Source organism: Gossypium hirsutum, chromosome A11 (genome assembly GCF_007990345.1).
Source record: "Gossypium hirsutum isolate 1008001.06 chromosome A11, Gossypium_hirsutum_v2.1, whole genome shotgun sequence".
NCBI lineage: Eukaryota > Viridiplantae > Streptophyta > Magnoliopsida > Malvales > Malvaceae > Gossypium > Gossypium hirsutum.
Window position 1 is genome coordinate 36,418,482 of NC_053434.1, and position 72,089 is coordinate 36,490,570.

Below are 72,089 nucleotides of genomic sequence, written 5' to 3' on the forward strand. Positions count from 1 at the left end.
GATTTTTTTTGAATTTTTCTTATTGTTTTTCACTTCAGGCTAACCAGTAATTCCTATATCACAATAATCTTTCCTATTTCACTCTATTTTTTCAACCTCCACCATGATGTATCTATTTAACCCTCAATACGTATGTCCAAACATCTATAATCGTACAACACATGACCAAAGGAAAAAGGCAAATAGAATTTGATGTTTCTAGGCTTGGGGCTTGTAATGTGGTTCATCAAGAAGTGTTAACAGGCTCAAAAGTTGGTATTAGATGTGAAATATAAATAGGACAACTTTTTTTGCTCTGAATGTGTTCCAAACAACACCTTAGGTCATCCTTAAATATCTCAACATTCACAAATTTAATCAACCAAGAAAATACAAATTCAACTATTTATCATTCATACTACTATGCTCGTTTCCTTGTATTTTATATATCACTTGGTACAAATGATAGCTAAATACCTACTTACAGTGTAACATATAGAATTTTATTAGTCTAATAATAAAAAATTTAAAATCACCTATCATCATGCCAAATTTATTCATAAACACAATCAACCAATGTACATGCTCCTAACCAATCACTTGTCTTTCTACAAGCTCAAGCACACAAAAGACAAGAAATATAAAAGAAAATATAAAAATTGAAGCAAATTTCTATGTTACCTCGACACTTTAGTTGACACATTTTCTTTAATTTGTAGCCCATTAAAAGATAAGGAAAGAAGTTACCTGATTGATCGTGATTACTCTGACTCCTATTGGTGGGTGCTTCCTCTTTTGATCATATAAAGTTTGGATATGTTTGTGTCTCTTTTGTGTTGGGTTCCTACATTGAAAATTTAAACAAATACAACATACTAAAATATACTTATTAATCCTACTCCTACGAAGTCTAAATTAAAATTATCTAAAAATTAATACAAATTTTTTTGTAAAATTAAAAATAGTTCAATTAGCCTCCTCATCATCCATCTCCTCATCTTCTTCTCCTTCCCCTTCGCTTTTATGCACTTCTTCTTCTTGGTCCATATTTGCCAACTCGAACATGTCAGCGTAAAATTGGGAACCTGAATGTTGTTTTGCCTAGTAAAATCTTGAAAATTTTGTCTTGATTCCTACATCCATTGAATCATCCAATCTAACTTTGGATGACTATTCTCACCAACATTTTTTTAATCTTGTACCAACCATTTTGACGAAATGGGTGTAGCTGTCATTTCTTAATGTTGCTTATTTCAGTCTTTTATTTGTTTGGCCCGTAGCTCAATGTATTTTTGGAATAAGGTGTCTCCAATCATGCTTCAAAATAGTTTCAACAATTTCTCAGTAGATGTCATAGGCACACCCACCTTTTTGTATAAAGGCATCACTAGATAGGAGAGAATACTCCCACCTTCTGGCTACTAATGCATCTTCCTATGTTCTAGTGGATCCATTTGCCAACATAGACATGCTTTTTCTATAAAATACCATAAAGTAACACTGCTCTAAAGGCATTAACGTTAGAAACATTTAAAGCAGGTATAATTCGCGTGCAAATGAATTGAATCCACATTTTAGCTTCCGGAAACATAATATCTTGATGGAAAGATGTTGGGATATTGGTACCTATGCGATACTTCCATTCACCCCTTCCTTTAGTTAAAAAGTTTATAATATTATCCATATCTATGTCTCTAAAATATTTTAAGTCAGTTTCATCAATGAAATCATTCTCATAGTATGGAACATTATAAAAGTCACAAATTATTCCAGGGGTTACTTGTACCTCTTTCCCTCGCACAATTACTGTATCCCATATATAAATTTTAGTAATTCTAGACTCCTGGTCTTGTAGAAATGCATAGAACTCTTGGATAACAGGGACCACTGTATTATCCTTCAGGATCGCTCAAAAACATTCCTAACAATGATACCTGACCAAAGGCTAAATTTCTTTACACAAAATCATCGATTGATCAAATCCCTTCTCTTGAATGAATATTTTTCCTTGAGGTTCATTGAAATAGTTTTCAACATTCGATTTGGAACATTAGATGGAGCTTGAACTATCGATGGCTCTGTTTCCATTGTTCGCCTAACTTTCTTAGGAGGCATGATGTTTCAATCCTAATGACTTACTAAAAATGAGTCAATGGACTAGTAAAAAGTTTGGGTTTAGGAACCCTTAACCTTTAATGTATATTTAAAGTTCATTTGAATTCTTTGCTAGCCCATGATATCCTTATTCCTTGTTGCACCGAGTGTGTGAAAGGAAATTTGGGAAATTTAGGGCTTAAGGTTTGAGGGGTGTTGAGAGATTTGATCGAGTTTGAGGGGGAAAAGGTTTGAAGAGTGTTTTAATCAGGAGTAAATAGGATTTGAGGTTATAAAATAGGGTTTTAAATGTTTAGAAATCAGGTCAAATTAATGTTAAAGTTGCTCCACTATGCAATGGGTCGAGTCAACCCTTCAAAAATTGCATCAATGTCGTGACACAGAGGTTCCGTGTTGTGACACATCCAGTAGTTTGGAGATTCTCAAGGACTGTCTGCTACATCATAACTTTTTATTGTCATGCGCGACGACGAGTCTATTTCGGCTCAAAACTTCATCTGAAGGATGTTTCGATCTAAGGATAAACCTACATCAAATAAAAGTTAGAATCTAAACTACGTGGTTAGTTAAGTATACATTAATTTACAAATATTATGCAACAATTCAATTATACTGCCAGATTTATCCAGTAGTATTGTCAATTCACTCGTGGATGATTTATCCTTTGATTTTGGAACGTTAGAAGTAGATAAGTTTTTGCAATGCTCCCCTAAGTTCCTCATACTTTCCTCGTTCGACTGATAGCCACATTTGATAGTTTCAGTCTCACCATTAATTTTCATTATCAATTCATTTTTCTTGAAATCAATGGTGGATTTAGAAGTGGCTAGGAAAGGTCTTCCTAGTAAGACTGGTATCTCACGATCTTTCTCAAAATCAAGTACTACAAAATTTGTAGGAAAAATAATGCCTCGTACCTTGACTAACACATCTTCTAGTACCCCCTTCAGGTGTATTGAAGACCTGTCAGCTAATTACAAAGTTATTTGAGTTGCTTTAAGATTTCTTAACCTGAATTTTTCAAAAATTGCTAAGGGCATTAAATTAATACTAGCTTCTAAATCGCATAAGGCTCTATTAAAGTGAATACTCCTTATTTCTATGGGAATGGTAAAACTGTCGAGGTCTTTTACTTTTCATGGTACTTGTTTGGAAATAATTACACTACATGAAGCACTTAAATTAACATATTCTCCTACCTTGATTTTCTTACGCCTTGCCATCATCTCCTTTAAAATCTAGGTGCACTTTGGAACCTTCTCAATTAACTCAATCAAAGGTAGGTTAACATTTAAAGTTCTAAAAAAATTTAAAAGACTTAGAAATTCATCCTCGTCTTACTTTTGTCTTTCTTCTAATCTTGATGGAAATGGGAATTTTGTGATTTCGGCAACTTTAGGTATCTATTTTCCTATCTTAGTAGCTAGTACATTGTCTATCGTTACCTCTAGCCCGGTCGAAGTGCTATAGCTTTCACATGCTATTTACCTTCCCTCCGTAGATTATCTTTTGTACTATTGGGAATGCCCATTATGCTCATCAATTGGCTCATTTGATCCTCAAGCTTAGTCAATGTTCTTGTTTAGTTGGTGCACTAAGACTGCACTTGCTTGACATCTGTCCTCATTGACTACATCTCTCCATCAATTCTATCAAGATATTGACCACATGTCATGTGGTCACATGGGTTGGCTCTGTCTTGGGGTTTCTGCAAGTAAGGAGGTTGGTAATTAATATTTTTAACTTGACTAGAATTGTTACCTCCTCCTTGGTTTCCTCCCCATCTCAAGTTCGAGTGATCTCTCCAACTAAATTGTATGTGTTTGAATAAAGGTTTCCACCCCTATTCCTAATGTAATTTATAAGCTCAGCAAAATTATTGATATAATGGAAGAGTGGCTTTTCTCCTCCATGCATAGACGGTATAAAAGCATATTCAATACGGTTGAGTTTGTCCACTAGTTGCTGATATTTATCATCTTCTTAGATAGCTTTAATTGTAATCGGTTTCTAGCCATATGTGAATCATTTAGTTGGCCGCTGATAGGTTTTTAATGCCATGTTTTCAATAATTTCATACGCATCCTCATAAATTCTATTCATAAGTGCTCCTGCTGTTGCTCCATCAAATCCTGATCTTGCGTTTGTATCTAACCTATTATAAAATATTTTCAATCTCATCCACTCAGGAAATCTGTTGTACAGACATCTTTAAATAAACATTTTGAAGTGTTCCCACACCTCATAGAAGCTTTTTCTTTCCATCTATCTAAAGACATCAATCTCTCTCATTAATTGGACTGTTTTACTAATCAGGAAACACTTCTCTAAGAATTTTCTAGCAAGTTCGTCCCAAGTTGTGATGGATCTTGGAGCCTGTGAGTCTAACAAAGAAAATACGTTATCAATCAGAGAAAAGGGGAACAACTAAAGATGAATAGCTCATCAGTGACCTTGTTATACTTAAAAGTATCATAGAGTTGAAGTAACTATTGCAAATGTTGATTAGGATCTTCTATCATAGTGTCTCTAAAATGTAGATTATTTTGGATCATTTGTATCATTGCTTGTTTGATTTCAAAATTATTTGCTATAATCATTGGCCTTATATATAAAGTTTTTAGGGCATAGTCCTATAAAATTCACTCATTTCGAGCCATTTGCAAGGTTGCAAGTAACTGTGGTGCTAGTGGGTCTCTCAAGGCATTATCGACAGTGTCGCGTGTCATGTGTGAAATGATATGTGAATTGAGCAAGTATACATAATGAATCAAGTAATATAGTGATAAGTGAGATCGTCTCCACAGGGATGGAATTAGGTATTAGAGTGGTCAAGTTATTATAAACGGAAAAATATAAAGGATTTTTCCTATGTCATTTATCATCTTTTTACGTAAAATTGTTGTTAAAACTAAGTAATTGTTTAATAAACTAATGAAATATGTGAAAATATGAAATTAGGACATAGAAATTATTAAAATGTGATTTTATGCTTTATTATATAGTTTTCATGCAATAAATGGCTTATTTTATATTAATTTGAATTATTATATTTTTTAAGACATAAAGTGGGCCATGCATGATTAAATAATAAAATATAAAATTATATTTAATAATTCATTTTAAAATATTTCATTAATAATTTGAGTTTTAAATTAATTAATTAAATTGAATAAATTTTATTCTTTGGTCCTCTAACTTGTTGATTTATTCTGGACAGGCCTGATAGCTTTGCTGGATTACAAAATCGTCCAAATTGGGGACCAAGGCAACCCAAAATTCGGCTGCACATGGCTGTCCATAAACAACTTTTTAGTTTAATTGCACAAGGTCCTTAAAGAGTTGAAGAAATTAGAGATTTACCTGAAGATTTGCACTTGACCAAGTCTCAATCCTGAGTTGTTGTGGCACTCAAATTGGCCAAAAATAAGCAAAAATCAGCTCAACTTCCTCAATTTATGGCCAGCCACCCATGAAGATGCTTTAAAAGATGAAAACTCCTATTTTTAGTAAACTATCCCCCTCTTCTCACCTATAAATAAGACCTCATTCTCTCATTTCTACTCATCCCTCATCATTCATCATTCTCTCCTCTCTAAATTCTCTTAGCATTCTTCATTTCTCCCCACGCCTATCATCATCTTTTCATAAATATTTTAGCATTTGAGCCTCTTAAAGAACCCTTGGTCGGCCACCTTGGACAACCATCAGCAAAGGAACGAAGGAGCTTCGTCAGTCAGAGTCTTGGATGACAACCACTCTGAATTGGGTTTAATCTTTCTTTTCTTTAATTTAATTTAAAGATTTTTGATATGTGTTCTTTGTTCTTTTTTAAAACAATGTTAGCTTAATTTTATTTAAGCTAGGATGATTGCTTTGATTAAATAATATTTATTAGATTCATGCTTATAATGTTTGTGCCTCAATCGATCATATTTTCAATTAAAATGAAGTTTGTATTTCGTTTATACGTGATTGGAATACACCTGAATTTGACTGCTTATTTGAGGTAAATCGAATTCATGAAAAACCTTGGTTTGCTGATTTTGCCAATTATCTTGCATGTGGAATAATTCCTCGAGAAATGACATACCAACAAACGAAAAAATTCCTTCATGATAGTCGGTATTATTTTTGGGAGTATTTATTTTTTGTTTAAACAGTGTGTAGATAATATAATCCGAAAGTGTGTAGCTGAAAGTGAGATTGCAGTGATCTTGTATCATTGCCATTCATCTCCAAGTGGAGGGCACTTTAGTAGTTCACGTACTGCAGCAAAGATTTTGTAAGCAGGTTTCTTTTGGCCTATGCTATTTAAAAATGCTTATTCTTATGTGAAGAACTATGATAAATGCCAAAGGACCGGAAATATATCAAGGAGGAATGAGATGCCCTTAACAAACATTTTGGAGATTGAATTATTTGACGTATCGGGCATTGACATCTTAGGCCCGTTTCCTGCTTCATATGGGAACAAATACATCTTAGTTGCTGTGGACTATGTATCCAAGTGGGTTGAAACTGAAGCATACCCTACAAATGATGCTAAAGTAGTCATGCGATTCCTACATAAGCACGTGTTTACACGATTTAGGACTCCAAGAGCTATTATTAGTGATGAAGGTTCTCACTTTGTGAACAAATGGCTTAAGTGGTTGCTTGACAAATACGATATGAAGCACAAGATTGCTACTGCCTATAATCCCAATCAAATGTACCAGTTGATAGAGTGAATCGTGAAATCAAAGGTATCCTTGACAGGGTAGTACACCCTAGCAGAAAAGATTGGTCTCGAAGGCTCGATAATACATTATGGGCTTATCAAATAGCATTTAAGACATCGTTAGGAATGACTCTTTATCAGTTAATTTTTTGGAAAGCATGTCATTTTCCATTAGAGTTGGAGAATAGAGGTCACTGGGCTTTGAAGCAGTTGAACTTTGATCTTAAGCAAGCCAGTGAGAGAAGGATATTACAACTTGATGAGTTGGAAGAGCTGAGGTTGTTTCCCTATGAGAATGCCAAAATGTGTAAAGAAAGATAAAAAGATGGCATGATAATCATATACAACTTTGTGAGTTTAAAGAAGGTCAGAAGGTTTTGTTGTTTAATTCAAGGTTGAAGTTATTTCCTGGGGAGCTTAAATCCTGATGGAAAGGACCTTATACCATATACCGAATTTATCCTTATGGAGCTATTGAATTATACAACAATCACGGAGGTATATTTAAAGTTAATGGTCAACGTCTCAAAAATTATTGGGATGGTAAAGTTGAGTGACTTGAATCCTCGTTCAAATTAACAAACCCTTGATTTTTTATGAAATTGTTTTGCAAATAAATAAATAGTTAGAATTTATTTTCTTAATTTAGTACATTTAATTAATTCTGTCTAAGGAGATTGGAACTTAAGCGGGACCGCTGTGACCCCTCCAACCTTTCCTAGGAATTAATTTAATGTAATTTATTGAGAAGAAATTTTCTAATTGAGAATTAAAATTTTTAAGTTTAAGTTGTTTTGTTTAAATTTTTAATTTTTAAAGGGGGTCAAATTTGGCCCAAGTACTAATCAGTTTTTTTACTAATTAGTTTTTTTCTTGAGACAAGACAGTTTGAGTTTGAGGCCCAAGATAGTAAAAAAAGAGGGAAAAATCCATACCTTGCCACCATTCCCATTGCTTACCGCCCAAGTAACCCTAATGTAGCTAAATTTTTACTATTGGTTGCCCTAGTTTTTCCTATATAAACCCCTATTCATCTACTATTTTCCATATCCCTCAAAGAAATTTGCTTACACCCTAAAATTCTCTAAAATCCTCTTTTATGCCGTTTATCTCAAATCCTGAAAGAAACCCTAGTTCTCTTCCCTTTTTGTCGAAATCACTTATTTTCGCTGCAAGAAGATTGCCAAGCACCATCCTTGCTGTCGAACGATTTTTGTCGTAGCAAGTATTAACCACCTTGCCGATTTTTTTCTTTTTCCCTTTATGTAGAAACTTTACCGAATTTTCGGGAAAAGATACCATGTCTCGCAAAAGAACAAGATCATTAAAGACTACTTCGGAAAACCCGATTTTGATCGATGAAGAAGTGAAAGAGAGATTTGATTCAATTTTCAAGCATCAACTTATGATGCCGGAAAAAGACTTTAATTTGAAAAGTAATGATTTGATTGTTGTTCCTGTGCCAATTAGAAAGAAAATCAATGCTCTCAAGTGGGAACGATTTTGTGATGCTCGTTCACTTCCTAATGATGAATTAGTTCTAAAATTCTATGCAAGTTTGATGACACAAGAAGCTACTGAGGTCATCCTTCGAAAGAAAAAGGTACCTCTTACTTCTAAGTCCATTAATGTTTTGTTTAACTTACCTGATGTTGGAGAAGATGAGTACTACCCTATGATGGACAATATCAATTGGGATTTTCTTCAACAAGTGCTTGATGTTGTGACAAATCCAGGATTCCAATGGATTATAAGAAAATATGGGAGCCATTCTTACCGAAGGGAATACCTAATACCAGTATTGTTCGCTATAGTTTTATGCTTATCTCACATAGTTCCACCATCTCGATGGAACGTATGCTCTTGTTATATGAAATCTTGACAGAAAAGTCTATTAATGTTGGGAAAATTATCCTCAAGGAGATTCACGATTGTGCTAAAAAGAAGGAAGGAAGTGCTTATTTCCCATCATTAATCACTTCACTTTGTTTAAGGGCCCATCTTAAAACATAAACAAATTTGAAGGGGCGATATGTTCAAGGGTACATTTCAACTTATGATCTTGAGAGGTTAGTAGAATGTGACAGCCCAAAATTGACCCTAGTCGGGAAGTGGTTTCGGGACCACAAAATCGAGTCATAAAAATAATTGATTTCCATATTCTATGCTTATTATGTGTGTACATGAGTATGTGGAAGTTTCATTCTCCAATTTTGCCAATTGCATGAGAAATTATTAAATAGGGATTGATATGAGACATGGTGAAAATATGATAGGCTAATTTAAAATGGTCTATTAATGCATGTTGTGAAAATGATGGGTTTGCATGTCAAATTACCCAAAATTTGAGCTAGTGGTTGGCCATGCTATGGGTGGAAACATGTTGGGAACATGTTGGCCTAGTGAGGTATGTAGGAAAAAAATAAAATAAGGGGCATGGGCATAAAATAATGAAAAGGAGTATGATGAATACAAAAAAAAATGTGTGTAGTTGTTCCCCCCCATTGCCGTGAGCTAAAGAAAAGAAAGGAGAAAATTTTTGTTCATCCTTTCTCATCTTCATTTAGCCGAAACTAGAAAGAAAAAAACAAAGAAAAAAAAATGCTCATCCTTTGGTTCATCCTTGGCCAAAAATTTTAAGGAGGAAGGAAGAAGAAAGGTTGAAGAGGTTCGGCCATGAATGTAGCTAGGCTAAGGTATGTTTGATGATGTTCCATGAGATGCATGCATGTTTTAGTTGTTAGCTTGAGTTCTACCTAGCCCATGGTCTAAATCTTGCTATGTGATGGAAATGACACTCGGCCATGGATGCATCATTCTTGGTTGATGTTTGATGTTGTGGTGATGAGGCATGAGGATGAGTTAAGATTCGGCCTAGGTGGAGTTTGTGTTCATGCCATTGCATGCTAAATATGAAGCTTGTTAATGATGCATGTGATGGTGGCTTGATGATTCTTGAACCTCCTTTTTAGCATTTTTGAGTGAGCACATATGTGCATTGGTTGCTAAATGGAGAAGAATCGGCTAGCAAGTTGTGTGCTAAGGCCGAATATAACTTTTGCATGTTAATGAGCAATGCATGTGTTAAATTGATGGAAAGGGAGAGGATGCTTTACTAGTGTGTATATGTGTGTATTAGCCAAGTTTTGAACTTGAAACAAAAGGGTGTTTAGTCAATACAAGTGACCATACTTGTAGAATGTATTAAGTGTTGAAATCGGCCCCAAAATAGACATGCATATTCGGCCAAGGGGGAAAAATTAGCTAAAATGTTGAGTTTGATTCATGATTCCGTACATATGTGACTTTAATGTCTAATGTATAAATATGGGCTAAGTGCCTTGTGTTCCTCTTTTCGATGCTCAAATGATTAAATCAATTTATTTGTTTAATTAAGCTCAAGAGCAAAGGGGAACTAAATCCGATAAAGGGAAGGAAAAAGTGGTCGAATAGCTATCGGAATCGTTCGACAACACCCGAGGTAAGTTCTTGAGTAAAAGAGCTTAAATTATGATGTGATTAGATCATGTTTTAAGCAAATTAAAATCATGCTCTTTGTGTGGCTATTGAGCCGAATTTGCAAGAATGATAAATGTCTTGTGTTTGAGTTTTGCTAACGAAAATGAAATACGAATGGGCCATGATTTATTGTTAAATGTGCATGGTTATTTGAATGATGTCCGGGCTAAGTCCCGAAGGCTTGTGCTAAGTGACAATATCCGGACTAAGATCCGAAGGCATTTGTGCGAGTTACTAAATCCGGGTTAAGTCCCGAAGGCATTTGTGCGAGATACTAATTCCGGGCTAAGCCCGAAGGCATTTGTGCGAGATACTAATTCCGGGCTAAGCCCGAAGGCATTTGTGCGAGTTACTAAATCCGGGTTAAGTCCCGAAGGCATTTGTGTGAATTACTATAACCGGGCTATGTCCCGAAGGCATTTGAACGAGGAGCTATATCCGGTTAAATTCCGAAGGTACGTGATTTGGGAATGAATGAACTTGCTGTAAAATTCTAGTTAATACTCTCGAAACATCCCAACATTGAGGTATGTTTCGTATGTGCTTGAATTTAGTTGAGCCCTTACAAATAAGTATTCGCTCAGTTGATAAATGAGCTACCGGCCTTTGGCTGAGTTGATCTTCTGTGTATGTACATAAGGGTTGATAATGTGAAGCAAAGTACGATATCGTAAATTTGTGCATATGAAATTATCCGTTTAGCTATATGAATGCTATACTTTTGTTGTGCTGGAATTCCTTGCTCAAAACTTACTAAGCATAAATTGCTTACTCCGTTTCATTGCTCCTCTGTTTTATAGATTTGGTTCTCCAGCTATCGGACTCGGGATCTTGAGGTCAAAGTCGCCCACACTATCAAAGCCCCCTTTTGGTACAATTTTGGTTGAACTTCGAAATGGCATGTATAGGACTACCCGTTCGTTGTGGGTCGATCCCTGTAACATGGGAGACTTTGACTAATAAACTGTACTAATTGGCCCGACCAAAAATTCTAGAAAAAAATATGTAGATGGACATATGAGTCTAGTTTCAGGGAAAATTTACGGAACTGGATTCCGAGTTGTAAAACTCAAGATATGATTTTTTAAATCGACTAGTACGCAGATTGGCAGTGTCTGGGAAATTTTTTTATAAGGGGCTTAAAGTCTATTAACACCTCGTGTTCGACTCCGGTGTCGGTCTCGGGTTCGGGGTGTTACATTTGATTGGTATCAGAGCTACGATTTAGTCGATTCTAGGACTACCGTAATGCGTTGGGTCTAGCTATACATGCCATTTTATGTGATTACTTGATAGTGTGGTGATTTCTGACATTTGCAAATGTGTTTATTTATAGTAATGGATCCTGATCCCGACCGAGAGGTAGCTGATGATCTTGAGAGTGTAGCGCCTGCTCCCGCACAAGGGACAGCGCCGGCGGACTCTCAACCTAATGCTAGTAACCCGAATGAGGAAGCTAGACAAGATGGGGCTACTGAATTTAAGGCTACGGATAGCGACGATGCCGAGCAAGCTGAATTTTGGTTGGACAACACTATCCGGGTACTCGATGAGCTATCTTGTACACCCGATGAATGCCTAAAGTGTACTATCTCCTTGCTACGCGATTCTGCCTACTATTGGTGGAGTACTCTGACTTCTGTTGTGCCCCGAGAGCAAGTAACTTGGGACTTTTTCCAAACTCAGTTTCGGAAAAAGTATATCAGTCAGAGATTTGTTGATCAAAACGGAAGGAATTTCTTGAGCTTAAGCAAGGTTCCATGTTGGTTACTGATTACGAGCGAAAATTTGTTAGACTTAGCAAATACGCTCGGGAATGTGTTTCGTCCGAGGCTATCATGTGTAAACGCTTCGAGGATGGGCTGAATGAAGATATAAAATGTTCGTTGGCGTTCTTGAAATACGAGAGTTCGTAGTACTTGTCGAGCCAGCTTGTAAAGCCGAAGAGCTTAGAAAAGAAAAACAAAAAGTTGATGAGGGAACTGGAGAGTTTCGTAAAGATCTTCGGGAAAGTCTCTTCAACAGGCATCGAAGAAATTTCGAGATGATGTGGGCTGGTTTAGAGGCACTTCGGGCCTTTTTAGACGAGATCGTGATCGACCCCCTGTGGGTACACGAGGCACTTCGGTCGCCAGTGTTGGGAATGAACGTCGAGACAGAACGAAATGTCGATATTGCGGTAAATGGCATTCGGGGAGTTGTAGATTCCCTGACCGCTCCTGTTACAAGTGCGGATCGGTTGACCACTTCATTAAAGATTGCCCGAGGTTGTCTGAACAGAATGTAAATCAGAGTGGGAAACCGGGTGCTACCACTGCTCGAGGTAGACCATCTGGAAATACGGGCAATGCTGGTGGTGGTCAGAGAGGATCTAGAGATGCTACGACCAGATCCGAGGCTCGTGCGCTTGCTAGAGCTTATGCTATACGTGCCCGCGAGGATGCTTCTTCGCCTGATGTTATTACCGGCACTTTTACTCTCTTGGATACTAATGTAATTGCTTTGATTGACCCCGGTTCTACTCATTCTTACATATGTGAAACCTTAGCATCCAGTAAGACTTTACCTATTGAGTCTACTGAGTTCGTAATTCGGGTGTCAAATCCCTTGGGTCGTTACGTGCTTGTCGACAAAGTGTGTAAGAAATGTCCCCTAGAAATTCGAGGTTCCTGTTTTCCGGCAGACTTGATGCTTTTGCCGTTTGATGAATTTGATGTTATTCTTGGTTTGGATTGGTTGACCGCGCATGATGCGGTTGTGAATTGCAAAAGTAAGACTATTGATTTGAGGTGCGCAAATAACGAAGTAATTCGAGTTGAGTCTACGGACTTGGAGGGGATGCCAGCTGTAATATCAGCAATGTTGGCCCAGAAATAAGTAAGAAAAGGGTGCGAAGCATACCTTGCGTATGTACTGGATGACAAAGAATTAGACAAGAAACCCGAATCTGTGCCGGTGGTTTGTGAATACCCGGATGTTTTTCCTGAAGAATTACCGGGTTTACCACCTGTTCGGGAGGTAGAGTTTGGTATTGAGCTTGTACCTGGGACTACGCCGATTTCGATATCTCCGTATCGTATGGCACCAACCGAGTTAAAAGAGTTGAAAGCTCAGTTGCAAGAATTGACAGATAGAGGTTTTGCTCGACCAAGTTTCTCAACTTGGGGTGCACCAGTATTGTTCGTGAAAAAGAAGGACGGAACCATGAGGTTGTGCATTGACTATCGTCAACTAAATAAAGTGACGATAAAGAACAAATATCCGTTGCCGCGCATCGATGATTTGTTCGACCAACTGAAGGGAGCCACAGTGTTCTCAAAAATAGATTTGAGATCGGGCTATTATCAGTTGCGAATTCGAGAATCAGACATACCCAAAACTGCCTTCAGGACGAGATATGGTCACTACGAGTTCTTAGTGATGCCGTTTGGGCTCACAAATGCCCCTACGGTATTTATGGATTTGATGAATCGGATCTTCAGACCATATTTGGATCGGTTCGTAGTTGTGTTCATTGATGACATCTTGGTCTATTCAAGAGATGAGACCGAACATGCTGAGCATCTGAGGCTAGTGTTGTAAATTTTGCGGGATAAGCAGTTATATGCTAAGTTCAGTAAGTTTGAGTTCTGGTTAAGAGAGGTTAGCTTCTTGGGTCATGTGGTATCCGCATCGGGTATTCGAGCTGACCCGAGCAAAATTTCAGCCATACTTAACTGGAAGCCTCCAAGAAATATTACCGAAGTTCGGAGCTTCCTGGGACTCGCCGGTTATTACCGACGATTTGTCAAAGGTTTCTCGATGATAGCCACACCAATGACGAAGCTACTTCAAAAGGATGTTAAGTTCGAATGGACGGAGAAATGTCAGAAAAGTTTCGATCAACTGAAAACTTATTTGACTGAAGCTCCAATTTTAGTGCAACCCGAATCAGGCAAAGAGTTTGTCATTTATAGTGATGCATCCCTACTTGGGTTGGGTTGTGTATTGATGCAAGAAAGTCGAGTGGTGGCCTATGCGTCGAGACAATTAAAGCCACATGAGAAAATTATCTGACCCATGATCTTGAACTAGCTGCCATCGTATTTGCTTTAAAAATATGGCGACATTACTTATTTGGTGAAAGGTGCCATGTATTTTCGGATCACAAAAGTCTCAAATATTTGATGACTCAAAGAGACTTAAATCTGCGACAAAGACGTTGGCTTGAGTTGTTGAAAGATTACGAGCTTGTCATTGATTACCACCCGGGAAAGGCTAATGTGGTTGTGGACGCCTTAAGCCGGAAGTCATTGGTTGCTTTACGAGCAATGAATGTGCATTTGTCTGTTCTACCTGACAATGTGTTAGTTGCTGAATTAAAAGCCAAACCATTATTGATTCATCAAATTCGTGAAGCCCAGAAAGTTGATGATGAATTGGTTGCAAAACGGGCTGAGTGTGCTCCGAACAAGGAATCAGAGTTTCAAATTGATGATGATGATTGTTTGAGGTTCAAAAGTCGTTTGTGTGTTCCAAGGAGTTCGGAACTCATTTCGATGATTCTGAACGAAGCCCATTGTAGCCGAATGTCAAGTCACCCGGGGAGTACGAAAATGTACAACGATTTGAAACGTTGGTTTTGGTGGCATGGTATGAAACGAGACATCTCCGACCTTGTTTCGAGATGTTTAATATGTCAACAAGTGAAAGCGGAACATCAAGTGCCTTCAGGATTACTTCAGCCAATCATGATACCCGAGTGGAAATGGGATCGAGTCACAATGGACTTTGTGTCCGGACTGCCATTGTCAACAAGTAAGAAGGATGCGATTTGGGTTGTTGTTGATAGACTGACTAAGTCGGCTCACTTTATCCCCGTGCGTACGGATTTTTCATTGGATAAACTAGCCGAATTGTATGTTTCTCAGATTGTGAGATTACACGGGGTACCTATTTCTATCGTGTCGGATAGAGATCCGAGATTCACCTCACGATTTTGGAAGAAATTGCAAGAAGCTTTGGGTACCAAGCTGCATTTTAGCACTGCTTTTCATCCCCAAACCGATGGTCAATCTGAGTGGATAATTCAGATACTTGAGGATATGTTGAGATGTTGCATCCTCGAGTTCAGTGGTTCATGGGAACGGTATTTACCTTTGATTGAATTCGCTTACAACAATAGTTTTCAATCAAGTATTAAGATGGCACCTTACGAGGCTTTGTACGGTCGTAAATGCCGTACACCATTGTTTTGGACCGAGCTCGGTGAAAGTAAAATTTTCGGAGTTGATTTGATTAAGGATGCCGAACAGAAAGTAAAGGTAATCCGTGAAAGTCTGAAAGCAGCCACAGATCGTCAAAAATCGTATGCGGATTTGAAACGAAAGGACATTGAATATCAGGTGGGAGATAAAGTGTTCCTTAAAGTTTCGCCTTGGAAAAAGGTACTCAGGTTTGGCCGTAAGGGCAAGTTGAGCCCGAGATTCATTGGGCCGTACGAAATCTCCGAACGAGTTGGTCCAGTTGCGTATAGATTGATTTTGCCCCCTGATCTTGAAAAGATTCACGACGTCTTTCATGTTTCGATGCTTCGACGCTATCGATCTGATCCATCGCATATAATTAGCCCATCAGAGGTTGAAATTCAAGCCGATATGAGTTATGAAAAAGAACCGATGCGTGTCCTAGCTCGTGAAGTGAAAGAGTTGCGAAACAAAAGGGTTCCGTTAGTTAAGGTGTTATGGCTCAAACACGGGATCGAGGAACCTACTTGGGAAACCGAGAGCTCGATGAAAGAACGATACCCAAACCTATTTACCGGTAAGATTTTCGGGGACGAAAATTTCTTAAGTGGGGGAGAGTTGTGACAGCCCAAAATTGACCCTAGTCGGGAAGTGGTTTCGGGACCACAAAACTGAGTCATAAAAATAATTGATTTCCATATTCTATGCTTATTATGTGTGTACATGAGTATGTGGAAGTTTCATTCTCCAATTTTGCCAATTGCATGAGAAATTATTAAATAGGGATTGATATGAGACATGGTGAAATATGATAGGCTAATTTAAAATGGTCTATTAATGCATGTTGTGAAAATGATGGGTTTGCATGTCAAATTACCCAAAATTTGAGCTAGTGGTTGGCCATGCTATGGGTGGAAACATGTTGGGAACATGTTGGCCTAGTGAGGTATGTAGGAAAAAAATAAAATAAGGGGCATGGGCATAAAATAATGAAAAGGAGTATGATGAATACAAAAAAAAAATGTGTGTAGTTGTTTCCCCCCCCATTGCCGTGAGCTAAAGAAAAGAAAGGAGAAAATTTTTGTTCATCCTTTCTCATCTTCATTTAGCCGAAACTAGAAAGAAAAAAACAAAGAAAAAAAAATGCTCATCCTTTGGTTCATCCTTGGCCAAAAATTTTAAGGAGGAAGGAAGAAGAAAGGTTGAAGAGGTTCGGCCATGCATGTAGCTAGGCTAAGGTATGTTTGATGATGTTCCATGAGATGCATGCATGTTTTAGTTGTTAGCTTGAGTTCTACCTAGCCCATGGTCTAAATCTTGCTATGTGATGGAAATGACACTCGGCCATGGATGCATCATTCTTGGTTGATGTTTGATGTTGTGGTGATGAGGCATGAGGATGAGTTAAGATTCGACCTAGGTGGAGTTTGTGTTAATGCCGTTGCATGCTAAATATGAAGCTTGTTAATGATGCATGTGATGGTGGCTTGATGATTCTTGAACCTCCTTTTTAGCATTTTTGAGTGAGCACATATGTGCATTGGTTGCTAAATGGAGAAGAATCGGCTAGCAAGTTGTGTGCTAAGGCCGAATATAACTTTTGCATGTTAATGAGCAATGCATGTGTTAAATTGATGGAAAGGGAGAGGATGCTTTACTAGTGTGTATATGTGTGTATTAGCCAAGTTTTGAACTTGAAACAAAAGGGTGTTTAGTCAATACAAGTGACCATACTTGTAGAATGTATTAAGTGTTGAAATCGGCCCCAAAATAGACATGCATATTCGGCCAAGGGGGAAAAATTAGCTAAAATGTTGAGTTTGATTCATGATTCCGTACATATGTGACTTTAATGTCTAATGTATAAATATGGGCTAAGTGCCTTGTGTTCCTCTTTTCGATGCTCAAATGATTAAATCAATTTATTTGTTTAATTAAGCTCAAGAGCAAAGGGGAACTAAATCCGATAAAGGGAAGGAAAAAGTGGTCGAATAGCTATCGGAATCGTTCGACAACACCCGAGGTAAGTTCTTGAGTAAAAGAGCTTAAATTATGATGTGATTAGATCATGTTTTAAGCAAATTAAAATCATGCTCTTTGTGTGGCTATTGAGCCGAATTTGCAAGAATGATAAATGTCTTGTGTTTGAGTTTTGCTAACGAAAATGAAATACGAATGGGCCATGATTTATTGTTAAATGTGCATGGTTATTTGAATGATGTCTGGGCTAAGTCCCGAAGGCTTGTGCTAAGTGACAATATCCGGACTAAGATCCGAAGGCATTTGTGCGAGTTACTAAATCCGGGTTAAGTCCCGAAGGCATTTGTGCGAGATACTAATTCCGGGCTAAGCCCGAAGGCATTTGTGCGAGATACTAATTCCGGGCTAAGCCCGAAGGCATTTGTGCGAGTTACTAAATCCGGGTTAAGTCCCGAAGGCATTTGTGCAAATTACTATAACCGGGCTATGTCCCGAAGGCATTTGAACGAGGAGCTATATCCGGTTAAATTCCGAAGGTACGTGATTTGGGAATGAATGAACTTGCTGTAAAATTCCAGTTAATACTCTCGAAACATCCCAACATTGAGGTATGTTTCGTATGTGCTTGAATTTAGTTGAGCCCTTACAAATAAGTATTCGCTCAGTTGATAAACGAGCTACCGGCCTTTGGCTGAGTTGATCTTTTGTGTATGTACATAAGGGTTGATAATGTGAAGCAAGTACGATATCGTAAATTTGTGCATATGAAATTATCCGTTTAGCTATATGAATGCTATACTTTTGTTGTGCTGGAATTCCTTGCTCAAAACTTACTAAGCATAAATTGCTTACTCCGTTTCATTGCTCTTCTGTTTTATAGATTTGGTTCTCCAGCTATCGGACTCGGGATCTTGAGGTCAAAGTCGCCCACACTATCAAAGCCCCCTTTTGGTACAATTTTGGTTGAACTTCGAAATGGCATGTATAGGACTACCCGTTCGTTGTGGGTCGTGGACCCTTTGGACTTGTATAAATTTTGGATAGCCATGCGAAAATGGCTTATATGTGTTTGGGTATATTGTTATAATCATTTGGTGTGGATATGCTTGACAAGGATTGGCCATGGGGATGGTTAATCACTTTCATAAATTGTGCTATTTATGCAAAAAGGGCTAGTTGAATCATGGAAACCATGAAATAGGTAAAGTCTACCTTAAAGGCAGATGCTGACAGCAGCAGTGATGTAGATTTGGAAAATCACTAAAAATAGTAGGAAGGGAATTAAATAGTGAATAAATTATGTAAACAAACCTTGATGAATCTACTTTCATAGGAAAGTAACGAAACAATCATACGGACAGTATGTTAAGAGATATTCAGGTTCTCGTGAGACAGGGCCAGAACGGTTTCTGGATTTCCTGTTCCGACTTTGGAAATTCATTATAAATTAACCAGAGATAATTAGGAGTCATACCATATATGGATAGATTCCTCTCTGAGTCTAGTTTCTATAGAAACAAACGACATCAGTATTGAAGCCCTGTACAGGGAGATATCCAAGTCGTAATGCGCAAAGGTCAGGGTAGTCGATCCCTGTAACATGGGAGACTTTGACTAATAAACTGTACTAATTGGCCCGACCAAAAATTCTAGAAAAAAATGTGTAGATGGAAATATGAGTCTAGTTTCAGGTAAAATTTACGGAACTGGATTCCGAGTTGTGAAACTCAAGATATGATTTTTTAAATCGACTAGTATGCAGATTGGCAGTGTCTGGGAAATTTTTTTATAAGGGGCTTAAAGTCTGTTAACACCTCGTGTTCGACTCCGGTGTCGGTCTCGGGTTCGGGGTGTTACATAGAAAGGGAGCATGAGCTGAATCAAGGCGAGCAAGAAGAGCCAACTGAGCCAAATATCAAGACTCAACAAATGAAACTGAGACTAAAGCTAATTCAGTTACAAACACTGAAGAGGAAGAATTTGATAAGGAACCGAACAGTTCTAAACTAGTTGAAGGATCTGAAAACCCTTAACCAAAGGTTGAGCCAGAAGAAGAACCAGTCAGGCTAAGTGTTGAACCTGAATATACAACTCCCATGCTGACTTTTGCAAGTACTTCAAGGAAATCAGAGTTGTCAATTTTAATATATATGTGCAAGTTCATGCACAATCAACTACAAATTTGATGGGAATATGTAAAAATTAGAGATGACTCAATTCGAAATTCTTTTAAGAACATCTCTAATAGTTTCGTTCCTAAGTTCCCAAATGCAATCTTTGAGACATGGACGGAAGATACTGATGATGAAGCGGAAATGGAGTTGAAAAAGACAATGGGAATGAGTCAAGAAAATAAGAGGGAGGACTCTTGTCATATTATTTATTTATTTTTAGGTCCTTAGGAATTTCTTTCTTTTGTAATTAGGATTTAATTTCTACACAATAAAACATAGCAAGCATGAATAAACTTAACATTTCTTTAGAAAGAAAAAGACTAAGTGATGTGGTAATGGGAATGAACATGTCTAGGATTGGGTTATTAGGAAAGACTTTGTAACGCCCCAAATTGTGGGTGCCTATATTTTGTGTGTTGTATAACTCAATTACATCCTTGTCTCAATGGTTAAGTATCTTGGGGAGTGCCTGAGAAGTCTTGGGTTCAAGCTTAAGAAATTGCAATTTTTTTTAAGATTAACCCTAGCCTTTGGTTGGTAATCTTTTAAATTTTTGTGAGTAAAGGTTGTCATAAAGAGACTATTGGTCTAGTGGTAAGTGGCGTATGGGGTGTGCCTTGGGGTTTTAGGTTCGAGTAGTGGCAGGGTGGAAGGAGCGTTATATTTTTGCTACAAGTGCTAGGGAGGTATCCTAAGTTGATCGAAATTGTGATGTTAGTAGGAGTTTGAATGGACGGTTGAGTAGAATAAGGTGGAGGGATTTTAGCAGAGTGATAAGGGGAGGAAAAAATGGTGTTTGAGGTGTAGTGGTGTTGTGCCAAAATTTAATTCTTGTTGGGGAAAGTTTCGGCTGAGGTCGGATAGGTTGGAGAATCAAGTGTGGGAGTGCCGAATTGGGAGTTCTCTTTGGCAAAAATCGGCTTTAGCTTCTCTTTTTCTGTTGGTGTCGATTTTTGCTATAGTTTTTGATGCGGTTTCCTTGACTGTTAAGGCCGATTAGTGCTGTTTCTTTCGGGACTTTTTTGTTTAGTGTTTTGCGACCGTATGTTTCTTTTCTGACCTCTTACTTCAAAGTTACTGATTTCTGTTTCCCCTTTCTCTTTTGGCATCTTCTATCCTGCTTCACCGATTGCTACTTTTCTTTTCTGTCTCTTCCATAATCAGTTGTGCTTTTAAGGCCGATTACCTTGCCATTTCTCCTCTTCTTTTCCTTTGTTTTTCTGCTCTCTCTTTAGCCGTTCTCTTTTCACTGGTGGGTGACCGAATACTGTTGGGTAAGTCACAATTTGTCTATGCTCTTTCGGCTTATTTTCTCTTTTCCTTAGATACCGATTTTCGTCTCTTTTCTCTTTGGTCATGGTGTTTTGGTTCTGGTTTTAATATTACACGTGAAGTGAAGGAGTTCATTAGGATTCCAGAAGCGATCAAAATCTTCCTCTCGTATCTCGTTCTAAGGTAATGCTATTCGTTGGTTTTTTATTAAACTAAGGCACATTGGTTTAAGGTTCTTTGGTCTTGGTCAAATATTCCTTTCCATTGAGAATTGCGTTTTAGTTGGATTGATATGTGTTGTTCAACCCTCATGTATAAGCAACACATATAATGGATTCTTTTACCATGCAGATAGTTGTCAAGGTCTCTGTTATCAACTTTCGTCAGGTTCTAAGCAGGCTTACACCATGCTTGTGCAAGCAAGGCGATAGTAAGTAATCTGTTGGAACAAGTTTGATTAAGGTTTCTTTAACGCTTGTGTTAGGTATTTAATCGAAGATTCTATTGTAATAGGTTAGAGTGCACGTGGGCTAATTCGCTCATTTTCGCAACCAGGTGTGTAATCACATAGCTATTAGAATAGGTCAGCAAAAGCCAAAAATGTACAACTGTTGATACTATACAAGCATACGCTCGCTCGTGTAGTGAGCTAAACACACGGAACGTAGGCATTCGATCATGGAGGCCACCATGATCAATTTCATGGGCTTAGGCCGATTGTGGCCACGTTGGGCCGAAATGGGTCGTGTGGGCCCCATGGGCTCGTGATCCTTGCACGGGTAAACCACCCGGACATATGAAGACTTTGGACTAGTCTGTGTAGTTCGCACGGCCAAGGCCACTATTTGGACTTATTGGGCCACACGAGCGTGTGAGCCCTCATGGGCCATGTTATGGGCTTTGGGCCATTTCCACTATTTAACTGTTGGGGTTGCACGAGTCGTCTAAGATGACTGTGGACCTACTATAGGGTCGGTAAGGACATTTGGACCCCGTACAGATGAAATAACTTTTATACCCCTAAGAGGTAAAATGACCGATATATCTCTATGATATTCTTGGTTGTATTCGAGCATGACATTTTCCATACACGTATTATATTATGACTTGACATAATGCATGGGGGTAGGACTGATATTTTTGGAGGAAGTGTACTGTACTGGCAGCTCTGCTACAAATACTGTTTAGTGCCGCAATCGATGCTATAATCTGGAGTGTAGGGATGGATGGTTCGATTTTATCCCCTCATGGAGTGTAGGGCTAGACGGAGTGGAGTGTAGAGGATGGATGTGTAGGATCTCTGTTTGCATCTCTAATACTGTACTGAATTGGGCTAAGGCCCACACTGATACTGTTACTGTAATGGGCTAAGGCCCACACTGATATTGCCACTAATATGGGCTTAGGCCCAGACTATTTTGCGTTGCATGATTTACTGTTTGGAACATAGGGATGACACACTGAGTTTTTGTAACTCACCCTTCTGCTTATCTGCACAGATAATCCTTAGGCGGGTCGGTGTTACAAGGGACTCTGAGCTGGCCACACCACTATTTACGCTTTCGTTTTTGAATTTTAAGTAAAATAAGTTTTTTTGGGTAATTTTATGTAATAAGGCCGCTTTAAGCTTTTATTTTTATTTTGGGGATTTATTAATGTTGGTTTATTTCCGTTAGTAGTAGGGCTCGGGTTTTCAAAAGATAAATGCTTTCAACTACTACGCTACGCAATTTGTTTTAAAAGCTTCCGTGTCAAACACTGTTTTTAAAGTATAATAACAATTAAAGATGACACATGTTTTGCTAAACCAACCTCGATTGAACAATAAACAAGGTAGGATAACTACTCTTAAAGATCGCAAAGGAGTTTTAATACAAAACAGACTTTACAATGAAACTACATTTTCAAAACACACTCCAATGTGATATCGCAGATTCAACCATAACTCTAGGCCGAGTTTGGGGTGTTACATTTAGTGGTATCAGAGCTAGGTTGCAAAACTAGGCTGTGGATTTGGGTTTTCTTAAAACATAAATTTCCAATAGAACTGTTTCAAAATGGTGAAAAGTATTTTTGAAGTGTTATTTTTGAATGTATGGTCTTCCGAGTCTTCGGCGCCGATTCAGTAAGTTCTCTAAAAACTACTTCTTGTTTAATCTGAGACTACTATAGACAAGATACTATACTGAAATACTTTGCTTAGGGTAAACTGAAACTGTAGTGAAACTGTGATCTGCAAAAACAAAATTCTGGATTATTGATAATATTCTTCTCATAAAACATATTGTAATAAACACTGGAACTGTAAAATTGATGCATAAAACTATTAATACAGATTAAGCGTAACTCGATAATAAGCACCAGAGGTACTCGTGGAAGGGGTACAAGTGGCTGCGGCGGAGGCTGTGGAGGTGCTCGGGCTGGACTGTCAGCGTCGGGGCATATGCCAACAATGAAGCTAGAGAGGCACCGACTTCACCTCTAACTGAAACAGGGTCTCACGATCATGCAGCTATGTGCGACGCACTATCCCTAGTTATGTTGTGAATTTTGGAAAGGGTTGCTGGGCCCAATACTGGTACTATGGGCCATGGGTCGGTGATGGAACAGATCAGGTCTAATGGGGCTAAAAGTTTTAGGGGTATCACTGGAGTTGCCCCTAATGTCGCTGAATATTGGATTGAGGCCACTAAGAGGATCATGGACGACCTCGACCACACTTTTGAGTAGAAACTAAAAGGTACGGTGTCTTTGCTGCGAGATGAAGCTGTTAATGGTAGCTTACAGTTAAAGAGGGTACTCAGCTTGATCGATTGACTTGGGAGTTGTTCAAAACTGCATTCCAAGTGAAATATGTGGGCGCTAGTTATGTGGATGCCCGGAGGAGAGAGTTTCTGAATCTGACCCAAGGGGATAAGTGAGTAGCAGAATATGAGTCTGAATTTTTGTGACTTAGCCGCTATGTGCGTGGGATGGTGGCAACAGAATATGAGCGTTGTGTTCGCTTTGAGGACGGTCTTAGAGATGATCTACAAGTTTTGATTGCTTTATAGAGGGAGCGAGATTTTGCTGTGTTGGTGAAAAAGGCGAAACTAGCCGAGGATGTGAAGCGCACTGAGCGCCAGAATCATGAGATGGACAGGGGTAGGAGTAAAAGGGTTTGGGAGCCTTCAAGTTCAACTGAGAGGCCTAAGAAAAAGGCCAGAGTTGATGGGCCAGTCAGACCTATTGTTGCTTTTGGGCCACAATCTTGTGCTATTTGTGGAAAACGCCATCAGGGCGCGTGCTGGGTGCAGATGGGGGTATGTTTGAAGTGCGGTTCTTTCGAGCATCGTATCAGAGATTTTCCATATAGGTCCGATCAAATGTAAGCTACTAGTATAGGTACTGTTCAGCCATCAAGATGGATTCAGTAGCCATTAAGAGGCTGTGGTCAGGCCAGAGGTGAAAATGGTATGGACCGTGGTCGTGGAGCACTGGGCAGAGGTGTTGTCATGTTGAGCGAGGCAGACGACACTAGTTTTTGCTGCACGTCACCGAGAGGATAGAGACACCCCAGATGTTATTATAGGTACGTTCTTTATTCATAATGTACCTTTACTACATTGATTAATGTTGGGTCTATGCACTCGTATGTAGCATGTATTGTATCTGAGACTTTAGGTGTGATAGTTGAAAACACTACGAGTGAGGTTACTATGTTGAGTCCATTAGGATAGTCAGTAAGAGTGAGCAAACTGTTTAAGGATGTACCTTTGGATGTTCAAGGAATGATCTTTTTAGAAAATTTAATGGAACTTCCTTTTGGAGAATTCGACTTGATATTGGGCATGGACTGGCTGGTTAAGCATCAGATAAATTTGAACTGTGCTGTGAAGCAGGTGGTACTGAAAACTGAAAGGTGATGAACTAGTTATGATTGGGGAGCAATGAAATTATCTTTCGAATGTGATTTCTGCACTTAGAGCTGAGAAGTTGGTTCGTAAGGGTTGTGAGGCGTATCTAGCCTACATCAGTACTTCGAGTTCTGAGGTTTCGTCTGTTAAAAATATCAGAACAGTTAAGGATTTTCTAGATGTCTTTCTTGATGAGCTACCTGGGTTACCTCCAAATCGTGAAGTTGAGTTTGGGATTGAGCTCCTATCGGATACAGCTCTGATGTCCATCGGCCCTTATAGAATGGCACCAAAAGAGCTTGAAGAGCTTAAAGCACATATTCAAGAGTTGGATCGAGGGTTCAACCGTCCTAGTGTGTCTCCGTGGGGAGCACCAGTGTTATTTGTGAAAAAGAAGGACGAAACCATGCGTATGTGCATCGACTACCTAGAACTGAATAAATTGACTGTTAAGAATAAGTACCCTTTACCGAGGATTGATGATCTATTTGCTTAGTTTCATGGAGCTTCGGTTTTCTCTTAGATAGATCTTCGATCTGGGTACCATCAACTGTGGGTCAAAGAGACTGATGTTTACAAGATAGCGTTTAAAACTCGTTATGGTCATTATGAGTTCCTTGTGATGCCGTTTGGACTGATGAATAAACCAATAGTTTTTATGGATTTTATGAACCGAGTGTTCCAACCCTATCTGGATCAGTTCATAGTGGTGTTTATAGATGATATTTTGGTGTATTTGAGGACTGAGGATGGACATGATGCACATCTTTGAGTTGTTCTGTAGCATTTCAGGGAGAAACAAGTATACGCTAAATTTAGTAAGTGTGAATTCTGGCTACGAGAGATAACTTTTCTGGGTCATGTGGTATCTGCTGAGGGGAATAGGGTTAATCCTCATAAAATTGAAGCTGTTCTGGATTGGAAGCAGTCTAAGTCGGTATCTGAGATTCGAAGTTTTATGGGTCTGGTTGGGTATTATAGACGGTTTGTTGAGGGATTCTCGTTGATTGTTGCACCTCTGACTAAGTTGTTGCGTAAAGGTGTACTGTTTGACTGGACTGATAAGCAGCAAGAAAGTTTCGAGAGGCTTAAGAAGGTTCTGACTGAGGCCCTTATCTTGATTCAGCCAGAATTCGGGAAAGAGTTTACTTTCTACAACGATGCATCACACGTTGGTTTGGGTTGTGTGTTGATACAAGAAGGTAAGGTGGTGGCTTATGTGTCTCGTTAGCTTATGATGCATGAGGCAAACTATCTGACACATGAATTGGAACTGGCCGCAGTGGTATTCGCACTGAAAATTTAGAGGCACTATTTGTACAGTGAGAAGTGTATCATTTACACGGATCACAAGAGCCTGAAGTATCTCCTCACTCAAAAGGACCTAAACCTTAGGCAGTGTAGATGGATTGAGCTGCTTAAGGATTATGACTCTTCAATTGAATACCATCCGGGTAAGGCTAATGTAGTAGCCGATGCACTGAGCCGTAGGGCTGTTACTGATTTTAAGCAATGTTTGCCCGTCTCAGCTTATTCGACGATGGTAGTCTACTGGCCGAACTTCAAGTTAAACCGAGGTGGATTGAACAGATTAAGGGTAAGCTATTGGAGGATGAATCATTGGGTTCTTAAATCTAACAGATAGAGAGTGGAGAAGCTTCAGATTTTGGACTGAATAGTGAAGGGGTATTGTGTTTTCATGGGAGAGTTTGTATACCAAAGGATATTGATCTGAGGTAGTCTATACTGCAAGAGGCGCATAGTAGTCCTTATGCTATGCATCCTGGCAGAACTAAAATATACTGAAACCTTCGAAAGTTATATTAGTGGCCAGGTCTTAAATGTGAAGTTACTAATTTTGTGAGTAAATGTCTGACTTGCCAACAGGTTAAAGTGGAGCATCAGTTGCCTTCAGGGTTGTTTCAACCAATTTAGATTCCGCTTTGGAAGTGGGAGAGAGTAACTATAGACTTTGTTAGTGGGCTGCCCTAACGCCTACTAAGAAGGATTCAGTATGGGTTATTGTGGATCGAGTAACTCAATCTGCCCATTTCATAATATCTGATAGTACGACTACCTAGGGTACCGGTTTCTATAATATCTGATAGAGATCCTCGCTTCACATCTCGGTTCTAGAAGAAGTTACATGAAGCATTGGGTACAAGGTTGGACTTCAGTACTGCGTTTGATCCTCAGATAGACGGTCAGTCAGAGAGGGTGATTCAGATACTGGAAGACATGTTAAGGAGTTATGTGACTGACTTCCAGTGTAGTTGGGAGGACTACTTGCTATTGGCAGAGTTTGCGTACAACAATAGCTACTAGTCCAGCATACAGATGGCACGTTACGAGGCATTGTATGGTCGTAAGTGTCGTACTCCTACATGTTGGACTGAGTTGGGCGAGTGGCATGTTCTGGGTCCTGAATTGATTTTTGATACTGAAGATAAAGTTAGATTAATTTGAGATCGACTGAAAGCGGCATTCGATAGGCAGAAGTCATATGCAGATCTGAAGTGTAAGGAGATTGAGTATGCTATAGGGGACTTGGTGTTTCTTAAGGTCTTGCCATGGAAGAAGGTATTGAGATTTGGTCGGAAAGGCAAGTTAAGCCCTAGGTTCATTGGGTCTTACCGTATATTGAAGCGTCTGGGATCGGTTGCCTACCAGCTTTAGTTACCTTTGGAGTTGGACCGAATTCATAATGTGTTTCACGTCTCAATGCTGAGGCGGTATTGCTCTGATCCTGTGCACATCGTCTCAACTAAAAAGGTTGAGGTTAGGCCTCATCTGACTTTTGAGGAGGAGCTGGTTTAGATTTTAGACCATGATGTGAAGGTTCTGAGAAGGAAGTCTGTTCCACTATTTAAGGTGCCATGGTGAAATCATAGTTCTGAAGAAGCCATGTGGGAACTTGAGGAGGTGATCGACAATAATACCTTCATCTGTTTTAAGCAGGTAAATTTTGAGGCCAAAAATATTTTTAGGGGGTAGAGTTGTAACGCCCTAAATTGTGGGTGCTCATCTTTTGTGTGTTTTATAACTCAATTGCATGCTTGTCTTAATGGTTAAGTGTCCTGGGGAACGCCTGAGAAGTCTTGGGTTCAAGTCTGAGCAATTGCAATTTTTTTTAAGATTAACCCTTGCCTTTGATTGGTAATCTTTTAAATTTTTGTCAGTAAAGGTTTTCATAAAGAGCTTGTTGGTCTAGTGGTAAGTGGCGTGTGGAGTGTGCCTTGGGGTCTGAGGTTCGAGTAATGGCAGGATGGAAGGAGCGTTATATTTTTGCTATAAGTGCTAGGGAGGTATCCTAAGTTGACCGAAATTGTGATGCTAGTGGGAGTTCGAATGGGCGGTTGAGTAGAAAAAGGAGAAGAGATTTTAGGAGAGTGATAAGGGGAGGAAAAAGTGGTGTTTGAGGTGTAGTGGTGTTGTACCGAAATTGAATTCTTGTTGGGGAGAGTTTCGGCTGAGGTGGGATAGGTTGGAGAGTCAAGTGTGGGAGTGCCGAATTGGGAGTTCTCTTTGCAAAAATAAACTTTAGCTTCCCTTTTTCTGTTGGTGTCGATTTTGGCTAAGGTTTTGATGAGGTTTCCTTGACTGTTAAGGTCAAATAGTGCTGTTTCTTTCGGGACTTTTCTCCTTAGTGTTTTGCGATCGTATGTTTCATTATGACCTCTTACTTCGGAGTTACTGATTTCTGTTTCCCTTTTCTCTTTCGGCATCTTTTATCCTGCTTAACCGATTGCTACTTTTTTTTTGTCTCTACCATAATCAGTTGTGCTCTTAAGGTCGATTACCTTGCCATTTCTCCTATTCTTTTCCTTCATTTTTCTGCTCTCTCTTCAACCCTTTTCTTTTCACTGGTGGGTGACCGAATACTTTTGGGTAAGTCACGATTCGTCTCTGCTCTTTCGGCATATTTTCTTTGTTCCTTCGATATCAATTTCCGTCTCTTTTCTCTTTGGTCATAGTGTTTTGTTTTAGGTTTTAGTATTACACGTGGAGTGAAGGAGTTCGTTGGGATTCCAGAAGTGATTGAAATCTTCCTCTCGTCTCTCGTTCTAAGCCTTTCGTTCTAAGGTAACGGTATTTGTTGGTTTTTATTGAACTAAAGCACATTGATTTGGGGTTCTTTGGTCTTGGCCGAATATTCCTCTCCATTGTTGAGAATTGTGTTTTCGTTGGATTGATATGCGTTGTTCAACCCTCGTGTATAAGCAACATGTATAACAGATTCCTTTACCATGCAGATAATCGCCAAGGTGTTTGTTATCAACTTTCGTCAGCATTCTAAGCAACCTTAAACCATACTTGTGCAAGCAAGGCGATAGTAAGTAATCTGTTGGAAAAAGTTCCGTTAAGGTTTCTTTAACACTTATATTAGGTATTTAACCGAAGATTCTATAGTAATAGGTTGGAGTGCACGTGGGCTAATTCGCTGGTTTTCACAACCAGGTGTGTAATCACACAAATATTATTAGCATAGGCCAGCAAAAGCCAAAAATGTACGACTATTGACGCTACACGAGTATACGCTCGCTCGTGTAGTGAGCTGAACGCACGAAATGTAGGCATTCGATCATGGAGGCCACCATGATCAATTTCATGGGCTGAGTCCGATTATGGCCACGTTAGGCCGAAATTGGTCGTGTGGGCCTCACGGGCTTGTGGACCCCCACGGGTAAACCACTCGGACATATGAAGACTTTGGGCCAAACTGTGTAGTTCGCATGGCCAAGGCCACTATTTGGACTTCTTGGGCCACACGAGCGTGTGGGCCCTCATGGGTCGTGTTATGGGCTTTGGGCCCATTTCCACTGTTTAACTGTTAGGGTTGCACGAGTCGTCTGAGACGACTGTGGACGTACTGTAGGGTCGGTAAGGACATTTGGACCCCGTATTAATGAAATGACTATTATACCCCTAAGAGGTAAAATGACTGATATACCCTATGATATTTTTGGTTGTATTCGAGCATGACATTTTGCATACACGTATTATATCATGACATGACATGATGCATGGGGGGTGGGACTGATATTTTTGGAGGAAGTGTACTGCACTGACAGCTCTACTGCAAATATTGTTTAATGCCACAATCGGTGCTATAATCTGGAGTGTAGGGATGGGTGGGTCGATTTTATCCCCACATGGAGTGTAGGGCTGGACGGAGTGGAGTGTAGAGGATGGATGGGTAGGATCTCTGTTTGCATCTCTAATACTGTATTGAATTGGGCTAAGGCCCATACTGATACTGTTACTATAATGGGCTAAGGCCCACACTGATATTGCCACTGATATGGACTTAGGCCCACACTGTTTTGCGCTGCATGATTTAATGTTTGATACATAGGGATTACACACTAAGTTTTCATAACTTACCCTTCTGCTTATCTGCACAGGTAATCCTTAGGCGGGTCAATGCTGCGAGGGACTCGGAGATGGCCACACCACTATTTACGCTTCTATTTTTGACTTTTAAGTAGAAGTAGATTATTTCGGTAATTTTATGTAATAAGGCCGCTTTAAGTTTTTATTTTTATTTTGGGGATTTATTAATGTTGGTTTATTTCCGTTAGCAGTAGGGCTCGGGTTTTCAAAAGATAAATGCTTTCAACTACCATGCTATGCAATTTGTTTTAAAAGCTTTCGCGTCAAATACTGTTTTTAAAGTATCAATTAAAGATGACACATGTTTTGCTAAACCAACCTATGATTTAACAATAAACAAGGTAGGATAACTACTCTTAAAGATCGCAATGGAGTTTTAATACAAAATGAACTTTACAATGAAACTACGCTTTCAAAATGCACTCCAATGTGACATTGCAGATTCAGCCATAATGTCTAGGCCGGGTTTGGGGTGTTACAGACTTGGTATTTAAGTAGTCTTAACGAATCACCTCTCTTTCTTTACAACCTTACGTGGTGTTTAGTTTTCATTCATTACTTTGTTTTTGCAATGAGGACATTGCTTCTTTTTAAAGGGGGTAGAGCAAATAAATTGCTTTAACTTTTCATTTTTTTTCAAGTATGTTTAATCATTTCTTTCATAAGTATGTTTTAATAAATGAATGTTTAGAGATATTTTTTTTGTTAATAAGATAGTTTGTATGCAATTATGAATGATGATTTTATCTAAGTGAAAGTATGTTATCATGAAAAATGGAATGCTTGTCTGATCTTAGCCTTAGTAATGTTTTCCATGAAAACTTAGTTTCTTTTGAGATTAGACATGCATGAATGTTTATATCTTTAGAATTGATTTAGTAACTTTCTTGAGGTGAAATCCTAGGGGACATAAAAATCTAAAATGATATAGGCACTATTTATTTGGATCATTTGAGCCTTTTCAAGCCAACCCTATGATATTTGACCCTTGAAACTAAATTTTTGAGCTTAAAAACCTGTTTATTGCAATGAACCTACATTATAAGCCACATTACCATCTTTTAAAGTTATCCTAATTTTATGCACCTATCTTAACTAAAGTTATCTTGGTAATCAACATTTGAGGAAGTTTTCATAAAGATGTATGTGCCCACGCTTAAAAAAAAAGCGAAGAAAAGTTTGCTCAATCTCCAAAAAAGAAAAATGTATGAGCTTGAGTTCAAAATAAGTTTGGGGGTGTTCCAAAGGTTCACTTAAAGAAAAAGGTTGTATTATGAGAAAACCAAGACAAAGTTAAAGGTTAAGATCTTTAAAACCGAAATGTCCCATCTTTTAAAATCCCTACCTTTAACCGAGCCCCATTACAACCTTATAAAAGACTTGTTGATTTGATGATTATGTCACCTACATTAATGGAGAGGAAGTCCTAAGTTCAACATATGAAGATCATAAATAAACCTTGTGATTGTTTGCTTGATTGATAGGAAATTATGTTGAATGAAGAATGTTTTCTATGACTTTGTCATACACGCAAACTATGATTCATGTTGGCATATTTTGAAGCTTAGTATAATCTTAAGGAATGTTTGCATATGAATTACTTGTTAATAAAGAAGATTGATGAGCATGAAGTTATTAATGCATGATTATGAGACAAAGATTGACGCTACTGACATAATTAACAATTTTGCCTTAGCAAGACCTTTTGCTATGCATGAACATTGCTCGGGACGAGCAATGATTGAAGTTCGAGGGTGTGTAAACGGAAAAATATATAGGATTTTTCCTATGTCATTTATCACCTTTTCACTTAAAATTGTTGTAAAAACTAAGTGATTGTTTAATAAATTAATGAAATATGTGAAAATATGAAATTAGGACATAGAAATTATTAAAATGTGACTTTATGCTTTATTATATAGTTTTCATGTAATAAATGGATTATTTTATATTATTTTGAATGTATTATATTTTTTAAGACATAAAGTGGGCTATGCATGATTAAATAATAAAATATAAAATTATATTTAATAATTCATTTTAAAATATTTCATTAATAATTTGGGTTTTAAATTAATTAATTAAATTGAATAAATTTTATTCTTTGGTCCTCTAACTTGTTGATTTATTTTGGACAAGTCTGATAGCTTTGCTGGGTTACAAAACCGTCCAAATTGGGGACCAAGTCAACCTAAAATTCAGCTGCACATGGCTCTCCATAAGCCACTTTTTGGTTTAATTGCACAAGGTCCTTGAAAAGTTGGAGAAATTAGAGATTTACCTAAAGAGTTGCACTTGACCGAGTCTCAGTCCTGAGTAGTTGTGGCACTCAAATTGACCAAAAATCAAGCAAAAATCAGCTCAACTTCCTCAATTTATGGCCAACCACCCATGGAAGATGCTTCAAAAGATGAAAACTCCTATTTTAGTAAACTATCCCCCCTCCTCACCTATAAATAAGACCTCATTCTCACATTTCTACTCATTTTTCATCATTCATCATTCTCTCCTCTCTAAATTCTCTTAGCATTCTTTATTTATCCCCACCCCTATCATCATCTTTCCATAAATATTTTACCATTTGAGCCTCTTATAGAACCCTTAGTCGGCCACCTTGGAGAGCCATCAGCAAAGGAACGAAGGAGCTTTGTCTGTCGGAGTCTTAGGTGACAGCCACTCTGAATTGGGTTTAATCTTTCTTTTGTTTAATTTAATTTAAAGATGTTTGCTATGTGTTCTTTGTTCTTGTTTACAACCATATTAGCTTAATTTTATTTAAGCTAGGATGATTGCTTTGATTAAATAATATTTATTAGTTTCATGCTTACAATGTTTGTGCCTCAATTGATCATGTTTTCAATTAAAATCAAGTCTGTATTTCGTTCATACGTGATTGAAATGCACCTGAATTATCTGAGCGATCCTAACTAGACGACGGCTAGTGGACGCATAATTGAAATGTGCATGCTCAATTTAGATCCTAACCCAATTAAATTGCAGGTTGCATAACAACCCTAACCAGGCTCTGTTATCTGCATAGTTTTTAGATTTGTGTGATTAAACTGTTTCAAACCTAACACGTCCCTGTTACCTTGCACGAATGCTAAGAAACCCTTAATAAATAAGGATCAGTAAAATGCATATTTACTAAGTAAAGGATTCTGAAAGGATCTAACGTGGTTTCCAAACTCATGAAAGATCAAGTTGCCATGGAATATTTTTCCGAATATTATTAAGCATGTTGATAATAAGTTGAGTTTAATTAAAGTAATGGTCCTAGTTTATTTATGTTATAATTGTTGCAAATTGTGTTTAATTTTGCTAAAATTTATTTCATCCATATAGTTTGCATACTTAGGTTAATTTGCATTAGGGATCATTACATTTAGTCTAATATATTTTAATCATCACTTCTCAATTAAATTGTGTTTTTATTTACCAAATTGTTAATATAATTTTACAAATTAAGCGACTTAGCACAAATACAATCCTCGTGGAGACAATAACTCGATACTTACTTATTACTTGATAACGACTGTGTATACTTGCAAAAACCCTAGCGTTACAGTTATTATAATGAATTATGATTAATGTTATGGAAAAACCAAGTTAAGTACGCTAAGGTAATTTAAAATAGTAAGGATGTGTGCAAAATGAATATTGACCAATATTGGAAAATGCTAAGGCAAAGCAAGAGTGACAATGCAATGGCAATTATGAGAATAATTACGTGAATAATCTGTGAGCGAATAAGTAAATAACTAAGAATGCAATGGCAAAGATACTATAGTAAAGGATAGAAGGTCTACGATGTAGATTAGGAAGGTTGGGATTACTAAGAATCTGCCCTTACTTTTAGTATTGCCTCATCAAAATTGTACTTAATCTACTTATTAGAAGAGACTTAAAGTGACGTACTTCTTTCGAGAGCTAGATCTCAAGTTACTTGGCCTATGTTTATAGGCCTTAGCAAGGTACCTTGCACTATTTTGTCTTCAATCTATACAAACATTATTCTATCCCTAGAGTCTGCTACAAGTATTTGGTCGAATACCCGCTTGTATCATTAAATTTTAGTCCAACCAATCCAAAATTTTCAGAATTAGATTTAGTTTATGGGTATACTGTACATTCATCTATGTCTAGAAAATGTACGCGTACAATTTGGAAATAAAAACAATTGAATGAAACCATAGATTAAATCGAATGCTTGAACTATTAATGAAAGTAAAAGTTTTCATCATGTAATCCCAACCCTATGAGATTTAGATCATGGATTGGCAATTAAAATTCACGTTCAAAATAACACCCAACATTGTTTCGATCAATTCAATTCACGGGAGAACATATTAAGAAATAATGGAAGAAATTAGGAAAATGGCTTCTGCCAAGTTAATCCTAAATTCAACAGCACAGTGTCCTGTGGTGGCTGAGAGAGACTGCTTTCGGTCTTCTCTTCCTGTCTATACTCAGCCACTACCCTCTATTGTTGCCTTTAGATCTCCACACCTTTAAGGTTTCCTCCTTTAGCTTTTTATAAGCTTTTCTTCCTAGGGTAACTCCAACAACCCACGATATTTTCTCCTCTTTTCTAGGTAGATTTTTCTGGTACAAGTAGATTTTGGCTAAAACTAGTCTACGATGTGTGTTGACTCAGTCATATACCTGAAATTGCCATAGCATACAAGGCGGCAAACTGTTCAACTTTTTTCCCCAACAAACCTTCATTCCTTGATTTCTTTCTCCATATCTTGCACCTACCAAACCACCAAACACAACCCTTCCACATGTAATTAAAGGTATCTAACATGTAAACATAATCTGAGCTCCTAATGCAATGATAGAAATTGTAACACCCCAAACTCGGCCTAGACGTTATGGCCGAATTTGGTGCGTCACATCAAACCATTTTTCAAATTTGATCTTTCTGGTGAAAATCCATTACTGAATCTAAATTCCTTTATTATTATTAAACTAAAGTTCTCATCAAACGTTTACCAATTTGTTTGCCTTTGGTATATTACCTCATTTAAAATCGCGGAAGCATTTTGAAAACTTTGTTGTTGGAAGCTCGTGTTCCTTAGAAAAATCATGCCATTTTGAAATCTTGAGCTTTTATAGACTAGCAGTTTAGTATAAGAAATCACAATCCAAATTAAAACTTAAAACCCACCAGTGGCCTTATTACATAAATTAAAAACCCAAAACGAAATCTAATTGCAATTAAAAGAAACAAAAACAGTAGTGTGGCCATCTCCGAGCCCCTCGCAGCTCCAAACTATCTAAGCTTAGGGATTACCTGCACAGTTAGAAATGAGGTGAGTTTACGAAAACTCAGTGTGAAATCCCCTACTATAAAAAGGAACAGTGAGTCATATAAAAGAATTAAAAGTCTGGCCCCAGCCTACGTACAATTTCAGTACCAATTGGGCCTTAGCCCAATATAACAGACGGTACCAGATAGGCCTTAGCCCATTACAGAATAAGAAACATTATCAGAACTAGAATCAAAATGAGAATCAGAATTAGAATCAGAATCAGAATCAGAATCAAAATTAGGTGACAGAATCAGAATCAGAATGTGTATGCAATATGTTTTACCTTTACACCCAATACAGACTTCAGAATGAAGCCCATAGGCCCATAACAGAGACAGAACAGATATTTCATGTAATACCAATGAATGTATGGAAGCCCATTTGGGGAGACTCTCAACCCACCATCCGCTACTCTCCACCCGTACCAACCAAGCTCTCTATGTGGGGAATAACTCAACCCACCCAACCAAACTCTCCACTGGCAGTATAGCTACTTTATCATATAACTGGAGGCTTAGCCTCTTTTAATAACTGGGGCAAAGCCCTTTTTGATAAACTGGGGCAAAGCCCTTTTCGGTAAACTGGGGCAAAGCCCTTTTAGCACTTCCTCCATTTATAAAACCCAACCCCTGCATATAATGAGTATATCATGTGCATCTCATAACATATCATGTGCATATCACGTCATATCATGTATATCAAAATCTCATACATCATATTCATAATTATCAACATACTGGGCCTAAGCCCTAATTCAGTCTCGACATATACTGGGCCGAAGCCTTTCGTTTAATGGTTACTAGGCTGAAGCCTTTACTGTAAACTGTATGGCCCATATTTGAATCAAACAATCACAGTCAAGTCATTCATATCACCAACATATATTCACAATCAAAACTATCAACCATACAGTCCAAGTCAGTCATTTGCCCATAAGGGCAAAACAGTCATTTAACACCTTAGGGGCAAAATGGTGATTTTACCCCACAAGGGTATCTCGGTAATTTTACCCTACAGGGGTATTTCGGTATTTCTACCCTATAAGGGTATTTCAGTAATTCTACCCTACAGGGGTATTTCGGTAATTCTACCCTACAGGGGTATTTCGGTAATTCTACCCTACAGGGATATTTCGGTAATTCTACCCTACAAGGGTATTTTGGTTATTCTACCTTATAAGGGTATTTCAGTAATTCTACCCTACAGGGGTATTTCGGTAATTCTACCCTACAAGGGTATTTTGGTAATTTTACAAACCAAGGGTATTTCAGTAATTTTGTAAACTAAAGTATTCTAAATAGGGATAACAATACGAATGGCCCTAAAGCCTATTCTCGTGTAGGCTAAGTAGGGATAACAACACGCTCGTGTGGCCCTTTTAGCCCAAATCTAGCCACAGATATGAGATTCACCTAGCCTAGTCCAATATTTACTATGCAGTCAAACAACTTATCCAATTAGGCCCGTAGGCCCATTGGGCCCACATGGCACCTTTCGGCCCGAAGTAGCCTTCCTACAGCTAGAGTAGTGAGAAATACGCACCTGATAGGAGACTGGAGTTAATCTGCGCTCCGAGCACTCTTAGCCGACGCCCAACCCAAACGAGCACGCCATAAAGAGAAAGGGATCAGCCAAGAAAGGTACCTTTACTCTCCTCATGGTTCTCTCTATTTAAAGCCAGCTTCGCATCCACTCTTATGTTAGCTTCCCGATGTGGGATCCCTCCAACATCAGAGTTTAAATTCAACACCAACTCGTGCCGCCCCCTGTTAGCAAAATAAATGCTCTTTGATTGCCATGAGTTTTGAACCCTGGACCTCCTTGCCAACTCTATGACGCCACCTTGCCACTTTACCACAAGCTCTTTTGTGTCATATTTTATCCCCAATTTATTATAAGGTCTAGAGGCCAAAGTCCAGGTTCCCTTAAAAAAAACCAAAATAAATTGCAAGAGCCAAGGCTTGAACCCAGGTTCCCATACAACCTTAATTACGCCACAACCACTAGACCACATGCTTCCTTGTGTCATTTATTTAACACAATAATTTAAAAGGCCCTCATCCAAGCATCCAGGTTTTTCCACTTAATACCAAAATTTTTGCTAAAGCCCAAGTTTGAACCCAAGATTTCTCCAGCACTTCTCAAAGCCATTAACCACTAAAGCAAACATTTAATTGTGTCATTTCATTGTAAAATTAAACGCCTATATACAACCTCCTTACGGACCCACACTCAAGGCCCAATACTTCTAGGCCCAAATTCGGGGTGTTACAGAAATACTAATAAAATGTCAAAAAATGCCACTAAATTTACCCAAGTACAAGCAATTAGCTAGGTGTAAGGGCATAAAATATAACTCTTTTCAAGAGTTATCACACCCTCAAACCTGAGTTAATACTTCATAAGTGCATGTATGTAATAGTATTGCAAGTGCATGTACCCATCTTGTACTATCAATCGATTTGAAGGCCAATATATACATCAGTTCTCAGTCATCTTCTCTCTATAAAAACTTGTTTGAATTTGAAAGGTTCAGTTTAACAAAGGTAGTGCAGAAAATTGCTCCCTAAAACAAAATTTCCTAAGTTCCATGTATGTTCTGGCCATAGCAAATATCTCCCAATTTACTTAGTTCATTTGTTACTTAAACTCAAGTTACTCTTGCTCTAAGCATACTTGAAATGTACAAACCATTTATATTTGTGTTTGTTGTTTTTTCCTTCTTTTTTTTGTTTTACTTATTAGTATATTGAGGGATTTAGCATATCACAAAATTCTTTGACTTGATAATCACAATGGAACATACACAGGATTACCTAGTACTCAATCATGTCACGATTTAAATAAAAATCACTCTTGAAGCTTAGAATTTTAACTTAGAAGATGGATGGAGCAGGCAACTACATCCTTAGCTACTTAGCCCGTTACTACAGCGGAGAGCCCCTAATTTATTTAATTTCTATTACACACTCTTACTTAAACTCACCTTTCTAACCAACAACACAATGGAGCAAACAAAGTGGTGCTGACATACTAGGCAACTCTAAGCATTGGAGTTCCTACTGTCCTTTATTTAATAGTGCCAAGGCAATATGACTGAATTTGGCTTCAGAAGTCCCTAAGTTCATTAGAAATTAATTTTCAAGCAACTACCCTTAAGCTAAATTCACCAAGTCCACTGTCACATGTTCTAGGTGTATTAAAGAATCGAAGCTCATTATCGAACATCATAAGTACAGATTGTGCTCTTCATAGGCAAACAGTACGTAATAGTCACATTACCATGGAAAAATAGATTTAATTGTACTAAAATGATTATACTAACATGATCATACATACTAAATATAAAATGCAGCCTAAATGCACATGATCGCGAGGTTTCATGATACGTTTTAAATATTTATAATTACTCGTTCTTGAACTAACTATTATCGTGACGTAGGCAAGTGTACCTATCGAACAGTAGTATAATTTTAGCAAGACCGGATTGTCAAACCCAAAGGAACTTAAAGTACTAGTAATGACTGTCTTTTTATTATCTAGCCTAAGAATAAAGAGGTTTTGTAACACCCTTTACTCGTGTTCGACGCTGGAACAGGGTACGAGGCATTACTAGACTTAATCACTAACCATCATATAAAAACTAATTCATAATTTCACTCTAATTTAAAAATTTTTCAAACACATTCAAGCTATCCCTTAAAAAGAGCTTACAAGGCCCATATCATGCTTTAATTCAACCACACACATAGGCAAGCATACACATTCATAAATTGCATCATTTAATTAATAACATAATCAAGACTATCTACATTAAAGGACTTTTTTATTGTCAATTTTGATCTTTCACACTTCAATTGTATTCATCACTTTCCCATAACAATCTTTCCAATTTCCACTCACATATCGAGCATATTGCTCATAAGTTACACACGTATATACTTACACTTATCATCACAAAGTCATACACAATTTCATTTAATCAATTTCCCAGTTGAACGCTTTGGAATAATAACAGATATGTGATTGTATCGCACACAGCCCACCTTTAAAATCGAAGCTCGCTTGTACACATAGTGGCGTTCACTTAGCACCACTCATGTGACCTAGCTCGATTGTACACATAATTTTGGCTCTCTTGTACACATGGTGAACACTTGGCACCCATGTGACCTAGCCAGTTTATCTCGTAGCTCTCTTGTCTACATGGTGTCTTTCAGCTGGAACCACACATGCGACCTAGCTACATATATCTCGTAGCTCTCTTGTCTACATGGTGTACACATAGTATCACCCATGCAGCCTAGCTACATCATAATGTCTCATAGCTCTCTTGTACACATGATGTGCACTCAGCACTATACATGTGACCTAGCTACATACCATCTGTATCATCCAATCTTTTCGAAGATTCAACCGGGATTTCTCTCTCTTTCTAATACTTGATTCCATACTTCCAATAGTCAATTATGATTCACAAATCAGCTACAATACATAAAATATGCTGAAATACAAAAACATAATAATTATTTACATACAAACTTACATACTTTCTCATTTCCATGTTGAATTAATATTGAACATTTAAATTATCATAATTATACTTACTTTCAACACCTCGGCAATCATAGTAAATATACCAATTTTACATTGAAACATGCATAAAATTAATGCTTATTATACAAATGAACTTACCTCAATACTAAAACAACCATTTTACCAACTTTCCCGATTTTCAATTTTTCTCCCATTCTAGATTCAAATCTCATTTTCTGGGATTCAAAACATCATATTTTACTTATTTAATTAATGTACTATTCAAAACAGTCCTTAAGTCAAACTTTGGAAAAATTACAATTTTGCCCCTAAACTTTTGCATATTTACACTTTTGCCCCTAGGCTCAAGAATTAAACTTCATCCCTTATTATTATGTTTTATGACATGCGGATCATTTTTCCCTTCTATGACAACATCAAATTCTCACTCTAACACATAGTTATGAACAATAACAACTTTTACCGATTAAGCCGTTTTACTCATTTTTGCTTAAAACCGCTTAGCAAAAGTTGTTTAACATAATTTCAGCCTTCATATTCTACCGTAAAACATTAAAATAAACACATTTCACCTATGGATATTTTTCCAAATATGAACCCTAGCTTAAATTATTGCTAGAATAAGCTCAATCAAGTTACCGGGATTCCAAAATCGTAAAGAACTTGAAAAACGGGGCTAGAACGGACTTACTATTGAGCTTGGAAAGCTTGAAAACCCTAGCAATGTCTTCCCCCATGCTAATTTCGGCCTCTATGAAAAAAATGAGTTAGTTTTGGCTTTATTTTCCTTTTTTTTATTTCTTTTAATTACCAAATGAGTAAAATTCCCTTAAGGCCTTTCTTTAAAATTTTGTCCTATTCATTCCCATTTTTGTCCAAACGAAATATAATGGTCTAATTACCATTTAAGGACCTCCTCTTTAAACCCCCATTTCAATCAAGTACTTATGAATTAGAACACATATTTTGCAACTTTTGCAATTTAGTCCTAAAAGTCCAATTAAGCACTTTATCAGTAAAATACTTAACGATATTTTTACAAAATATTTTAATCAATAAATAAACCTTAAAACTTAATCAGAATAAATTTTTTGACTTTGAATTCGTGGTTCCAAAACCATCATTCTGTTTAGGCCCTAAATCGGGCTGTTACAGCAACTTCTGCAAATAAGCCTAATAGGAAAATTAAACATGCAATCTATAAAATTTCTTATCAATACTCTAACATATTCATCTAATCATTCGGTAAATCATAAAAATTAATTGAAATAAACTTTTCTATCTCAGATTTGTGGTTTTGCAACCACTATTCCATTTAGGCCCTATTTCGAGATGTTACATTTCTCCCCCCTTTAGGGATTTTCGTCCCCGAAAATCTTACCGGTAAAAAGATTCAATATCTTTTCTCAAAATTTCTTAAACATCTCCAAACAAATTTTCTTCAAAGCAGTACTTTCAAAATCACCCCACTATCAAGTTGAAATCCAATATAACTAAGTTTCAACTCGGTATGACCTATATATTAATTGAAAACTATTTCCAATTCTCACATTTGCTTTCACTTTTTTTTTTAACCAAAAACTCTGCATTCAGCTATTAATACAACTCAATCATTATTCTTCTGTCTAATTTTATCATTACTAAATCCACATTTTCTCATTCACAATCAAAATTTATTTTTAAAAGAAATCCAACAATTATATACTTTAAGCATCATACCTGGATGAGTTAATTAACTAAGTCTAATCTTTCTTTAACTGTAACATTTCAGAATTCAAAAAATCTTCATATTAACCTGACATCTTTTCTGCAACTGAGTTCATTTATTAAACCATTCTCAAATGCTATCACATTGTCAATTAATCTTATTGGAAGGGGGTGAGGCTGTAACACTTCTAACTTGCCTATTATATATTCATGCATATAACTTAACACTCATTAATATATATATAATTTGCTTCAAATAACTTAACATGCATATTCATTTTACATAACCCTCCTATCATCTTATACAAACAAATACATTTATACATGCGTTCATAATTCTCAAATAGAATTACTCATAACATTCATTTAATTTCACAAGTTACACTCATAGCATCACACAATTGCCAATCAACATGTACACTTATCATAATATAAACTTTCCCTTCATCTCATCTTTCATATTCCAAGAGAAATTCTTATTCACGACTCATTCATTATCACATAAACATCATGAACTAGTACTCTTACCTTTTACGAGTCTCATTTCAACTTAATATTATCACAGTTATATAATTCACTTTAGACAGACTTTCACACATATTCATATTTTAAAACAAATGCACTCAAACATACATTCTACAAATGCACTCAAACATACATTCCACAAATTTGAGTAAATCTATTTATCACATTCACTTAGTCAAATAAGTTAGACACATAATATCATGTCAATGTCAAACGAACATGGATGAGTTTATAATGAGGTAAACTTTCGTTTCTTTTCACTTTTTTATATTTCTCCACTTATGTCTATTTCATTTTACACTCGATCTCACACATATCATCACAAGTCACCAAGATCAATTTAAGTACACCAATATGTCCACCAAATTATACGAGCTTACTTAACACCTTTTTACACTGTCGATGGTAGCTCGGTTGGAAAACACTTCTGTCTCAACAAAACTATTTCATCGGGATCGGGAGGCATCACACTATCACATGTAGTAATATGGCATGTATAGCTTAACTCTTACACATACTAGGTAAGTCTGGGAACCAACTAAACCATAGCTCTGAAACCACTAAATGCAACACCCCTTACCCGTGTTCGACGCTGGAACAGGGTACGAGGCATTACTGGACTTAATACCTAATCATCGTATAAAAACTGATTCATAATTTCACTCTAATTTAAAACTTTTTAAACACATTCAAGCTGTCCCTTAAAAAGAGCTTACAAGGCCTATATCATGATTTAATTCAACCACACACATAGGCAAGCATGCGCATTCATAAATTGCATCATTTAATTAATAACATAATTAAGACTGTCTACAATAAATGACTTTTTTATTGTCAATTTTGATATTTCACACTTCAATTGTATTCATCACTTTCCCATAACAGTCTTTCCAATTTCCAATCACATATCAAGCATATTGCTCATAAGTTTAACACTTATATACTTACATTTATCATCACAAAGTCATACACAATTTCATTTAATCAATTTCCCAATTGAACGCTTCGGAGTAATAACAGATACACGATGGTATCGTACACAACCTACCTTTAAAATCGAAGCTCTCTTGTACACATAGTGGCCTTCACTTAGCACCACTCATGTGACCTGGCTCGATTGTACACATAATTTTGGCTCTCTTGTACACATGGTGAACACTTGGTACCACCCATGTGACCTAGCCAGTTTATCTTGTAGCTCTCTTGTCTACATGGTGTCTTTCAGCTGGAACCATGCATGCGACCTAGCTACATATATCCCGTAGCTCTCTTGTCTACATGGTGTACACATAGTATCACCCATGCGACCTAGCTACATCATAATGTCTCGTAGCTCTCTTGTACACATGATGTGCACTCAACACCATACATGTGACCTAGCTACATACCATCTGTATCATCTAATCTTTCTGAAGATTCAACCGGGATTTCTCTCTCTTTCTAATACTTGATTCCATACTTCCAATAGTCAATTATGATTCACAAATCAGCTACAATACATAAAATATGCTGAAATACAAAAACATAATAAAGATAATGTATTATTTACATACAAACTTACATACTTTATCATTTCCATGTCGAATTAATATTGAACATTTAAATCATCATAATTATACTTACTTTCAACACCTCGGCAATCATAGTAAATATATCAATTTTACATTGAAACATGCATATATTAATGCTTATTATACAAATGAACTTACCTCGATACTAAAACGGCCATTTTACCAACTTTTTCGATTTTCAAATTTTCTCCCATTCTAGATTCAAATCTCATTTTTCAGGATCTAAAACATCATATTTTACTTATTTAATTATTGTACTATTCAAAACGGTCCTTAACTCAAACTTTGGAAAAATTACAATTTTGCCCCTAAACTTTTGCATATTTACACTTTTTCCCCTAGGCTCGGAAATTAAACTTCATCCCTTATTCTTATGTTTTGTGACATGCTGGTCATTTTTCGCTTCTATGACAACATCAAATTCTCACTCTAACATATAGTTATGAACAATAATAACTTTTACCGATTAAGCCGTTTTACTCATTTTTGCTTAAAACCGTTTAGCAAAAGTTGTTTAACATAATTTCAGTCTTCATATTCTACCATAGAACATCAAAATAAACACATTTCACCTATAGGTATTTTTCCAAATATGAACCCTAGCTTAAATTATTGATAGAATAAGCTTAATCAAGTTACCGGGATTCCAAAATCGTAAAGAACTTGAAAAACGGGGCTAGAACGGACTTACTATTGAGCTTGGAAAGCTTGAAAAGCCTAGCCATGGCTTCCCTCATGCTAATTTTGGCCTCCATAAAAAAGATGAGTCAATTTGGCTTTATTTTCCCTTTTTATTTCTTTTAATTACCAAATGACTAAAATGCCCTTAAGGCCTTTCTTTAAAATTTTGTCCTATTCATTCCCATTTTTGTCCAAACGAAATATAATGGTCTAATTACCATTTAAGAACCTCCTCTTTAAACCCCCATTTCAATCAAGTACTTATGAATTAGAACACATATTTTGCAACTTTTGCAATTTAGTCCTAAAAGTCCAATTAAGCAATTTATCAGTAAAATTACTTAACGATATTTTTACACAATATTTTAATCAATAAATAAACCTTAAAACTTAATCAGAATAAATTTTTTGAATTTGAATTCATGGTTCCAAAACCATCATTCCGTTTAGGCCCTAAATCGGGCTGTTACAGCAACTTCTGCAAATAAGCCCTAATAGGCAAATTAAACATGCAATCTATAAGATTTCTTATCAATACTCTAACACATTCATCTAATCACTCGGTAAATCATAAAAATTAATCAAAATAAACATTTCTATCTCAGATTTGTGGTTTCGCAACCACTATTCCATTTAGGCCCTATTTCGAGATGTTACAGGTTTTGTTTTAATTAACTAATTATCTAAACTAAGAACTCACAGAGAAAAGAATTGGGGAATTGCTTTTGGGAAAAATCGATTGACTTAAGACAATACCTATGGACAAATCCATCTAGACTTTACTTGTTATTTTGGCTCTGAATCGGACGGTTTATTCATTCAACTTGTTCCGTAGAGATCCCTAAGTTATGTTATTATCCCTATTCAAGACTAATAACGTCTAATCCCTAGATTGAATAACTGAGACTTTTCTCTAATTAACATTCTAGGGTTGCATTAACTCGATCTATGGATCCGCTTATTAGGTTTCACCCTAATCTGGCAAAATCTTGTCACCCTATTTCTAGGCACGCAATCAACTCCACTTAATTATGACAAAAGTACTCTTAGACAGGGTCTATTCCTCTTCTGAATAAGAGCATGTCTTGAATTAGTATCCTGGGATATCAAAACAAGAATTAAGAACAAGTTAAATATTTATCATACGATTCAGAAAATAATATCAAGATTCGTCTTAGGTTTCATTCCCCTTAGGTATTTAGGGGTTTTAGTTCATAACTAAATAAGAAAACATCTTAGAAGAATAAAGAATACAAAACATAAAGAAAACCCAAAACTCCTGAAGGGAAATTGAGGATAGATCTTCAGTCTTTATGATGAACCCAGCTCTGAAATGGGTCAATCGACTTCCTTGGAGTAATTCCTTACCCTCTATTCTCCGTCTATTTTTTCTCCTCTTCTAGGGTGTATTTATAGGATTTGGAATGCCTATGAGCCCTCAAAAGTGGCCTTTTCCGAATTGGACTCAACTTGGGCTCAGCAAGGACACGCCCGTGTGCGATTACTTTAGGCCGTATTCGAGCCTGCCAAATTGACACGGCCGTGTAGTTTGCCCGTGTGAGAAAGTCCAGGCCGTGTTGAGTTCGTACTTTCGTCCATTTTCTCTATTTTTGGCCCGTTTCTTGTTCCTTTCGCTCTCCTATGCTCTTCTAAGTATAAAACATGAAATTGAAGCATTAGGAGCATCAAATTCACCAATTCTAATGAGAAATCATCCATAAAATGCATTAAACATGGGGTAAAAATATGTATAATTTACGGTTTATCAGCACAACACACCCTAAACCTAAGGGATGCGTTGTCCTCAATGCATAACCAGATATATAAAAGAACAACTAAAAGAGAAATTTGTACAACAAATTCCATAGCAAAAGAAATGAAATGCAAGATGCATGAAAGAAATAGAAAACTTAGCTAGCTTGGACTAGCATGTAGATGCTTCATTCTGTCCGACGAGTGGATTTTCGGGCATTGACTTTATATTGCCACATCCAATTTTTGGGGGTCATTTTTTCCCCTTCCTTGTCAGTTTTCATTAACCCATTGATCAGACGATCAATGTCACGGTCCTGTTGTAACACCCCGAACCCGTATCAATCACCAGAATAAGGTTACGGAGCATTACTAGGTATACATATTAGATAGAAAAAAATTTCAAACATATCATCACACATAGCATTCATGTAAAAAACCAATCATAATCATGCATATTGTTCCTAATACGAGCCCTCGAGGTCCAAAATACACCTTAGAAACAAATTGGGACTAAAATGTAAACTCAGAAAATATTTTAGAAACATTTACAATTTTCAAAGCTGCAGGGGTCACACGGCCAAGAGACACGCCCATGTCTTAAGCTTTGTGGGCATTCGAAATAGGGACACACAGCCGTGTCCCAACCTGTGTCCGTGCTAGTGTAACTCACTGACTTGTGCCATACAGTCAAGCCATACGCCCGTGTGCTAGGCCGTGTGAGCATACTGACTTCCAAACCTTGAAAGATACACGAGGCACACGGTCGTGTCACTTGGCCATGTGTCACACATGGTTGAGACACACGCCCGTGTCTTTTCCCGTGTGGACAAAAAAAGGCCAGTTTACAAGCCACATTTCTCACCCAAATTGGCATCCACCTACACTCAACATTTTGCATATACACAAGTCATAAATAGGCACCCAAAACAAGCCAAAATCAAGCCTTAAACATGTAAGATCATCACATACAATAAATATGCCCTTAGGCACCTCAAATGACAACTTATAACATGTAAATCTAAACATTCAATATATCCAATTATTTAACTAACTTATATGCATATTTGTACCAAAACTTACCATATAGATCATTAATCAAAACATACCCTTTAGTACCATTTATGTACTTGATCTCTAGCATCAAATGGTCATATAAGTCATTTGTAACTTGTGCACTAAAATCACCAATACAAACCATTCAAAAACTAACATCATTATACATATGTGCTTTCCACAACAAGCACTAAATCACTCCAAATTATAATACATATTCATATGCATATTCAACTACCATTTAATTTTTATTCATCAAACATATATCAATTCACATGTTAACCATACCAAACCAAACATCAAACATGATAAGGCCATTTATATATACATAGAAAAATATACCAAAACAGAAGCTAATTCAAATGGCTAAAAACATAACCAAACTTTTAGGTTATCATTAGCCAAAATAACCTATACCTGACATTATAACCAAAATTAGATAACCAAACATACCAAAAGAGTTGATGGATAGTGTGATATAGCTCCGACAAGCTTCCAATGTAACGCCCTGTACCCGAGACCGTTGCCGGAGTCGAACACGAGGTGTTAACGGACTTAATTCATTTACTTACACAGTTCATTTTTAAATTTCCAGACAAGCTGGTTAACTACATCACAGTCACTTTAAAAATCATATCTCGAGTTCCGAAGATCGAAAACCGATTCCGTAAATTTTCCCTGAAACAAGACTCATACATCTATCTTAAAATTTTTTTCTAGAATTTTTTGTGACAACCCAAATTAGACCCTGGTCGGAATGTGGTTTCGAGACCACATTACCGAGCCAAAAATTTATTTTTTGTGTTTTAATTGCATAAATTTTTGTGTGACAGTGAATATATGAGAAATTAAATGCTTAATATTAGCTTTAGGATTGTGAATTAATTCAAAAAGGACCTAGTTGACGAGGTTAGAAAAGATGATAGATGAATTATAAGGAGTAATTAATAATAGGGTGAGGAAGCATGGCTTTGCATGTCAAATTGCCCATAAAATACATGGTGGCCGGCCAAGGAGTGATGATGCTCCACTCATTCTAATTTAATATGTTTTCTTTTGGTTAACAAATGATGGGGATAATAATAGGAAAGTGAACAAAAAAAAAGGGTGTCATACTTGCCATCTCCTAGCCGAAAAACCAAGAAAAAGAAGGGGAGAAAAACTTGGAAAGAGTTCGGCCATTGCTTGTATCTGAGGAGTGTTTGATGTTGTGGCATGAAAATGAGGGAGTTTGAATGCTTAATGAGGAGGGAAGAAGGAGTGCTCATGTTTTCTTTCTTTTGCAATTGTCGTAACTAGAGGAAGCAAGATTCGGCCAAGGTGGTCCTTTAGATCAAGGTATGTTCAATGATATTTTTGGAAGTTTACACAACCTTTGGGGGATGAGTCTAAATTCTATCTATCCCATGGTTGGATTTGGGGTTGTTGGAGAGTTAGGATTCGGCTAAGGAGCTTAAAAAAATTTTAGTTGATACCTTGATGCTATTAGCATGCTAGTTATATGGATGTGTTAAGTTGCTTGTTATGTTAGCATGAAAGTTGAAATTGTTAAGCTATTTTGTTGGAGGTGCCGAATTTAGGACTAGGAAGAGAATGAGTATTCGGCTAACATAGTGGAAAGGTGGGTGTTGCCGATTGCTAGATTTAGAATATGGGAGTGGCTATAATGGGCATTAAGATGTGGAACTTAAGAAATGTAATTATATGTGGATTTACATGATGTTACAAATAGATGTGAAAATATGCTAGATTAGGAAAATTCGATTAAGTGTTCATGAGATGAAATTAGGTGTTTAAATGATGTTATAGTTGACATTGTACATGTATACTTACATTCGGCCATCTAATTGAGTATGAAGGTGGTGTTAAATCTAATTGTGATGCCCATTCCGAAGTATATATATATATACATATATATGTATATATACACAAGTATGCCCATTCGGGATGTTACCTTTAATTATGTGTATAATCGACTAAATGGGTAATTAGTGAGGATGGCTGCCGAATATACAAACATACATAAGCATGTGTAATTGAATTATGAATGTTTAACAAGATGGTTAAACTAGTGAATTATTGATTAAGCTCAAGGAGCTAAAGGAGGAGAATCAAGCAAAGGCAAAGAAAAGATCACTGAGTAGCCGAGTTGGAACCGTCTTACCCAACACAAGGTAAGTCATTAAGCATGTAGTTGGTATTATTTCAATTGGTCATAATGTTTATGTATTGATGCTGAATGGAATGAATAAATGTACATATATATATATGCATGTACGTATGTGATGATGAAATTGTTGAATGAAAAGAAAAGAGGTAAGATGTACTGAGTTGTTGATCTCGGTACTAAACGTGCGGGTATAACCATTTATGACCATGAGATTGGCGCTAAGTGCGCGGGATTAAATTGTACAGCACTAAGTGTGCGATTTGACTATGTTGCACTAAGTGTGCAAAATGAATATGATGCACTAAGTGTGCGAATTGACCATGCGACACTAAGTGTGCGAGTTTGACTATGTAGCACTAAGTGTGCGATTTGATTACGTAGCACTGAGTGTGCGAGTTGATTATATAGCACTGAGTGTGCGGACTCAATATACATTCGTGAATCATTATGGACACTATGTGTGCGACACTATTGAGTCGATCGCGGATAGCGGATCGGGTAAGTGTCTTGAGTACATGGCTAATAGGTGCTATGCTTATACTTGGTGTTGAGCTCGGTAAGTTTGAACCTATGTGACAAATATACTTGAAGTCACGTACATAAAATTTATCGTAGGATGGGTGAAAGGCCGTTTAGTCGTTTGATTGTAACGAAAATAAATTGATTTATGAAAATGCTTCAATGTCCTATTGATGAGTATATGGAATGTGAATGCATGAATTGATATGAAACTGAATTGATGGGTTGGAGGAACTATGGTATGGTTCGGTATGGATGGAGTAAATTGTCTCGTTCCATTTTGTTTCCTCTTGTGATAATGTTATTGATGGATGGTAGTGCATTGCTTATGACTTACTGAGTTATAAACTCACTCGGTGTTTCCTTGTCACCCATTATAGGTTGCTTGGACTCATCTATTTTTGCGGGGTCAGGCCGTCATCGAAGTCATCACACCGGATAGCAAGTTTTGGTACTTTCTTCTTAGTTAGCTTAGAAGAACATTTTGGCATGTATAAGCTATTACGTTGTGTTTGAACTTTGGCATGTAAACTTTAAGCCATGCGAAAATGGCACGAATGTTCGATTGAGTTGGATCAAGGGTAGGCATGAAATGGACCTAGTTACTTTCGTAACAGATGCTGGCAGCAGCAGTGTCATGAGATTGAAAAATCACTAAAAATAGTAGGAGTGGAATTAATTGATGAATAAATTATGTAATCGAAGCTCGATGAGTCTGTTTTCATGAGGAAGTAACGAAAAGATCATATGGGCAGTATATTAAGAGATAATCAGATTTTTGTGGGACAGGGCCAGAACGGTTTCTGGATTCCCTGCTCCGACTTTGGAAATTCATTATAAATTAACCAGAGATAATTAGGGGTCGTACCATATGTGTACAGATTCCTCTCTGAGTCTAGTTTTCATAGAAACAAACGGCATCAGTATTGAAGCCCCGTGCAGGGAGATATCCAAGTCGTAATGGGCAAAGGTCAGTGTAGTCGACCCCTGCAACATGGGAGACTTTGACTAATAAACTCTACTAATTGGCCCGACCAAAAATTCTAGAAAAAAATACATAGATGGGCACATGAGTCTAGTTTCTGGGAAAAATTACGAAACTGATTTTCGAGTTACGAAACTCAAGATATGATTTTTAAAACGACTAGTACACAGATTGGGCAGTGTCTGGAAAATAAATTTTATAAGGGGTTAAAGTCAGTTAACACCTCGTGTTCGACTCCGGTGTCGGTTTCGGGTTCGGGGTGTTACATTTGATTGGTATCAGAGCTATGGTTTAGTCGGTTCTAGGACTACCATAGCGCGTATGAGTCTAGCTATACATGCCGAATGTTAATGTTTAAATGTGTGATGACTTCTGACGGTTGAAATGTTTTTGTTTTGATTAGTAAATGGACCCCGGTGAAGAAAGAACCCTAGCGGATGACGTTGAGAGTGTAGCGGCTGCTCCTGCACAAGGGACGCCGCCTGTTGAACCTCAGTCATCTGCGAATAATCAAGGTGAGGGGGCTAAACAAGCCTTCTTTACCATGATGAATGAGTGGGTCGCGCAATATGCCCGAACCAACCCGGCTGTCCAACAATTCCCAAATTTTAATAATCCACCCCAAGAGCCTGTAATGCCATCAGTCGCTGATCCTGTGAGGCTGAGTAAGCCACCTGTAGACTTGATTAGGAAGCGTGGGGCCGAGGAGTTCAAGGCCATAGTAACTGATGATGCCGAAAGGGCCGAGTTCTGGCTTGATAACACCATTCGGGTGTTCGATGAATTGTCATGCACACCCGACGAATGTCTAAAATGTGCTATATCTTTGTTGCGAGACTCAGCCTACTATTGGTGGAGGACCTTGATTTCCATAGTCCCGAACGAGCGAGTAACTTGGGACTTCTTTCAAACGGAATTCCGAAAGAAATTTATTAGCCAACGGTTCATTGATCAGAAGCGTAAGGAGTTCTTGGAACTCAAGCAAGGCCGTATGACTGTATCTGAATACGAACATGAATTCGTAAGACTCAGTAGGTATGCCCGGGAGTGTGTAGCTGATGAGGTTGCTATGTGCAAAAGATTCGAGGAAGGATTGAATGAAGATTTAAAGCTACTAATGGGTATTTTGGAAATAAAAGAATTCGTAACACTAGTCGAACGGGCCTGCAAGGCGGAAGAACTTGGAAAGGAGAAGAGGAAGGCTGAATTTGAAGCTAGAGATTATCGTAAAAGATCGACGGGTAAAGCTCCGTTCTCAGCTGTAAAGAAGTTCAAGGAGGACATTAATAAGTCGAGGGCAACTGCGGGAATTTCCATCAGGGCAAGACCATCGATGGGCTCCCGAGCTACTTCGGTAGCTAGTGTGGGCAATAATCGTCACGAGAAACCTGAATGTCCCCAATGTGGAAGACGACACCTAGGTGAGTGTTGGGGCAAGTCTACTAGCAGGGCCTGTTACGGATGCGGTTCGAAGGACCACTTCATTAGAGATTGCACGGAGCTGGATGAGAAGAATAAGATTCAAGGTGCAAGACCTAGTGGAGTGACATCTAGAGGTAGACCACCGAGAATTTTAGGAGGCAGGGGTGGTAGTCAGAGGGGGGCCTCTGATACGGCCGATCGAGCCGAGAACCGTACTCCTGCTAGAGCATATGCCATTCGCGCACGAGAGGAGGCATCCTCCCCCGACGTCATCACTGGTACCTTCACTCTCTTTGATACTAATGTGATTGCATTGATTGACCCTGGTTCTACTCATTCATATGTATGCGAAACCTTAGCAACCAGTAAGACTCTACCTGTTGAGTCTACTGAGCTCGTAATTCGAGTATCAAACCCTTTGGGTCAATGCGTACTTGTTGATAAAGTGTGTAAGAGATGCCCTCTAATAATTCGAGAATCCTGTTTTCCGGCCGATTTGATGCTTTTGCCGTTCGACGAGTTTGATGTTATTCTTGGTTTGGATTGGTTAACCGCGCATGATGCGGTTGTGAATTGCAAAAGGAAGACTATCGATTTGAGGTGCGCAAATAACGAAATAATCCGAGTTGAGTCTGCGGACTTAAGGGGGTTGCCAGCTGTAATATCAGCAATGTTGGCCCAGAAATATGTAAGGAAAGGGTGCGAAGCATACCTCGCGTATGTACTTGATGACAAGGAGTTAGAAAAGAAACCCGAATCGGTGCCGGTGGTTTGTGAATACCCGGATGTTTTTCCTGAAGAGTTATCGGGTTTGCCACCTGTTCGGGAGGTAGAGTTTGGTATTGAGCTTGTACCTGGAACTACGCCAATTTCGATCGCTCCGTATCGTATGGCACTAACCGAGTTAAAAGAGTTGAAAGCTCAGTTGCAAGAATTGACGGATAGAGGTTTCGCTCGACCGAGTTTCTCACCTTGGGGTGCACCAGTATTGTTCGTGAAAAAGAAGGACGGAACCATGAGGTTGTGCATTGACTATCGTCAACTGAATAAAGTGACGATAAAGAATAAGTATCCGTTACCGCGTATTGATGATCTGTTCGATCAATTAAAGGGAGCATCGGTGTTTTCAAAGATAGATTTGAGATCGGGTTATTATCAGTTGCGGATTCGAGATTCGGACGTACCCAAAACTGCTTTCAGAACGAGGTACGGTCACTACGAGTTCTTAGTGATGCCGTTTGGGCTCACTAATGCCCCTGCAGTGTTTATGGATTTGATGAATCGGATCTTCAGGCCGTATTTGGATCGGTTCGTAGTTGTGTTTATTGATGACATCTTGGTCTATTCAAGAGATGAGACCGAACATGCTGAGCATCTGAGGCTAGTGTTGCAAATTTTGCGGGATAAGCAGTTATATGCTAAGTTCAGTAAGTGTGAGTTCTGGTTAAGAGAGGTTAGCTTCTTGGGTCATGTGGTATCCGCATCGGGTATTCGAGTTGACCCGAGCAAAATTTCAGCCATACTTAACTGGAAGCCTCCGAGAAATGTTACCGAAGTCCGGAGCTTTCTAGGGCTCGCCGGTTATTACCGACGATTTGTCAAAGGTTTCTCGATGATAGCCACACCAATGACGAAGCTACTTCAAAAGGATGTTAAGTTCGAATGGACGGAGAAATGTCAGAAAAGCTTCGATCAACTGAAAACTCATTTGACTGAAGCTCCAATTTTGGTGCAACCCGAATCGGGTAAAGAGTTTGTCATTTATAGTGACGCATCCCTACTTGGGTTGGGTTGCGTATTGATGCAAGAAGGTCGAGTTGTGGCCTATGCGTCGAGACAATTGAAGCCACACGAGAGAAATTATTCGACCCATGATCTCGAACTAGCCGCCATTGTGTTTGCATTGAAAATATGGCGACATTATTTGTTTGGCGAGAAGTGCCATGTGTTTTCGGATCACAAAAGTCTCAAATATTTGATGACTCAACGAGACTTGAATCTGCGACAAAGACGTTGGCTTGAGTTGTTGAAAGATTACGAGCTTGTCATTGATTACCACCCGGGAAAGGCTAATGTGGTTGCGGACGCCTTAAGCCGGAAATCACTGTTTGTTTTGCGAGCGATGAATGTACACTTGTCTGTTCTACCTGACAATGTGTTAGTAGCTGAATTAAAAGCCAAACCATTATTGACTCATCAAATTCGTGAAGCTCAGAAAGTCGATGATGAATTGGTTGCAAAACGAGCTGAGTGTGTTCCGAACAAGGAATCAGAGTTTCAGATTGATGATGATGGTTGTTTGAGGTTTAGAAGTCGTTTGTGTGTTCCAAGGAATTCGAAACTCATTCCGATGATTCTGAACGAAGCCCATTGTAGCCGAATGTCAATTCACCCGGGGAGCACGAAAATGTACAACGACTTGAAACGTCGGTTTTGGTGGCATGGTATGAAACGAGACATCTCCGACTTTGTTTCGAGATGTTTAATATGTCAACAAGTGAAAGCAGAACATCAAGTGCCTTCAGGATTACTTCAGCCGATCATGATACCCGAGTGGAAATGGGATCGTGTCACAATGGACTTTGTGTCCGGACTGCCATTGTCAGCAAGTAAGAAGGATGCGATTTGGGTTGTTGTTGATAGACTGACTAAGTCGGCTCACTTTATCCCCGTGCGTACGGATTTTTCACTGGATAAACTAGCCGAATTGTATGTTTCTCAGATTGTGAGATTACATGGAGTACCTATTTCTATCGTGTCGGATAGAGATCCGAGATTCACCTCGCGATTTTGGAAGAAATTGCAAGAAGCTTTGGGTACCAAGCTGCATTTTAGCACCGCTTTTCATCCACAAACCGATGGTCAATCCGAGTGGATAATTCAGATACTTAAGGATATGTTGAGATGTTGCATCCTCGAGTTTAATGGTTCATGGGAACGGTATTTACCTTTGATTGAATTCGCTTACAACAATAGTTTTCAATCAAGTATTAAGATGGCACCTTACGAGGCTTTGTACGGTCGTAAATGCCGTACCCCAATATTTTGGACTGAACTTAGTGAAAGTAAGATCCTTGGGGTTGATTTGATTAAGGATGCCGAACAGAAAGTTCGAGTAATTCGCGAAAGTTTGAAAACCGCTTCGGATCGTCAAAAGTCGTATGCGGATTTGAAAAGAAAAGACATTGAATATCAGGTTGGAGACAAAGTGTTTCTCAAAGTTTCACCCTGGAAGAAGGTGCTTAGATTTGGTCGTAAGGGCAAATTGAGTCCGAGGTTCATCGGTCCGTACGAAGTATCCGAACGAGTTGGACCCGTTGCATACCGATTAATTTTGCTCCCTGACCTCGAAAAGATTCAAAACGTTTTTCATGTCTCGATGCTTCGACGATATAGGTCCGATCCATCGCACGTAATTCCTCCATCGGAGATCGAGATTCAATCTAATTTAAGTTACGAAGAAGAACCAGTTCGTATTTTAGCACATGAAGTAAAAGAACTACGAAACAGGAAAATCTCATTAGTGAAAGTACTGTGGCATAAACACGGAATTGAAGAAGCCACTTGGGAACTTGAGGACTCTATGAAGGATCGATATCCAAAATTATTTACCGGTAAGATTTTCGGGGACGAAAATTTCTTATGTGGGGGAGAGTTGTGACAACCCAAATTAGACCCTGGTCGGAATGTGGTTTCGAGACCACATTACCGAGCCAAAAATTTATTTTTTGTGTTTTAATTGCATAAATTTTTGTGTGACAGTGAATATATGAGAAATTAAATGCTTAATATTAGCTTTAGGATTGTGAATTAATTCAAAAAGGACCTAGTTGACGAGGTTAGAAAAGATGATAGATGAATTATAAGGAGTAATTAATAATAGGGTGAGGAAGCATGGCTTTGCATGTCAAATTGCCCATAAAATACATGGTGGCCGGCCAAGGAGTGATGATGCTCCACTCATTCTAATTTAATATGTTTTCTTTTGGTTAACAAATGATGGGGATAATAATAGGAAAGTGAACAAAAAAAAAAGGGTGTCATACTTGCCATCTCCTAGCCGAAAAACCAAGAAAAAGAAGGGGAGAAAAACTTGGAAAGAGTTCGGCCATTGCTTGTATCTGAGGAGTGTTTGATGTTGTGGCATGAAAATGAGGGAGTTTGAATGCTTAATGAGGAGGGAAGAAGGAGTGCTCATGTTTTCTTTCTTTTGCAATTGTCGTAACTAGAGGAAGCAAGATTCGGCCAAGGTGGTCCTTTAGATCAAGGTATGTTCAATGATATTTTTGGAAGTTTACACAACCTTTGGGGGATGAGTCTAAATTCTATCTATCCCATGGTTGGATTTGGGGTTGTTGGAGAGTTAGGATTCGGCTAAGGAGCTTAAAAAAATTTTAGTTGATACCTTGATGCTATTAGCATGCTAGTTATATGGATGTGTTAAGTTGCTTGTTATGTTAGCATGAAAGTTGAAATTGTTAAGCTATTTTGTTGGAGGTGCCGAATTTAGGACTAGGAAGAGAATGAGTATTCGGCTAACATAGTGGAAAGGTGGGTGTTGCCGATTGCTAGATTTAGAATATGGGAGTGGCTATAATGGGCATTAAGATGTGGAACTTAAGAAATGTAATTATATGTGGATTTACATGATGTTACAAATAGATGTGAAAATATGCTAGATTAGGAAAATTCGATTAAGTGTTCATGAGATGAAATTAGGTGTTTAAATGATGTTATAGTTGACATTGTACATGTATACTTACATTCGGCCATCTAATTGAGTATGAAGGTGGTGTTAAATCTAATTGTGATGCCCATTCCGAAGTATATATATATATATACATATATATGTATATATACACAAGTATGCCCATTCGGGATGTTACCTTTAATTATGTGTATAATCGACTAAATGGGTAATTAGTGAGGATGGCTGCCGAATATACAAACATACATAAGCATGTGTAATTGAATTATGAATGTTTAACAAGATGGTTAAACTAGTGAATTATTGATTAAGCTCAAGGAGCTAAAGGAGGAGAATCAAGCAAAGGCAAAGAAAAGATTACTGAGTAGCCGAGTTGGAACCGTCTTACCCAACACAAGGTAAGTCATTAAGCATGTAGTTGGTATTATTTCAATTGGTCATAATGTTTATGTATTGATGCTGAATGGAATGAATAAATGTACATATATATATATGCATGTACGTATGTGATGATGAAATTGTTGAATGAAAAGAAAAGAGGTAAGATGTACTGAGTTGTTGATCTCGGCACTAAACGTGCGGGTATAACCATTTATGACCATGAGATTGGCGCTAAGTGCGCGGGATTAAATTGTACAGCACTAAGTGTGCGATTTGACTATGTTGCACTAAGTGTGCGAAATGAATATGATGCACTAAGTGTGCGAATTGACCATGCGACACTAAGTGTGCGAGTTTGACTATGTAGCACTAAGTGTGCGATTTGATTACGTAGCACTAAGTGTGCGAGTTGATTATATAGCACTGAGTGTGCGGACTCAATATACATTCGTGAATCATTATGGACACTATGTGTGCGACACTATTGAGTCGATCGCGGACAGCGGATCGGGTAAGTGTCTTGAGTACATGGCTAATAGGTGCTATGCTTATACTTGGTGTTGAGCTCGGTAAGTTTGAACCTATGTGACAAATATACTTGAAGTCACGTACATAAAATTTATCGTAGGATGGGTGAAAGGCCGTTTAGTCGTTTGATTGTAATGAAAATAAATTGATTTATGAAAATGCTTCAATGTCCTATTGATGAGTATATGGAATGTGAATGCATGAATTGATATGAAACTGAATCGATAGGTTAGAGGAACTATGGTATGGTTCGGTATGGATGGAGTAAATTGTCTCGTTCCATTTTGTTTCCTCTTGTGATAATGTTATTGATGGATGGTAGTGCATTGCTTATGACTTACTGAGTTATAAACTCACTCGGTGTTTCCTTGTCACCCATTATAGGTTGCTTGGACTCATCTATTTTTGCGGGGTCAGGCCGTCATCGAAGTCATCACACCGGATAGCAAGTTTTGGTACTTTCTTCTTAGTTAGCTTAGAAGAACATTTTGGCATGTATAAGCTATTACGTTGTGTTTGAACTTTGGCATGTAAACTTTAAGCCATGCGAAAATGGCACGAATGTTCGATTGAGTTGGATCAAGGGTAGGCATGAAATGGACCTAGTTACTTTCGTAACAGATGCTGGCAGCAGCAGTGTCATGAGATTGAAAAATCACTAAAAATAGTAGGAGTGGAATTAATTGATGAATAAATTATGTAATCGAAGCTCGATGAGTCTGTTTTCATGAGGAAGTAACGAAAAGATCATATGGGCAGTATATTAAGAGATAATCAGATTTTTGTGGGACAGGGCCAGAACGGTTTCTGGATTCCCTGCTCCGACTTTGGAAATTCATTATAAATTAACCAGAGATAATTAGGGGTCATACCATATGTGTACAGATTCCTCTCTGAGTCTAGTTTTCATAGAAACAAACGGCATCAGTATTGAAGCCCCGTGCAGGGAGATATCCAAGTCGTAATGGGAAAAGGTCAGTGTAGTCGACCCCTGCAACATGGGAGATTTTGACTAATAAACTCTACTAATTGGCCCGACCAAAAATTCTAGAAAAAAATACATAGATGGGCACATGAGTCTAGTTTCTGGGAAAAATTACGAAACTGATTTTCGAGTTACGAAACTCAAGATATGATTTTTAAAACGACTAGTACACAGATTGGGCAGTGTCTGGAAAATAAATTTTATAAGGGGTTAAAGTCAGTTAACACCTCGTGTTCGACTCCGGTGTCGGTTTCGGGTTCGGGGTGTTACATTTTTGGTCGGGCCAATTAGTACAGTTTATTAGTTAAAGTCTCCCCTGTTTCAGGGTTCGACTACTCTAACCTTCATGCATTACGACTTAGATATCTCCCTGTACAGGGCTTCAATACTTATGCTGTTTGTTTCTAAAGAAACTAGACTCGAAAAGGAATCTGTACATATAGGGCATAACTTCTAATTATATTTGATTAATTTATAGTGAATTTCCAAAGTCAGAATAGGGGATCCAGAAATCGCTCTGGCCCTGTTTCACGAAAACTTAAACATTTCATAAAATACGGATCATATGATTGTTTTGTTACTTTCATATGAAAGTAGATTCATCAATGTTCGATTACATAATTTATTCACTATTTAATTCAATTCCTACTATTTTTAGCGATTTTTCAAATCCACATCACTGCTGCTGTCAGCATTTTTTTTTAAGGTAAACTTTACCTATTTCATGGTTTTCCATGGATCAACTAGAATTTTGTCATACATAGCACCAAAATGATCATGATTAACCATTCCAATGGCTAATCGTTGCCAAACATTTCCATACCACTCAATGAACAACATACGAAATGATTATAATGCTATGCTCAATATATATATAAGCCATTTTCGCATGGCTATCCAAATATATACATTACCAAAGGTACTTGACTAACAACAAAGGGCAGTCCTATACATGCCATTATCAGAGTTCAACTAAAAGAGTACCAAAAGGGCTTCGATAGTGTGGACGACTTCGACTTTGACAATCCCGAGTCTGATAGCTGACGAGCAAAATCTATAAAACAGAGAATCAAAGCAACGGAATAAGCATTTAATGCTTAGTAAGTTTGAGTAATGAAATTAGTTTTGACTAAAGTATAACATTCATATGGCTAAATGAATAACTTCATATATGCACATTCTCATAATCATACTTACTTCACGCTTCAATCAACATATTCATACACAAGGTATCAAACCTAACTAAAGGCCGAAAGTTCGTTAATCAATTGAATGAATACTATTTAAAACGAATCGACTTTTCCGGTGCATATACGAAACATACCTTATCGTTTGGATTTTATGAGCGTATTAATTGAAATTATTACAGCAAGATCGCTCACTTCTAAACCCAAGTATCTTCAGGATTTAGCCGAATATAACAACTCGCACAAATGCCTTCGGGTCTTTGCCCGGATATAGCAACTCGCACAAATGCCTTCGGGTCTTAGCCCGGATATAATCACTAGAATAAATGCCTTCGGGACATAGCCCGGATATAGCAACTCGCACGAATGCCTTCGGATCTTAGTCCGGTTATCATCCGAATAATCATGCACATATGTCCACAAATCATAACACATCTTTATTTCGTTTTCATTACTAGAACTCAGACACAAGGCACTTATCTACCATTACCATTTTCGGCTCAATAACCACATACAAAAAGCATGGTTTTGATTCGCTATATAACATGATCTAATCGAATCATAATCTAAGTTCCATTACTCGAAAACTTACCTCGGATGTTGTCGAACGATTTCAACGGCTATTCGATCACCTTTTCCTTTCCTTTATCGAATTTAGTTCCCCTTTGCCCTTGAGCTTAATTTAACAAATAAATTGATTTAATCATTTTGAACATCAAAGAGAAATTCAAGGTACTTAGCCCATATATATTAGGCATTAGAGTCATATATGTATGAAATCATGAATCAAATTCAACATATTAGCCAATATTCTCCTTTAGCCGATTTTCTAAGTCAAGATAAAGCCATCAATATGCTTACCTATAGCCGAACGTACAACATCAATCTATGTATTCATTCATGTGGCCAAATATGCATGTCTATGTTGAGGCCGATTATATACTTAATACATTCTACAAATATGGTTACTTGTATTGACTAAATACCATTTTGTTTCAAGTTCAAAACTCGGCTAATACACATATATACACTAGTAATCAAATACTAACATTTGCACTTCACCTTAATAGCTAGCTTAGCAAACCTTAATTTAACATATAATTGTTCATAACACAATTAAAGCATCCTCTCCATTCCATCAATTCAAAACACATACATTACTCAATAATATTCAAAATCATATTCGGCCTTAGTACACACTTGTTAGCCGATTTTTCTCCATTTAGCGACTAATGCACATATGTGCTCATTTGCTAGACTCTACTTCACCTAACTACCATTTCTCATCCAAATAACATGAACAACATTTGCTCATGACATCAAGCATTCTTTAATTCGGCTATTACTAGTATAAGCTTTAACCATTCATATTTTTAGAAAGACCAAGTTCTTTCCTCAATACATTCATCATCAAAATTCAAGTAAAACAATCAAAATTCCTTCCTTTATAACCATAGCCGAAGGCTCCATTCACCCATCATTAGTGAAAATTTTAGCATGGGCTAAGCAAGAACCATGATAATTTACCTAAAACAAGTAAACATTTCACAAATTTAACACAATATACTAACCTCCCTAAGGATTCAAGTGACCGAAATTCTTCCCCTCATTTGTTTCTTCTATTCGGCCAAGTTGAACAACAAAGAGAGAACTCTGTTTTCATCACCAATTTCCTTTTCATTACTTTATTACTAACCTTTTATTTTATTATTTCTAACATAAAACACTAACACAAAATGTTTATAATAGGCTTTAACCCATAGCATGGCCGGCCACCATCTTGGTTTTTGGTTAATTTGACATGCAAGTACAATTATTTGCAACATGCATAAATAGGCCACTTTACATTTGCCTAGCACATTTCTAAATTTTCTCACATAAGTCCTATTTAATAAAATTCACTTACAATTAACAAAATTCAAACATGAAATTTTCACATATGCATATATACATATAATAAGAATCAAATATAACTGTCAATTATTTTTATGACTCGGTTTAGTGGTCCAGAAACCACTTTCCGACTAGGGTCAATTTAGGGCTGTCACATCCAACCCGAACGAGCTTCTGAACCACTATAAAACATGAAAAATAACACAGAGTAAGCATTTAAGCTTAGTAAGTTCGTATAACACAAAATTTAGCTTACCATTTAACATAATTTTAGGTAAACATACAAAGCATATCCAAACTCAATCTGCCAAAAGCCTAGACACATATCCTCATCAACCATGTTAGTCATGTAATTCATATAAATATTTAGAAACATGTATGGGCTCAACAACAATCAAACTTCCATGTACATATAATTTCCAAATCATGTATCTATATATCATGTACAAATCATTTTCATATATCTCATGTAAATACCTGTGGTAGTTCGTATTGAACTCATGTAATCTCATAACAGAACAATGCCCGTTGAACCACTTAGAATATCGTTGGATACGCGGGTAGTACGCACGAGGTACACTGAACTATAATCCGTCAATTCTTGTACATGTATGCTCATACGAGCTGTAAATGGTAAGCTCCTCCGAGCTAAATAACGGTAAGCTCATATGAGCTAAGAAATGGTAAGCTTATAAGAGCTGAAATCGATAACCCTAATGACATGTCATTTGTATCCTACGAATTCTTAAGGTTTAAACGAGTCTCGATAATCGTCGTACATCGTCAGATATGTGATCGGTATTCATATATAATAATTACACACTTCACAAAAATATAATTCAATTTTAAACATATAAATGTACAATTTAATTATACGAACTTACCTCGACGAGTGTACATAGATACGAAGGCGACTAATTATATTTTTCTTTTGCCCTGATCTAACCTCGTGCGAGGTCTAACCGAATCTATACGAATTAATTTAACTCAATTCAACATAATTCATATTCAATTTAGTCCAACACAAATTTTTGGCAAAATTACTATTTTCCCCCTATGCTTTTAATTATTTACAATTTAGTCCCTAGGCTCGAAAAATGAAATTCATTCAATTTTATCTCTACCCAAGCCTAGAAAAACTATCTACATGCTTATAGTAGTCCACATATTTCAAAATTTACAAATTTAACCATGAATTTATCATATTTTTCAATTTAATCCCTATTTGGCAATTTCACTAAAAATTCCTTAACAAAAGTTGTTTATCTATCCACAACCATTCATTTTCTATCATAAAACATCAAAACTCAAGCTTTCTCATCAATGGAAAAACCTTTATACTCTAACAGTTTCACAAATTAGTCCCTGACCTAGCTAGATTAAGCTACAACGATCTCGAAAACGTATAAATTATTAAAAACGGAACAAAAATCACTTACCAATTGAGTTTGTAAGTTTGGCCAAATATCAAGCTCAAAATGGCTTTCTAAATCCCTAATTTCGGTCTAATAAAGAACATAAAAGATGAAGACTTGATTTTGTTTTATTTATTTTATCTTTAATTACTAATTTCCAAAATTAGCCTTAATAACTAAACCAAATTTCAAAATTGCCAAGCCAACATCTTCCACTAACTCATAAATGGTCTAATTACCATATAAGTACCTTCACTTTAAAGTTCTATAGCTATTAAACACCTTGAGCTATTAGAACACAACTTTTACACTATACGCGATTTAGTCCTTTTTATCAAATTAAACATGTAAACGGTAAAATTTCTTAATGAAATTTTTATACAGTAATACTATCATGATGTAGACCATAAAATAATTAGAAAATAAATTTTCCAGAAACCACTATTCTGATTTCACTAAAAATCAATTGTTACAACTCTCCCCCTAAAGGGATTTTCATCCTTGAAAATCTTACTAGAAAAGAGGTTCAGATATTGCTTTCTCATAGTTTCCTCTGGTTCTCAGGTGGCTTCCTCTATTCTGTGTCGTTGCCAGAGAACTTTCACTAAAGCTATGTTTTTATTTCTTAATTCTTCACTTCCATGCCAGAATTTTGATCAATTCTTCACTGTATGTCATATCAAATTGGATCTCGACATCTGTTAGGGAAATAACATGTGAAGGGTCATATCGATACTGTCATAACATAGACACGTGAAAGACATTGTGAATCCTTTCAAGCTTTGACGGTAAATCTAATCGATATGTAACAGGTCTGATTCTTTTAGTAATTTCATATGGTCTGATAAATCACGGACTCAGTTTTCCTTTATGACCGAACCGAAGAACTTTCTTCTAGGGTGAAACTTTCAAAAATACTCTGTCACCGACTTGGAACTCTATATCTTTGCGTTTAAGATCTGCATACGATTTCTGACGATCTAAAGCTGCTTTCAAACTATCTCGGATCACTTTCACTTTTTCCTTAGTCTCACGAATCAAATCAACCCCTTGTATCTTTTTCTCACTGAGCTCAGTCCAGTATAATGAAGTTCGACATTTACGACCACATAAAGCTTCATACGATGTCATCTTTATGCTCAACTGGAAACTACTATTATATGCAAATTCAACCAGCAGTAAATATTTCTCTCAGTTGCCTTTAAACTTTAGTACGCACCATCAAAATATATCTTCAAGAATTTGAATCACACACTTGGACAGACCATCAATCTAAGGGTGAAATGCGGTGCTAAAATGCAACCGCGTACCAAGAGGTTCCTGTAACTTTCTCTAGAATCGCGACGTGAACCTCAATCTCTATCCAAAATTAATGGAGATTGGCACTTCGTGTAATCTGACAATATCAGAAACATATAACTCATCTAATCTGTTAAGTGAGAAATCTGCACGCATCAGAATAAAATGTGCAGACTTCGTCAAACGATCAATAATAACCCAAATAACATCTTATTTTTTCAAAGATAGGGGTAACCCCGATACAAAATCCATAGTAACACTATCCCATTTCCACTCTGGTATCACCAGTGGCTATAATAGTCTTGAAGGTACCTGATGTTCACCTTTAACTTGCTGACATATCAAACATTTGGATACAAAGTCAGAAATCTCGCGTTTCATTCCCAGCTACCAGTACATCTGTCTCAAATCACTGTACATTTTATTGCTCCTTGGATGAACAGACAAGCTACCACATGAGCTTTGCAAAAAAATTTCTATATAAGCTTTGGATTCTTTGGTACACAAACTCTACCTTTGAATAACAAACAATCATCGAATCCAATATGAAATTCTAAATCAGAAGTCGACTCACACTGTACTCATTTAGCTAACAACTCACTACCAGATTTCTCAGCTTCACATACCTTCTATAGAAACATTGGTTTAGCTTTTAGCTCAGCTAAGATCAAGCCATCATCAGACAATGTCAATCATGTATTCATCACTCACAAAGTAGACAAAGACTTTCTACTTAGAGCATCCGCAACTATGTTTGCTTTTCCCAGATGATAATCAATACCTAACTCATAATCTTTCAACAGTTCGAGCCATCATGTTGTCTCAAATTTAGATATTTCTACGACATCAAATACTTGAAACTCTTGTGAACGTTAAATATGTGACATTTTTCATCATACAAATGGTGTCACCAAATTTTTCAACGCAAACACAATAGCTGCCAACTCTAAGTCATGTGTCGGATAGCTTTTCTCATGTGGCTTTAACTATTTGGAAGCATAAGCTATTACTTTGCCTTCTTGCATCAAAACACAACCTAAACCGTTTAATGATACATCACTAAAAATCATAAATTCTTTACCCAATTTAGGCTGAACTAGAATTGGTGCTTTGGTCAACAGTGCTTTCAACTGGTTAAAACTTTGCTGACATTTATCAAACCATTTAAACTTTACATCTTTCTGTAATAGCCGTGTCATTGGTGTAGCTATCATTGAGAACCCTTTAACAAATCTCCGGTAGTAGTCAGCTAATCTTAAAAAACTTCTAACTTTGGATACATTTCTCGATGGTTTCTAGTCAGCTGTTGAAATCTTACTCGGATCAACTCTGATGCCTTCAGCTGATACTATATGTCCTAGAAAATCAACTTCTCAGAGCTAGAACTTGCATTTGCTAAATTTAGCAAATAGTTGTTTATCTCGTAGAGTTTGTAGAACAATTCTCAAATGCTCGGCATGTTCAATCTCGTCTCGAGAATATATCAGAATATTATCAATAAATACCATAACAAATCTATCTAAGTACAATCTGAAAATTCTATTCATCAAATCCATAAATACTGCAGGCGCATTAATTAAACCAAACAGTATCACAAGAAATTTGTAATGTCCATACCTAGTTCTAAATGCAATTTCCAGTACACCCGAATCTTTCACTCGTAATTGATAATGGCCAAAATGAAGATCAATCTTTGAGAACACTGTGGCACCTTTCAACTAGTCAAAAAAATCATCAATATGAGGCAGTGGATATTTGTTCTTGATTGTAACTTTGTTGAGCTGATGCTAATCAATACATAATCTCATTGATCTGTCCCTTTTCTTAACAAACTGAACTGGTACACCCCAAGGTGAAAAACTAGGTTGAACAAAACCCTTTTAAGTCAACTCTTGTAACTGTGCTTTCAACTCTTTTAACTCTGTAAGAGCCATTCTATAAGGTTCTATCGATATCGGTGTTGTTCTCAGTACAAGTTCTATAGAAAATTCAACTTTTCTGACCGACAGTAATCCAGGTAAGTGTTTTGGAAACACATCAGGATACTCGCAAACCACTGACATTGATTCAAGCTTTGACTCAGACACTTTAGTATCCAATACATATGCAAGGTAAGCATTACAGCCTTTTCTTACATATTTCTATACTAACATAGTTGATATCACAATAGGCAACCCACTCAGATTATCTTATTCAATACGAAACGTCTCACCGTTTTGACATTTTAAACGGTAAGCTTTTGTCTGCAGTTTACAACAACATTGTAACAGTCCGATTTAGACCTTAGTCGAAACAGTGGTTTTGGGATCACAAATCCGAGTCAAAAAAAATTTTAATATTATTTTTCGTACTTATTATAAGTGGATTGATATGTGTGGAAGTCTCGTATGAAAATTCGAATGTTTGTGTGCTTAATTTTGAAAAAGTACCTAATCGCGTAAAACGTAAAAGTTGCCTATTTGATTTGGCTTATAATTTGAGAGGTGCTTATGTGGTTAATATGCCATTTATATGGTTAATGGATAGTTATGACCTTGATATTTATGTTTTAATAGTTTTATAACAAAGGGTAAAATGGGAATTTAATTAATATATTAATAATAACAAAACAAATGCATGAAAATGGATCATTTTATGTTCATCCTTGGCCGAAAATACAAGAAAAGAAAAGAGAAAAGTTTGCTTAGGGTTCGGCACTAGTAATATTTGATTAAGGTATGTGTTTTGATCGATTTTTGATAATTTCTACATTTTAGTAATCGTTGCTTCGAATACTATCAAGCCATGTCTCAATTTTTGATTTTGTTGATGATTTTGAAATGTGCGATTGATGAAAATATGAGCTTTGTGACGTTAGTTGTTGGAAAATAAATGATATATGTTGGGTTGATATATTTTGTCTTTGAATTTTTGGTAATTTTGAGTAAAATGGGCTAAATTGTGAAATTTGTAAATTGAATGACTAAAATGTGAAATAAATGAAATGTGTAGACTAGTATGAGTACTAGGAGAATTCGGCCAACCATGAGTATGTGCAAATTATGTGTATTTTATGATTTTGTGAATTAGGGACTAAAGTGTCAAAATGTGAAAATATGATGCTAAATTGTAAAATGCTCTAAATGAATGTTCCGGATTGATTTGAATTATTTGGTGAACAAAACGGTAAATTTTGAATACATATAGATCAAGAAAAGGGGAATTAGAATTTAAACCGAGGGAAATCGAAGGTTATAGAGTAGACAATCCGAGTCGGCAATTTCGAATACAAGGTAAGCTCATACGTGATACATGATGTTACAAGTATTTTTTTGATGCTTTGATTATACATAAATTGTGTATATATATTTGATTATGGTTTGAATACGATGATAAATCAACTACATTTGACACTAAGTGTGCGATTCCAAATAGCTTCAGCTATAAATAGCAGTAAGTGTGCGAAATGGTATAGCTTCGGCTGTATGAGGCACTAAGTGTGTGATACCGAGATAGCTTGGTTAATTGAGATGGCACTAAGTGTACGGAATTGTTCTAGCTTCGGCTAAACCTTAAAGCACAAAGTGTGCGAATGCTTAAAGCATGAATAATCTTTAGAAAGTTTTAAATATCTAGACGATAGATGAGAATGAAAATGAATAAATACGGGAAGGTTTAGGTATGTACGATACCTATGTGGTAGATGATATTATGTATATGAAGTTCGTGGATTGGTATAAACATATGGATTGTGTTCGCATAGAATTGATAGATGAATTGAGTTACAAGTCTGGTAACACCTCTTAACCTATTCTGGCAACGGTTATGGGTTAGGGGAGTTGCATTTTATTGGTATCAAAGCTATGGTTTAGTTGGTTCTAGGACTACCATAGCGTATGTGAGTCTAGCTATACATGCCATATTTATGAACTGCGATAGTGTGATGAATCCTGACATTGAAATGTGCTTTTATATAGCAAATGGATCTCGAATGAGCCATAGCAGACGATGTTGAAAGTAATACGCCTGCTCCCGCGCAAGGGACAGTGCCATCTGATTTTAGACTGGCTACGAGTAGCCGTGATAGTGATGCTAGACAAGCCTTCTATCAAATGATGAACGATTAGTTTAGCCAATATATTAGAACCAATTTGGTTGTACAACAACCTCTACCCCCGGTTAATCCTCCCCAAGCTTCTTCTATGCCATTAGTGAACCCAGTTCAGTTAAGTAAGCCTCCGGTAGATAAGATTAGAAAGTATGGGCCCAAAGCGCTCCGAGCTACAACAAATGATGATGTTGAAAGGGTTGAGTTCTGGTTAGAGAATACAATACGAGTATTTGATGAATTGTCATTGTATCCTGAGGAATGCATAAAATGTGTTGCTTCACTCTTGAGAGATACATCGTATCACTGGTGGAAAACTTTAATATCTGTAGTTTCGAGTGAGCGAGTTACCTGGGATTTCTTTCAAGCTGAATTCTGGAAGAAATTCATCAGTCAAAGATTTATTGACCAGAAATGTAAAGAGTTTCTCGAGCTTAAACGAGGTCGTATGACTGTTACAGAATACGAGCTAGAATTTGTAAGATTGAGTCAGTATGCTCGTGAATATGTTTCTCCTGAGGCAATAATGTCCAAAAGATTCGAGGATGGTTTGAATGAAGATATCCATTTGCTAGTTGGGATTATTGAAATCAAAGAATTCGTTGTGCTTGTTGAACGAGCATGTAAAGATGAAGACCTCAGGAAAGAGAAAAGAAAAGCTGATTTTAAAGCTAGAGAAATGCGAAAGAGTCATCGAGCAAATCATTTCAATCTGTATCAATGAAATTTCGAGATGAAAATAGCTGTTCAAAAGCTAATTTAGGACATTCGAATAGAGATCGTGCTAGATCGCATTCGAATTTCAAAGCTTCAGCTACATCTATTGCCAATGTTGGTAATGTAAAGAATGAAAAGCCTGAGTGTAATCAATGTGGAAGACGAGATTTTGGAGGATGATGGGGAAAAAGTAATAACTGATCTTGTTATAGTTGTGGTTCACGAGATCACTTAATAAAAGATTGCCTAGATTTAGATGAAAAAGATAATGTTCAGGATCCGAGGCCAAGTGGCAACGCTTCTCAAGGTAGACCTCTTAGAAATACGGGAAAAGTGAGTGGCAGTCAGAGAGAAACAAAAGATATAGCTATTAGATCATGTAACACCCCATACTCGTAACCCACGCCGGAGCGGAATACAAGGCATTACCTAATTTGATCTCATGTACATAAACGTTCCCCAAGTTGTCAAGACTTGGTTCACTTTAGAACTTTTCAATTTCTACTTTAAAATTTTTATTATGGGCCTACGAGCCCCAAATTGACCATTGAAAACTACTCGGGATCAACCCGGGTCCTTAAACCATCTATAGAAAATTTGGCTCTAGAGCAAGGCAAATGCCCGTGTAGAAGGGCAAAACGCTCGTGTAGCCATTAATTCTAAATGCACACCTATAGGGGTTTTCACACGGCCTGGCACACGACCGTGTCCCTGACCCGTGTCCTTCACACAGCCATGACACACCCGTGTCCTAGCCTGTGTGCAAAAACATGGACATTCTGTTTCTGATGTCGGCATCCTAAAAATGTCACACGGCCAAGGTACATGCCTGTGTGCTAGGCCGTGTACCCCACACGGTTGAGACACATGACCATGTCTCTACCCATGTGTTTACAATCATGCATACTGTCTTGAAATTTTTACGTGTAGAGGACACACGGCCAGACTACACGCCCATAAAGCAAACCGTGTGTCACATACGACCTAGACACACGCCTGTGTGTCTACCTGTGTGGACAATATAAGGATATTTACCAAGCCTTTTAGCCACCCTTATTTACACAACCTATTCAATGACAACCAAAATCAATATAAGGCTATCTCATACAACATTTAAGTAATTATAAAATAATTTATTCGAATCTAGATTTGTAGTCTCGAGACCACTATTCTAACTAGGCCCTAAATCAGGCTGTTACATTTCTTGCCCTTAAGGATTTTCATCCCCAAAAATCTTACCGGCAAATAAGTTCGTGTACTGATCTCTCAGAGTCTCCTCGGATTCCCATGTGGCTACCTCGACTCCATGTCTATGCCACAAAACTTTCACGAGTGCAATACTCTTATTTTTTAACTGTTTGACTTCCTGAGCCAATATCTTGACTAGCTCTTCACCATAAGTCATGTCCAGATGAATCTCAACCTTTGTCAGTGCAATCACATGCGAAGGGTCTGATCTATATCGGTGTAGCATGGACACATGAAATACGCTGTGAATCTTTTCCAATTCTGGTGGCAAAACCAATCGATAGGAAACTGGTCCTACTCTCTCGATAACCTCATAAGGTCTTATGAAACGAGGACTCAACTTGCCTCTTCTACCAAATCTGAGGACTTTCCTCCACGGAGATACTTTCAAAAACACCTTATCGCCGACTTGAAACTCAATTTCCTTTCGTTTCAAATCCGCATAGGATTTTTGTCTATTCGAGGTGACCTTCAAGTAATCACAAATCACTTTAACTTTCTCTTCAATCTCTTTGATTAAATCAACCCCGTAAATTTGACTCTCTTTGAGCTCGGTCCAATATAAGGGCGTTCGACACTTTTACCCATACAAAGCCTCATAAGGTGCCATTTTCAGACTTGTCTGATAACTGTTGTTGTTGGCGAATTCAACCAACAGCAAGTACCTTTCCCAATTGCCTTGAAACTCAAGAACATAACACCGCGACATGTCTTCTAAAATCTGAATCACTCTTTCCGAATGGCCGTCTATTTGAGCGTGAAATGCTGTGTGAAAACTCAACTTTGTTCCCAAAGCCTCTTGTAACTTTTTCCAAAACCTCGAGTTAAATCTTGGGTCCTTATCTGAAACAATTGACAAGGGCACCCCATGTAGTCTCACAATCTCAAAAACGTACAATTCAACCAATCTCTCAAGGGAGTAGTCAGTACACACTCGTATAAAATGAGCCGACTTTGTTAACCTATCCATAACAACCCAAACATCCTTTTTCTTCGGGGTTACCGACAAACCCGTCACAAAATCCATAGTGATCCGATTCCACTTCAACACTGAGACCATTATAGGTTGAAGTAGACCCAAAGGTACCTGGTGTTCAGCCT